The sequence below is a fragment of the Zootoca vivipara genome, chromosome 10 (assembly GCF_965207765.1).
Source record: "Zootoca vivipara chromosome 10, rZooViv2.hap1.1, whole genome shotgun sequence".
Taxonomy (NCBI): Eukaryota; Metazoa; Chordata; class Lepidosauria; order Squamata; family Lacertidae; genus Zootoca; species Zootoca vivipara.
This window is the reverse complement of record NC_142593.1, coordinates 41,375,642-41,430,617: the sequence shown is the minus strand read 5'-3', so window position 1 is coordinate 41,430,617 and position 54,976 is coordinate 41,375,642. Positions and strand designations below refer to the sequence as shown.

The 54,976-nt window shown below is 41.9% G+C and overlaps 1 protein-coding gene across 1 annotated transcript; it reads left to right on the top strand.

The window, feature by feature from the left end:
* The first annotated feature begins 2,798 nt into the window (after positions 1–2,798).
* NDUFS4 (NADH:ubiquinone oxidoreductase subunit S4) lies at positions 2,799–49,026 on the top strand. Its single transcript, XM_035100496.3, has 5 exons — positions 2,799–2,925; positions 14,884–14,962; positions 41,271–41,443; positions 44,551–44,624; positions 48,812–49,026. The coding sequence occupies exons 1-5, from the start codon at positions 2,804–2,806 to the stop codon at positions 48,913–48,915; spliced, it is 552 nt and encodes a 183-aa protein (XP_034956387.1). The 5' UTR covers positions 2,799–2,803; the 3' UTR covers positions 48,916–49,026.
* Positions 49,027–54,976: the final 5,950 nt, after the last annotated feature.

Here is a 54,976-nt window from a genome sequence, read left to right as displayed (position 1 = left end):
AAGGGAAAACTTGGCAGCTATGCCCCAGGCAGGAAGAAGGGAGTCATTCTATCACCAATATAGTTTTATTCTTAAAGACACCACTAACCCAATGTTAGCATACAAGCAATCAGTCATATTTAAGTTCTTATTTAATGAGAACTAAGACTAGATTCACTCACTAAGGAGTTAGTTCCATTGATCACACTTAGGTATTTAGGATTATGCTGTGTGGTTGCAATCTGACGGATACATACATGGGAGAAAAAAATACAGAACTCACAGGGAGTCTTGCTTTTGAGTGAACATGCAGAGAACTGAATAAGAGCAAATGTTATTAAAAGGTTTACTAAGTGCAGTAGGTGTAAAAACTGCAGGTGACTGCAAATGTCTGGTGTATTCCATTTGTAATAATAATTATCTAATAAGGACTCTGGGAAGGATAGTGAACAACTTCCTCAAAAAAATTGGAATAGTGGCAATGCTGTAGTTTGAGAAACAGTTTTTGAACCCACTGCTGTGACCTGGTGAAGCGGAAGTGCCTTTCTGTCCCTTGAAAAGCTAATAGAGCTGAAGGAGGAAGTTAAACAAGGGACACTCTTTCACACTTCATCTTTCAGCTCTATGGACTTTTCGAGGCTAAGATTAATTCTACTTGAATTGAAGACTGGAGGCACACCATACATTTAAAGCACATTACTTCCCCCAAAGAATCCTGGGAACTCTAGTTTGTTAAGGGTACTGGGAATCAAACCTCTGTGAGTGATAAACAACAGTTCTCGGGATTCTTTGGGGGAAACAGTGAGCTTTAAATCTATTGTGCGTATGTATGCACTTTCTGTCTCTCCAGAGGAAGGGTGGTGCCCGCAGCACTTGCTCAAAAATTTATTTGCGCCCAAGGACCTAAAAAGATTGGCGACTCCTGTAGAAATCAACCTGAAACGCCACTTAAAGGGAGAGTGCAAGTGGTTGAGCCTTCAGATGGCTGTTCCTGCCTCTGTCCCATCACCCTCTCTTAATTCTCTGAGCAACCCAGGAGGGAGAACTGGACCCAGCTGTTCTGCTTAGAGAAACCATTCGAGAAAGAGAAGGCAGCAGCTGCTCCTCACAGGAGCTTCCATTTCCTTTTCTCTCTTCCTCGCCCATTTTTTTGGGATTATGTGCAAAAAGAACTGGAGACGACCAGCAAACCCAGTCCACCCAATTGCACCATGCAGAGAATGAAAAAAAAACAAGACTGCAGAGAGAGAGAGAGAGAGAGAGAGAGAGAGAGAGAGAGAGAGAGAGAGAGAAGAAAGGTGAGCAATTGTGTAGAGGCTGTTCTGGTTCACCTTCACCTCCTCTCCTCTCCGACTCAGTAACGGATGGTTGCACAAACCCGCCCAGGATCACTTATATGTCCTTCATCTCTCAAAGGCCCTCTCTGTTCAGAAGGATCTATACTCACTGACCCATCCTTGCTCTTGGGGCAATGCAGCATGGAGGATTGGGGCCCAGCAGGACTGTCTAGGCGAGTTCTTCAACCTCTGTTCCCTATTTGTTGCGGGACCACAAGTCCCACCATCCCTGACCACTGTGAAACTGACTAGGGGTTGCTGTACACTTAGAGGAAGAGATGTCTGCAGCTGCCACCTTGACCTCTACATGGTGCCCAGAAACAGGTGGATGAGCAGACAGACAGATGCTATAGCCAGTCTCTGATCAGTCAGCAACCCAAGTTCTCTAGACCATACCTGCCTATCTGCCACTTGTGGTGGCTGCGTGGTGAGGAAGATCAGGCCAAAGAAGGGGCCTGGGGTGGGGAGAGGAAGGAGGCCCCCTGCCTCTATTGGTTACATCCCAACTTTCCTCAGAATTGCTCAAGGCAGCATAAAAGGGCTCTCTCCCTCCAGCCACTTTGTCCTCGCAAGAACCCTGCGAGGTAGGTTAGGCTGAGAGAGGCTGGCCCAATGACACACAGCAAACCTCCGTGGCTGGGGAGGGAACTGAACCCGAGTCCCACCCCCACCCTACCCCCTTCCTAGCCCAATGCCAATCTTCAAATCACACAGACATATTGCCAAGCCATTCCAGGAGCCGCTGGTGGCTATTACGGCAGCCACGAGATATTTACAGGTGAAACTCGGAATATTACAATATTGTCGAAAAGTTCATTTCTTTCAGTACTGCAACTTAAAAGGTGAAACCAATATATGAGATAGATGTATGACATGCAGAGCAAGATTTTGTCAAGCCTTTATTTGATGTAATTATTTGTCGTTAGGTGGGTCAATTATAAATGGAATGTAATTAATGAAATGTAATAGTGATGTTTATTTTTATATTATTGTAACTACAGTATTTGTTTTATTACTGTGGAATTTCCAAAAGAAAGCATTTGTAAAAATTAAAAGAAAAAAATATAATACAGTAAGTTGCATTACTGAAATAAATGCACTTTTCGACGATATTCTAATTTTCTGAGTTTCACCTGTACATGGGAGCAACTCCCATTGAAGTCAACGGGAATGGCTCCCAAATAGACAGGTGCGGGATGGCGCAGGTATGATTTGCACCATACCATACCTCACCTCACCTCACCTCACCCCACCCCACCCACTCCTTTCACTTTGTTCTCCTGCTTAAAATTGGCCCCTCCCTCCCCCCCCCGCCTCTCTTTGTTCTCCCCTCGCATGGCAATTTGCTACTACAGCGGCGGCGGCAGCACCAGCCTCCGCCATTCAGCCCCTTCTCCCAACCCCCACCCCGCTTCGCGTTTCCGTCCGGGACGGAGGCGTTTTGTCCCTAGCGGCGCCCCGTCTCCGCAGCAGCTGTTCGCACCAACATGGCGGCGGTGCTGCTTCTGCAGGAGCTCTCAATGTCAGCGGCTGCGGCGGGGAGGCACTTGGCGCGCGGGGCAGGGAGAGAAGCGGCAGCCGTTGCCTCCACCGGCGGCTTCGGGCCCAGGTATACATCTATCTATCTGCCTATCTCTATATAGCTATACTGGAAGCGGGCGCGTCAACGGGTAGATAGGGGAAGCGGGAGGGCCGTGGCCCCTCATCCTCCACTGTCCACCAGCCCAGGAATGGGATTGGGGGTGGGACGAGATAGGGTGTGTGTATATGTGTCTAGTTGTGCAGGTGTCGCAGAGAAAAGGCGTGGGTTGAGGCCACGAGCCAGGGTGTGTGCGTATATATACATATACACGTGTTTATATGCGACAGTCTTAACTGGGACGCCCCTAACCCAGCTTTGCCTCCCCCCCCCCCCCGTGGATGCCCCTGGGAGTCTACTCGTGAGGGCGAGCAGCTCTTCGCCTACCCCCAACTCTTTAAGGGTTTTTATTCTTTTATCAGGCCTCCACTATGCGCAGTTCGCTGTGCATCCAGCTGTAAACGGGGGGGGGGGAGAATTCGCTCTCCTTTCAGATAGAAAACAACACCAAAGATTGTCCAAGAGGCACCTAAACAAACAGGGTTAGTGTGTTGTATGTTTTCGTTTGGAGACCTGAGCCGCGTGAAGCGTAGTGTTTGGTTGTCAGGTGCATTCACTTGGCGCAAGGTGATAATTGCAAGCAGCCGGGCATGGGGAAGAAGGCCATGAAATGTAAAAGGAAGCAGCAGGTAGGCCTGTGCCTTTTTCCGTGCGGAAAGGCAGTACTGTATATACAAGATAAGAACCTGCCATTTGCAACAGCGGTCACTGTGATGATAGTCCTTCCGGTTTCTGTTAATGTTGATTTGACTCCTGTATGGAAAATAAGCCCATCGTTTCAGAAGCCTGATTTTTTCATTCTTGTGGTGCTGGTTATTTCTTTATTAATGTTAATCTTCTGACTGAAGCTTACTTAAGATGTGCTTTTCTCAGAACTTTTCACAGTTGCAAATCATGTTTCCCTCTTCCTTTAAAAATATTGTAAACTGTACAGTACTGTTGTTTTGCTTGTGGGTGAATAGGAATTCCACTGCAGTAACTTCTGTTGTAAGTAAACTCTTCTATCTGTATGGCTTGAGAGAACATGAACATGAAGAAATTAAAAAATGTTGGAATAAATATATTCAAAGCTATCTTTGTAAGGCACCTGATCTCTTTTCAGACACACACGCACACACATATTATTTGCAGCATGGACAATGTCCTGTACTGTAGCTGCTTCTGAATGACAAATTTCATCTGTCAACAAACTCTTCGGGGACTGGGAAGCAGTGAATATTATTATAGCGTGTGAATATGTGTACATGTACACCATATTTTGACTTTTCCTTTGCATCTTAACCAGTTTCCCTAACAAATTCATTGCTGATTTAGTGGAGAAAATAAGAGGAAGAGTATATTCACTTCATACTGTTTAGGTTTGGTAGTTGCCTATGATAACTTTCTACATTTGTAGTTAATTAGAGCTAAAGAAAGTTCACTTAGTTCAGACAAATTGAACTCTACCATATGCTATCAGCAACCAGTTTGAGGGTGAAGCGGAAGGGAGTATCTACAGAGGTTTTATTGGAGCTTGTATGGAAGAAAAGTTTTACCTTTTGAGTAGTCTTTCTCTGTGTATTTTTCTCCCTCTCTTCTATGGGCTAAATTTGACCCATCTGATTGGTTATTGTGGTTTTTTAAAAGTATACTCTTACCTGTGGGAGGAATAAAATACTGTACTATTGTCCTGTGAGGGAAAATTGTCCTGATCTTTTGCAGAATCAAGCACACTCTAGTGCACTGATTTTAAGGCATGCCTTACCTTACTATAGGATTGGACTATTAAGATTTTTCTAATCATCCCTAACCTGTCTCATCCATTATAGCTTTATTATCAGTTATTGCATATTGTTGGTTGGTTGTAAATATTTGCATAGAAACACTGCTGAATAAATAGAAGATTCAGATTGAGATTCATATGCTGTTGTTTCTTAAACCAGAAAGAAGAAATGGATCTGCATTGGAGCAAAATATGAAAGAATTTTCTTTTTGGAAAAAAACCCCAAACCCCTATACATGGATTCAGTGAGACTTACCTCAAAATAAGTTTCCCAATAAACGTGTGTAATGTTGGAATGCAAGTAGTTTACATGAGTCTTCTTAGATAAAGGCCTACTTGTTTCTTGGCCTACCTCTATCCCTTTTTTAATTAACTTCACAGTTGTATGCAAATGTTTGTGTCATTGGGAATCAGGATCTGAGCAGTTAAAACATTTTTATAGTCTGATGTTAGCATAGATTAAAATGGCTACACTTCTGGACAAATGCTTTGTGGGTTGTCTTCTGTATACTAAAGCTCATTGGTAATGCATTTTTAAAAATAATTTTATATTGAATATTGGAACTTCAGTTCTTGGGTGGTCTTAAGCAATGCTTTTTTTCTGGGGGGATGCAGGGGTATGCATACCCCTAAACATTTTGTGAATCTTTGTACTTTGGTCCATTTACTGTATTTATTTTTCCTGATTTGAACTATAAAATGGTGATTTTCTTGAGTCCAAATGACAGTACCCCTAAACATTTTAAAGGAAAAAAAGCACTGGTCTTAAGTTATCCTAAAATGAGGACTTCTAGTAACAGCTTCTTTACATTGCATTCTTCTTCTTTTCAACCCATTGAGACAAACATTGATGTATTTAAGCGATCTCCTTGAACCCAAATATCCAATTAGTGCTACCTCAAGGCAGTAGATCGCCCCAAGTGGTACACAGCATCATCTGGAAAGTGTGTCCCAGTATTCCTTGCAATGTTATAAAAGGCACTTGGTTGTGTGTGCCTGCACAATGAGTTATATTGTAAAGTTTCCTAAGATGTCCATCTCTGATTTCATGATGCTTCACTGTGCCCCTAAAAATATTGCCTCAAGCAATTGCTGGGGTTGCTTATGCAGTCTAGGATTTTAACTCGCTGAAAGAATGAACCCACTTTCACATTTCTTTGAATAGTGGAAAAATCAGACACTAACAATGTCTTAAGCCACCCTTAATTAGAGCCTACTATCAAATTTTGTAGGACAATAAATCAAAAGCAGTGCTGGTTGTTAAAATTAAGATTATACCACAGTTCTAATTACAGCATGGTATACAACAAATTGAAATGCAAATATGGTTTTTGTTGTGTTCAAATAATTGGTATCAATATATGTTCAATATTCATCTTGCATTCTAGAGAGGCATGACTTTCAATTGTTTCTCTCACTTTTGACACCTATATTTTTCTGGCAGATAAACAGTCTTCTTTGAAAGATCTATTACTTAACCAGCCATTGTGTTTTTCAGGAATCTCAAGAATGTTATTCATTACAAAGCATGTATTTGATTGTCAGTGTGAGAAACTTCCATTCTATTGGTAAGGTCATTCCATATATCCAAAGAGAGCTGGCAATTTCAAGCAGTATTTGAACTTTGTTCTTCAATCAATATGATTGGTGGCAATACAGATTAACATCACATTTTTTCTAGACTAAATAAAATTCTTTTAGTTTTAAATAAAGCAGAAAAATAAGTTCAATTTTTTACATGATTCATAACACTGCTTATTACTGTACTTTTTTAAAAAAAAATACAAGCCCTTAGTCAATTTCTGAATGAAAAAGTTGCCTCTTATTTGTTTGTGTATGTTTCAGTTCTATGATTGACAGAGATTAAATTTTCACCAACCCACTTGTAGGCATCTTTTGAAATAGTTGTACCATAATGAAACTAAGCAGTATGTAAAAGTCTTGACTAGAACTCTACAAGGTTTAAAAAAATTCATTAAAAAGCAGCCACAGAGTGCAGATTCTAGGTATTCATTAGGGAAAACTTACAAGTGTTGTTTACCTCTTATTTCTCTATTCAAAAATATTTATTTTGTCTTTTAGTACTCCTGCTAATAATGCTGGATGTCAATTGCATTTTTTGTATGGCATCACAGGACAAACTCTTTGAAGTCCCTGCTTTTGAGAGAATAATGCTCCATTCTGAAAATAAGATTATTTTGTGCACGTATATTATGCAATATTTTGAGTAGATATATATCCTTCAAAAGAACAGTGTCCTGTCCAGAGAGCAGATGAGTTGCAACAGCCCTTTGCACAGCTGATACTGCAAAACCTCAAATAAATATAGATAACTTGTTTTCTGTAGAGAACCATTTATTCAGACTCAATACATCATGACCAAATGCAGCCCCCGGTTGTGTGTACACTTGTCAACTCACTGATTATTGGTTTCATCTAGAAATGCAGTATCTGGTGCCGCAAGATATTCATAATTCATAATCTACTGTTTGTAGATTTGTAATTAGTGTGTGGATATATTTTAAATGGATGTTTAAGGGTGTAGCATGTTTGAAGTGCAGTGCTTTAAAATGCAAATTTAAGAGCAGGGAGCAAATTCACATCTGCATGTGGTAAAGCGGAATAAGCTGTGAGACGGTTTTACATAGGATAGTTACGGATGCAGTCCTGTGCATACTGTTTGGGAGTATTTCAGTTGAAGTGATTGGGAAAGAATTGCACTGTAAAAATAAAAGTACGTTGGGGAGATATATAATGGGCCAAGTGTGTCTGGTTTGTCTTCTATTGTGACAAACGTGGACTAGCCTGTGTGTGAATGATTTGTGTGAAGAGTTGCCATTGAATGTGTTAATTCTTCTTGACATTTATACCCACTTCTTCTGAAGTGACCAGAAGGAAAATGGATGGGGGACCTGCCTTACTTGCTGAAATTCCCTCTAAAGCTCCCTTTATGAAGTTGTTGTGAAATTATGCACAACGATTAAAGATGCCTCTTTTGCGTCTGCTCACACTTGCTTCTTCCTATTTATTATGCTGTTATACTTCACACAGATATACATAATTGGTTTGTTAAAGATATTTGAATAATAAGTGTGTAAGATAATAGTGTTAATGGTTTTGGTCTAAATTGTTAACTATTGCTAAGGCAGTTGATGCCACCAAGCTAGTGACCATTGAAAGATGAAAGTGATAAAATCCCCTATGGGTGATATATGGTTGTGGCTTTTTGCTTGTTCCACTCATGAAAACAGGAATTTTCTTTTCTCTCCTCCCATTGCATGCCCTCCCGATCTGCTCCTGAGAATGGGGAGACATCCTGGGGGGTAGAAGGTGGTGGCAGGGGGCATGGAAAGAGAATTCCTATTGCATTCACGAATGTGATATTTTGCCCTTATAGTTGTACTGTGCCCTACATTATTGTAAGTTTTCCTACTAAAGGCGCAAACTCCTTTGTTCAGAAGTGAGCAAACTTGTTGACGGTTAATAAGTGAACAAGGTCAGTGTTGATCGTTTTTCACAATATGACTGTTATTAATTACTAGGAGGAGATAACTCTACTTGCAGATATAAACAGCACCCCTCAAACTAGCTATTTGAAACTGTTCCTTTGACTTTGGGGGACAACTGGCAGCACAAAAATGACTTTTGGGGTGTCTTTTGTAGCATGCTTACTTCAAGCATTAGTAGAAATCTGTTACATTTTCAACAAAAGAGAGGACCTTTTTCACAGTGGCACAATGTCTTTGGAATGCCCTCCCCAAAGAAACATGCCTGCTGCCATTGTTACAAGTACTACATGAATGCTGTCCTACTTGTGCATGTGCAGACATTTGAGATACAGTATTTTTTTGCATTTTATCTCCATTCAGTTCTTTTAGTTGTTGTTTTTTAAAAGTGTCAATTGTTTTGTTGATTGTAAATTGTATTTGTGCCATGAATTAGTTTTATTCATACTTTTTGGTTTCATCCTGAGATGTCTTGTTGAAAGAAGGTTTAAGAAATAATTTAAGTAAAACAAATCAAAACTGGAGGAAGAGCAGCTGCAGCTTGGTGGCAAAGTACATGCTTTGTATGCAAAAAGTCCTAGCCTCAGTCATTGACCACTCTGGTAGGACTGTGAAGCATTGACATCTGAAACTGGGAAGCTACTAGTCAGTGTAGACACAACTAAGCTAGATGGACTAATGATTTGACTCTGTATAATTAGAATCATAGTTGGAGGAGATCACAAGGATCATCTAGTTCTAGTTACACCCCCTGCAATGTTGGAATATGCAGCTGTTCCTTACGCGGATCAAACCTGCAACCTTGGCATTCATCAGCACCACACTAATTATTTATTATTTGGTTATTTGTTTGATGTATATACTGTCCCTCATCCAAAGATCCCAGAGTGGTGTACAACATTTAGAACACATTAAGTAGCTTCCTATATCATGATGTTCCGTACAGTGGTACCTCTACTTACGAATTTAATGCGTTCCGAACGCACATTCATAAGTTGAAAAAAATTGTAAGTCTAATCCCATAGGAATGCATTGGGAGAAAAAAATCGTAAATTGAAGCAACCCTATCTAAAAATTCGTAAGTAGAAAAAATCCTATCTAAACCGCATCCAAGATGGCGGACGGAGCTCCATTCATAAATAGAAACATTCGTAAGTAGAGTCATTCGTAAGTAGAGGTACCACTATAACTAAATTCAGTGTTGCTGTTTTTGGCAGCTTATTTTTACTTTCTGTATGTTAATAAACTTTCTATAAGGCTTACCTTCCATAACTATGCCACTAACACATTTTAAAGTTTGAAGATGTTGTGCCTGTCTTGTTATCTTGAAGGTGCCCCCCACCCCCCACCCCCCGTAACTAATTTATAAAATTCAGAAGGAGTTTGGAAAAGTAAAATATCATAGCCTTTCCTGAACACAGAGGTGGGTTGTGGAACGTTAGCTGTTTCATTCCTCGCAGTTCTGGAATTAAACCCTTTGACTTTTGTACTACTTTGTGATAATAAAAGCACACTTGTTATTTACTGCGGCTTTTGGTACAATCTGAATATATTTGTGTGGGGAGACATTTGACATTTCAGAAAACACTGGCAGGGCAGAACTTAGGTCACCTGTGGTTTTTGCAAATTTGTAATCCTTCCTCCCCCAGTCGTCTCCCTGTTCCCACCAGCCGCCCACAAATACAGAATTCCAGTACAGTACTAGTCAGGAGCTAAGGAGATGCTGCATGGGCATAATTACTGTTCTGTTAGATTTTGTATTCCTTCTTAAGCTGAGGAGTTGTTGTTTTGCTGCAGCAGTTATTGGAACCAGCATAATTGTCTACCTTGTCTGGCCTAGGCAGCAGTTCCTTGGCTTGTTATCAGTGGGTGACTCTTTCTGCAATTTTGTTATCAAATTACTCATTTTCTTAAGCAATTGCATGTATAAATAGCAATCTGATTGACCTATTTTGGCATCCGATGCTACAGAAGCATGCAGAAATGCACTTTTTTCACTTGGAGTTTGATAGCACCATTGGTTGTGATCAACATTGGGGGGCTTCAGTTGCATTTATCTATTTGTAACGCTCATATGAAATGCCTAGTAGTTGTTCATTTCCTAAATCGTGTTTTTATTACCTAAAGGGTCATGAGTTCAATTTCAAAAGACTGGTGAACTTTCTGTAGTAATTGGCTTTGATACATGATACCAAGTAGCTGCCTGACCTTTGGCTAGTAATGTTAAAATTAGTTTTATTTTGGTTTTTATTCATGCACCAAATGAGTGGCATCTGTGTTTCCAAGCCAATGTTGTTGCAGGAGACTGATATAGTGAAATCACCTGTCCATGTCTGGACATAAGGTCAGGTACCTTTTTTCTCCAAGTTAAGTTCCTCTATGTGTACTATCTATCATTTTGAACATTTTCATTTCAGGTCTATGTTTCAAATCCTGTTTATCTACAATATCTTTAGTTTAGGGTACAAGCAAAACTATTTTTAGATATTTATAAATATAACATAGTAAAGGTCACTTGCCCTGTTTCCTGTGGTGAATAAAATTGTCTCTAGACAGGAAAAGTTATGCAACATAGAAAAGAGCTCAATTTTCCTATCTCTTTCCCTGTCAATATGTCACAAAGAAATATTTCATTGGACTTCCCAGGCATGTAGTGGCTTGCCTGCACATATTTAACTGTGGAAAATTAATCCAGTTAATTCTAGGAAAATTAGCAGGATTTAAAAACTGCCAGATAAGTAGTAAATGTGTACTGTATATTGTTATTGGGGTGGTGGTTTTTGTTGTTGTTCTTTTTATGAGATGTATTATGTGTTTAATGGTGGAAACGGCCCCTTGGTGTTAGGATCAAACAAACAAACAAAAGCTATAGAGAAACTGACTGGTGTTCTTTGATTGAAATAAATTCCATACATTGTACGATGCACCCCTGCCCTCTCTGAATGTAACTTCTTTGGATGTAAATCGCACTGGATATTTCCAGGTCTTGAAGGTTTTGATTCAGCTGATAGCTATATTTATTTATGGAGAAACACACAGCATAATGTATTTAGCATCGATCTTGATTTCCTGGGTCTTGACAGCAGTCAGTCAACTCCTGTGGTCCTGATCAGCTGCACCTAGAGGTGAACACCATCAATCACCTACAAAAACACTACGGTCCAGGGACCACCAACCATCATCACTTCTGTCTTGTTTTTATTCAGAGTGTAAATCCATAAACTATGACTTTCCCTCACTTGTTTAAAGTGGAAACTGCATCTCCTCAATTTGAAGAGCAGTAGTTCTGAGGGTACCCCACACAGCGTTTGAAGGCTGAGCACCAGTCGCATTTTGCAATTGGCAGTCGGACTTTTGCAACTGGATGGAGATGTCCAGGGGCCACCCTTGGCACCTAGCACCCCCATCTGCCTGGCTGCAGTCATCTGGTCTGCTGGGCACAGCAGCAGCAAAAGACACGCCTTTTTGCTAACACGCTGCTGGATGAATCAGATGTTTTGCAGGGTAGATCAGTAGCAAAAGACATGTCTGACCCCCCCCCCCCGATTCGCCTGGCAGCATTTATTTATTTATTTAGCTAGCTAGCTAGTTGTGGGGTTGCCTGGTCTGGTAGCAGAGCAGCAATAAAGGTGCCTAGACATTGTGTCCTAAGTCCCAGGAGCCACATGGCTCCTGGCATTCCTATCCCATTTTCTAACGCTGATAACATCTGTACAAGGCTGTTAATATTATTGGCAAAGAATGGAACTTGAAGGCATGCTGAAGATTGACTGTGCTTGCCTTTTGAGAATATTTGATCAAAAATGTAATAGAGCCACATCTAGCTTGCACAGATGGGCTGCATTCTCCCTGAAGCAGCAGGTGCATAGCATGCGGGTAGTTCTGATCCTCACTTGTCACTCTCATTAGATTTACAGATGGCCACAGTGGCAGGAAGTGCCTTTTGGTAGCTTCGGCTAGTTTGTCAGTTATCTGGCCTATTCTGGAGACGACGGTCCTGGTGTCAGTAACTCTTCCTGCGGTAGAGTATGACTAACTTGTGCCCCCCCCCCCCCCGGAGGTTGAACTTGCAACTCCCGTCAGGCCCAGCAACATTTGGAGGGCCACAGATTAGCGGTCACCTCTGCCATGGTTACTTTCAGATAGTGCTGTATTGCTGCAATGTAGGGATGCTTTTAAAAAACAGTTCTATAAGATTCAGTGAGTGCAAAAACGGTTCTGCCTACGGTAATTATTGTCTGTGTTTCAGCAGTTGGAGCACGTATCTAAACTGATTTTGTTTCCAAGCTTGATTTAAAGAGCTGGTTTGGGCCTTTAAAGCCCTAAACAGCTTAAGAGCAGGCTATTTCAGAAAATGTCTGCCCTCACACCTATCTGCCTGATCCTTAAGGTTGACAGTGTGGCCCTGCTTTCTGCCTTGTTCTTGTGTGAGATATGATAGCACCATGTAATAAGATGCCATTGCCCCATTTTTCTTGTGATTTTTAGGTATGTCCAAACTTTTTAGAAGAGAATGTACCACTTGCCTGAAATTCTGGCTTTATCTTGTTTGCTTCACATTGGGAGCCATTCAGATACACAGCATTTTCTTTAGCTTTCTGTAGTTCACAAGGCAGCATGTGAGACATTCTTAGCTATTTTCTTCTAATAAATGGAACTTTGTGAGTAGCCTTAAAGTTCATTTTCAGTCGGAAACAACTGGGATAGTCTCTGCTTCGGTAGCTTGTTTCGCTTTGTTAAAATATCGCACATCTGGGTAAGCCTGATTTCTAGTCATTATTAAGAATGATATGTTATAACCAAGATAAAATACTAGTTAAGTTTGCATGCTTGAAAATGCTCTCAATTAATCACTAAAGTTTAAAGTATGAGCTACTAGAAAGCTAATATTGAGGAAGTAAACTATTTTTTGCTTTCTGTTTGAAGGTTAGCGTCTTGTGGGAGTGGGATATATTGTCTTTCAGACTTGTTCAAGTTACAGTCAGACCAAATAGCTGACTTTCAAAAATTGTGATGCTTGTGTAGTGGTGGAATCTATGCCAGCAAGGCAGCTATGGCACCTCATAAACTCGAAATATAATTTGCATTTGGAAGTCTGCTTGCTTTGTGAATTATGTAACTGCTTCAGAGACAGTTCAAAACTTAAAAGAAGTCTGGTTTTTAAATTCTGTCTGTAGTAAACTTGCTGATCTGATGTTTCCCAAAGAGGAGTGGGATGGAAGTGAAATAGATGGACATTTATAATGCCCTATCTTGGTTTTCAAGGTAAACAATAAAGCATAATGAACTGTACAGGTATCTTGATTACAAAGCGGCATATAAATGACTACAGTAAATTAATAAAAACAATAGACTAATAAAAATGATGAAGTCTCAAGCTTCATCTTTTTTTTTAAAAAAAAGTGTGTGCTTGGAATCTTTCATCAACTTCATGCTTTTTTACTTTGCTTCCAGTTATTTAATGAATATTGATAACTACAGTTGAAGACAATGGGTTGGATCCAAAGAACCTTGAGAAGGAAAAGAGCTGCCACCGCTTTCCTCACATGCTTGAGCAAGAATTCGCATAGCGATATGAGAGGTTAATTCTGTAGCAGATCTGTTTCCTTCTGCCTACACAAGAGGCTACCATTACAACCTCTTTGAATGTAGTTGGATTTTCACTGGAGTAAATATGTGGATTATATGGAGAAAAATTGTAGATCTTTAAAAACACTTGCAGGATTGAAATAAATCCTACGAATTGACCAAACAGTCAAAAAGGAACTGCAAAAATGTAGTAAACAAGAAACCCGCATGAAGGGAGGGGGGGAAGTCGTAGCTCGGCAGAGCAAAATGTTAGATGAAAATTTATAATGTTGTGTATAAAAGAATGTTTTTTTTATTATTTTAATTGGATAAATTGGAAATTGAATAAAAATTTATTAAAAAAAAAATGAATGTAGTTGGATTTTCTTGCACAGTGTTCCCAGTGCAAAGTGTCAGTCCTTTTGTCCAGTGCAGGGACAACTTTTGGATCCAGCCCAGTGTTTGGCCTAATGTACCAACTGAACCATAGAAATGGCTTGAATCATTTTGCTGGGACAGATCTTTAGAAGTCAGTTACAGTGGCTATTTGTAGATAAATGTGTACATCAGAGAAATGCTGAACATTTCTAGGCATTAATTCAGAGTCTGTGTCTTAACTAGTCTCAGGAGTGTTCTTTCATTCATGATCCTGCCTTGAAACTTCCACTACAGTTTGAATTGTTTGGAAAGGGACTAATGAGTTTAAGTCCTCTGATGCTTCATTGAGGTTCAGAGTTCCAGAGGAGTCGCAGTAGCTTTGCATTATTTTTTTCTGTTTGTTCGTGACAAACCAGCTACTGTACTTGCATAGAGTAGTACAGTCCTTGCCACTGGCAGTCTCTGTGTGACAGAGAGCCTGTAGGCTGACATAAAGTGCAGCCTGTTGTGAACTGCTAAGTGAGAGTCTGCCAAAAACTCAGTAGACAGAACTAATTGGGGGGTGGCGGGAGGTGGGTGGATTTTTGAGCCCTCATTTCTCTCCAATTTTTTTACAAGATGGATATTGTTAAAGTAACTTGTTTATGTAAGATTTGTCTGCCTCTATTTTCTCATTGCATGAATCATTTTTTAACTTAAAGTCTTGCACTGCAGGTCACTGAACACTTCCACATGGCGGCTGGCACAGGACCAAGCTCAAGACACGCAACTCATCACAGTTGATGAAAAATTGGTAAGGACTTTCTGCTGCATATGCTGCCTTGAGGGGTTGTTTCTGTGCAACAGGTATTCAGTCCTCCATAGTGTACTGGAAAAAGAGTGTAACCGCCGAGTAAAAGGCCTTTCTTGACTAAATAGGTACCTTGGTAAGTCATAAAAGTCATAGAATAGAATAGAATAGAATAGAATAGAATAGAAGAGTTGGAAGGGACCCTAAGGGTCATCTAGTCCAACCTCCTGCAATGCAGGAATATGTCTTCAGGAAAATGTGTACTGAGATATGCAAGAGTTTAAAATACGAAATTATGCATCTTGACTACATTCATGTTGACTAAATTGTGGTTAGGAATCAGTAAAAAACATTTTTAATGTGACATATTGGAATCTGCCCACTTCCCTGTTATACATGAATGATTTACAAACACTTCTTAAAATTAACTTGTTGGGTTGTCTCATTTTATCGCAATACAGTTTAAAGAAGCCATGTAAATTAATTGTAAGCTGTGTTCATACACCCTGTTGTAAATATGCATGAAGGATTGCAATTAAAAACAACTGTGTGGCATTCTTTTGCTAATCATTACCAGATCATAATTTTGGCAGCCTTTAAGTTCTAACATATTGCAGCGTGTGGTCCATTACTAGTACAGTGATGCAACCTGATATTTATGCTTACATTATACGGTGGCCTAACTTTTGTTGTAAAGCATCCAAGACTCCTGGTGGGAATGTCATAGTTAAAAGAATAATCTTCATTGACAATTGTATCATGTTTGATTTTTGGAGATGGAAAATGGTAATAGAACCCCCAAGAATCCATAAGTTGTAGTGTGCTTACCTTTGAACATTGCGAGAACGTACCTCCTAGAAAGAAAATGGCAGTGGCTGAACAAGTCCTTGGGGAAACTTGCAGTGCTGCCTTAATTAAACAGGGTAGTTATTGAAGGATGTAGCAAGTGCAGAGCTGCATTCTGGGGGGGATTCCCAGCTCACCTATGCATCCAGGAGCATTTCAGTGTATCAGGGTGGGGATCAATTGTGCTCCTCCTTTTCAATAATGCCATTACAATTAATATTAAATGAAATGAAACTTTCCGATTGACTTCTTCACTGACATTAGGAATATGAAGAACAATTCTTGGTGCAGGTTTTGTTGAAATGCTTGGTCATTGTGTGGGAGCACACTTAAAGTCAACTGCACATATAGCAAAATACCTGTGTGAGTTAAGTTCATCTTGTAGGTAAAATGCACTCTGTGTTAACCCTAGATTCAGATTCTGCATATTTTTACAGGTATTTTTTGTTAAATGAATAACCCCCCCCCAAAAAAAGAATACTTGTTATCAATCAATCATTGTAAAGCTGATGGTGGGAAATTCTCCAAGCTTCTTAGGATTACATATGTCTGTTCTAATTTACCCCTTGTCCTCCCTAGCCTATTTGAACTAGTCACTTACAAGGATCATCTGAAGTACTACTAGACTAGTCTTCACTGAATTTAGAAACGTGGACCCTGAATGAATGAATGAATTAACTAACTATAAGGTCATTACAAAACGTTCAGTTTGTGCTTCTGTGGCAGACTGAACTTTTGATGTTTGATGATGAAAAATAAATTAATGCAATCCAGCATGAATCCAGCAATGAGCCACAAATTTGCATCGTGTCCATTTAATGTGATAAAATTTAATAACCCAAACTCTGATTACTCATATATACTTTGAGACTGACTGTGTAACTTCCTTAACTTCAATCAGAATTATTGAAATTTGAATGGACAACCCTGCAAATTTCTTCCTCTCTTGCCACTAGTCTTCTAGCTCAATGGAGCACCTTTAATATTCTTTCACACAACCCCAACCTCTCAGCGGTGCAAGATTCTAGGAGTTTCAGGCACTCACCCAGGGTCCCTGTTTCCTTTTGGAAATGAGGCATGGTAGAGACTCTGGTCTCACAGGGGCCCTGGGTGAGTGTCTGGAACTCCTAGAATCTTGCACCGCTAAGAGGTTGGGGTTGTGTGAAAGAATATTAAAGTTATGAAATGATACATGGTTTATTTACGAATATATATACAAGCTGAGCCCCTGTGTTGGAGGGGCTCCCAGCATTGCACTCCAAGAGGGTCTGGTCTCCCCCATAGCTGCAGCCTTAGATTCAAACAGAAATAAAAGATACTCTGAAATGTGGGTCTGACCCTCTCTCCAGCTTGCTGCATTTTACCATCTGCAACATCACTGCAAAAACTCCATTCTAAAATCTCCACTCCACTCTTCAGAAACTCTTCTTTTCGTCTTCTACCTGACTCAGAGCTGGAGGAGGGGCCTCTCACATCTGTCCTCTTTTAATGGTCCAGCTCCCAAGGCGATTACTTCATCAGGAAGCCAGCCTGGCTTGTAGTTTAACATTTGCTGGGTCCAGGGGTTAAGCACCCACAAACTCTGGCACCCACCAACTTATAACTATATATCCATCCATCCATCCATCCATCCATCCATCCATACATACATACATACATACATACATACATAGAGACAGACACACAGTTCATAATACTGGTTAATCATGAGCTTTTCTGGCAAAGGGGCTGCCCTTATTTCCTCACCTTTTATTGCTGAAATGGGATACTATAGAATAATTTGACTGCATCATGTTTCAGTGGAGTTGACTTTTAAATGTGTTTCTTAAATTTGAATGCCCTTACGGTGACATTGATAAATTCTGCAAAAGAAATAGGCAAAATATTGTAGTGATTCCTAGACTGGGAGACAGAATGTGGACAATTGCAGAAGATAATTTATGTGGGTGATACGTACTCAGCTTAAATGAGACGCGAAGAAGTCCTCGATATAGCAGAAAAAATACTTTTGAAAAGATTCCTCACTTAGCCTTGCCACAGATGTTTATCCTACATCTAAACAGTCAGATCTAAAGCATGGGTCCTTCCGTAGCATCCTGAGTTTGTGGCCTAACAGGTGAACCATCCATGGGTTGAATTCCAAAGGTCTGGAGTTTATCCTGAGGAGCTGATATCCATGGCTTGCCAGCTGATCTTGGCTGACATTATAAAATGCAGGGTGAGAGGTGGCCCCTCTAGGCTTTGTCTATGTTGGGAAATTGCCCTGTTGCTGACGTGAGATGTCAGCAGTGGTCTCCCTTAGTGGAACTTAAAATGATTTAACTTCTACCATATGAAACAAAATTGGTTCCAGTACTATTATAGAAATCCTGTTTCTCCTTTTATAAAGTTGTGTGTGTCACATATAGTTCTCTTAAACTTCAGTAATCTCTGTGGTGTTTCTGCATGAACCCTCATGCCTGTTAGTCCACTCACACTCTGATTTGTTGAGTTGTAAGTATTGCTCTTCCAGATCACTTTGCAGCTCAAAAAACAGAAAATATAAAAGTAGCTGTCCTAATTTGTCTATATGCTGTAGCAAGAAATGCTTAATCCAGTACATAAGTACCACAATACTATTGTTAATTATTAATAATAAAAGTATTAGTGGCAAGTTGTTGCTGGCAGGGTTGGCATAATAATAATAATAATAATAATAATAATAATAATACTGCAATTCTGTGGGATTTCTGGTCAAAATGAGTCAACTTCCTAAAGATTTCCAGGTTGGTATAAGATGCCATTTGTCCCCATTCCAGTTGGGCTTTGTATATTGGAAAGAATAGGAGAAACCTATCCTAAAATAGCAGGCTTCATTCAGGACAAAGGAGTAGCAGGAACCTTCCCACTCTCCCTCCTTTCCCATAGAGTTGAAGGGACCAATGTTAATCGTAATGAACTGTGGGGAGATGTAAGTGGGGTAGAATTTAAAGGATGTTTAGAGATATCACTTTTAATGTCCTCACTGTGGTTTGGAGCCATACTTCTCACGTTGAGAGTCTGGCTGCTCCTAAGAGAGGTACACTGGGGGTAATGTAAAGTAGACTCATCCCTATCCCAAAAGACATGGACTGGAGTAGAAAGTATTGTTTCATTCTCTCCAAGTCAGGGGTCATGTGCCCACCCACTTCAAGTGGTAGTAGTGAGGGACCAGCAATGCAACCCTTTATTTTCCATGGTCTGTTTTGTTTCTGCAGGGAACCTGAAAGCATCTCTCTGATCCCTGTCTGCTCCTTTGATCTGCTTGACCTCAGACTGGAGATAACTGAATGCTGCCAGCTGAGCTGTTTGTCTTTACTTTGTGCTGGTTACGCTTGGAGGCCTAAATAATTCTTTTGAGTTAGGGGTGGCTCTCTGTGACACAGTTTTAAGACCTCTTGTAGATAATGCTATGGATACTTCAGTATCTGTTCTGAAGCTTAGTGATACTGAAAATTGTGGTCATTGTTGTAAGGTTGACTTGTGGATTTCTTGACCAGTTCTTGAACTGATAACACAATAGTCCCAGTGCAATCTTATGTGTGTCTACTCAGAAGAAAGTCTCATTTAGTTCCATAGAACATGCTCCAAGCAAGTGTGTATTTGTGCACGTAAGTGAATTAGAAGAGTAAGTACGGTATTCACTGTGGATACCTGTAGCCAGACTTTTACCACATGCCCATCAATCTAGGGGCATGCTGCAACCCCCAGACTGCTAGCCAGGATATCAGTATTGTTTTTCAAGAACTCTGTATGATTATGACTTGGTAGGACATCACCCGATAACAGAAGAACTCAGTAAAATTAGAAAATACAGGTTGGTGTTTTGAGGGAGCTGGAGATCTGCTTAGCTGAAGATTTGAAGCATTCAAAAGGAACACAGTTTGAAGTATACATTTCATTTCGAAATTCCCTTTAACATTGACTTCCTAGCTGTCACTTCAGAATTGCTGCTAATATAAGGCATTTTACAATATATTGCATTCAGTTAAAACATTTGTTACTGCCAAATGTCCAATACCTCAAGCAGTATGTTTAACAGTCTGGTGTACTAATGGCCTAAAATTGATTCTTACATTTAACTCGGTACTTCTGTCTTTCAAGAGTGTATTTCATTCCTATTATAGGATTTACTGTGGATTGAGGACAAATGAAAACTGGCATAGAGAAAGATGGTCCATCTTGGATTGGGCAAGTAGGCTAATGGCCTGATCTGGTATGTTTGTTAGTAATGAGCAGATTAATGAATTGCAGTTAGGAATAAAATATAACAAGAGCTACCTGAAAATGGAGACTACAAGAGCAAAGGGGAACATTCCCACAGAGTTCCTAAAAAATGTTTTTAAGACTGGTAAGAAAGATGAATGTTTAGTTGACAGACAAAATAGCACAGTATGGTTCTTAAGCTGAAACAGGACTTTTAGTGCTAGACAGATTTACATATTCCCTGGTATGTTAGGAATGCCTTAAGATTTATCTTATTTTAGTAAATGCATGTCTTACCTTTCCACCTGGGGACACCCTTGGCAACTAACAATATAAAATACAAAAAAATACACTCAAGTAAAACTTTTAAAAAATATTTACAAATGGATAGTTGAATAGCAGATAAGTACCAAAACACACCAGCCAGTTAAGTTTTTTTTAAAAAAAAATTCTGCCAAAAGAGGCAGAAGAGGGCAAAACATGGATCTCCCTTGGTAGAGGGTTCCACAACTTGGTGCAGCTCCAGAGCAGTCTCTTTCAGACTTACCCCACAAATGTGCCTCCAATAAAGAAACCTCCTCTACTGATCTTTCAAGTGTTCTGACCACAAATGATTTAAGCCTTTGAAAGTAATAGTTAGCACTTTGAATTGAGTCTGGAAATGAATCAGTAACCATCTGGAACCACAAAGGATGTTAGGTTTCCCTGTAAATGACACTGATAGCTTAGATTAAGTTTCGTCATAGGGAATGTGTTGTGATTATGTAAATCTCCCTGGGGATCTTATTGAGTGATAGTATAGAAATATCCATAATGATTTTTTGATATATATTTTTTCAAATAAGCTCCCAAAATGTTAGTAACCCTCCTGTGTATATGTCCCTGAGAAAGAGAGATTGGGTCTGCCAAACTATTCACCAGGAAGAATAGTTAACCTGGGCAAGTAGCCTTGTGAGAAACTACAGGGCTGAGTTGTTGGGACAAGAAGTATTGGCTTACTCTTTAAAAAATACTATTCAATGACATCTTTTCGTTCATGCAAGGACTTCCACTTCAGTGGAACTTCTCCTTCCACAGCATCCCTCACCCCCGATCTGTTTGGGGTTTTAGATTGTGCGGGTGGAGAAGGAGGGGGAGCTTGCAGGCAGAAGTCCTTGGGCGAACAGAATGACTTCGTTGGACATGACTCTTTGCTAGGAATGTCTTGGATAAATCAAAGGTCTTGGTTTTATAATGAGCTGCCATTATGAGCTTGGAATAAATTAAAAAGAACTGAGCTGAAAGGCATCCCTTGTAATCTTTTATAGACATAACATGTCCTTTAACATACTTTGGATGCAATGTGGTTTAACTCTTGCTTGTCCTCCGTCGTGAGATGTATGAAAAGGACTGGGTTCATGGTTCATATTCAGCAGATGAAGTAGGCTGGAGGAAAAAATCCATGTTTAAAAGGCAGGGCGCTAAACATATTTCAGGCTGTTGTATTTGCATTTTTGTTATTGGAGATACCTTCCCTAATCTAAACATAACCTTGTCTTTGCTGGCTCATGAAAACCTAAATCCTAAACAAGTATCAGTAGGCTTCTGGCACAATCAAGCGATTTTGCCGCAATTACTGAAATAGCCTCTCAAATGAATTGCTCAGTGCTTCCTAACCATGCTGAAAACTCCATTTGTGGGAACAATGTGCCAGCATTTGTACAAGCATCCTAGAGGCAGCCAATTCCTCTGTACAGAGATTATCCAGTGTGGCTTCCCCACAGGACAGGCTCAGGCCTTATCTGCAGCTTATTCTGTGCTCCAAGACTTGTGGTTTGCCCCATTTAGCTGCTGAAGACTAGTTTCACTCTCTCGTCTCCATCCAAATACATTCTTACAGCTAGTTCCAGTTCAAAGCATAGTTGAAGGACAGCTGTATCTTGGACGCAGGCATTGGAAGGATTATAACTGCCATGTGACCAAAGCTTTCTGTTTAAACTGAAGGTTAATGTCATTGACAGGAGGAAACTTTTCTTCTTTGACCTTAATATAGGAACTGGTTTGTTTTTAATACTCACAAAAATTTGTTGACGAGAAATCTGGAAAAATTGCAGTGTTGCTTAAGATAGCTGTCAAATATCATGAATTCTTGGCACCATTCTTACTGATAGGATAGCATTCTTTCTTTCCTGACCAGTTGACAGAATCATTATATGAAGACTCGCATTTACTCTGGCAAATTTTATTTCAAGTGTCTTATGACCACATGAGGCCCGGTTATCTGAGCAGCACTCCGACTCTGAAGCTCAGTGCTTTTGAGTATTCCCCACTAGAATTTAATTATTCCTCGGCATCTACCAATCAGTCCTAACTTTTTGCTGGAATGGACTCTCTTAATAGGTTGCAGTATCACATTGTCAACATACAACCATAGATGCTGCCTTATACATTGAGTCAGTCCACTGATCTATCTAGCTCAGTATTGTCTCTATCAGTTGTTGTTGTTGTTGTTGTTGTTGTTGTTGTTTAGTCGTTTAGTCGTGTCCGACTCTTCATGGCCCCATGGACCAGAGCACGCCAGGCACTCCTGTCTTCCACTGCCTCCCGCAGTTTGGTCAGACTTATGTTCGTAGCTTCGAGACACTGTCCAACCATCTCGTCCTCTGTCATCCCCTTCTCCTTGTGCCCTCCATCTTTCCCAACATCAGGGTCTTTTCCAGGGAGTCTTCTCTTCTCCTGAGATGGCCAAAGTATTGGAGCCTCAGCTTCACGATCTGTCCTTCCAGTGAGCACTCAGGGCTGATTTCCTTCAGAATGGATAGGTTTGATCTTCTTGCAGTCCATGGGACTCTCAAGAGTCTCCTCCAGCACCATAATTCAAAAGCATCAATTCTTTGGCGATCAGCCTTCTTTATGGTCCAGCTCTCACTTCCATACATCAATACTGGGAAAACCATAGCTTTAACTATATAAACCTTTGTCGGCAAGGTGATATCTCTTCTCTATCAGTGGGACCCACCTTTAATCCAAGCGTCCATTTCGGGAACGCTTTTCTAGTTTTAAAATCATGTATTTGTGTTGCAATTGTACTGCTGTTGCAACCCACTTTAGATAAGGCTTCAGCCTGATAGTGGGCCCTTATCCACCAGTTCTGGACCAATGATCTACATTGACTGACAGCAACTTTCCATAGTTTCAGATAGGATCTTTCCCAGCAAATACAAGGTATTTAATCTGGGATTTTCTACATGTACAACATGTGTTGTGCAACCGAGATATAATTCCTAGGTAGCTATGGTTAGCAGAGCCCACCCCCCACAAATCCTCATCCATTCTTCATGTGTGTGTTTTTTTAACCTACCCCAATGAAATTGCAGTTTTTATTATATGGAGGCTTTCTTTCTTTATTTGCTGGTTGCTTGATATGCTGCGTCCTATTAGTACTGTACACTGTTCCTTGGACTAAAGGACATAACCATTCTTTTTGTTTACGACAACATTAATGCTTTCTATTTCAAACATTTGATTTCTCCTCCCACCCATCTTTTCCAAGGGTAATTAAGGAACCTCAGAAGCAAATCCAAGACATGCCTAAATAACTTGGCATGGGGCTCCAATGCCATACTTCTTAGTACATTGCGGTCCTTACTACTTGAAATTCTTATAAGAGCTATAAAACTATGCTTAATTAATTATATAGTTCTTGATTTTAAACATGTTCATGCACATTAATTTGGAGAAGAAAAGTAACTTACATGAAACTGTTTTACTTGTAATATGTGTAAAAATTAAAGTGCATTTTTACATTTTTAAAGTCTCTAGAAAGTTTCATTTACAGTCATACATCGGTTTGCGATCGCAATCCGTTCCATGGAGCCGGTCGCTCCCCGAATCGGTCGCTCCCCAATGCATGCTTCTGCATGTGCACGAAACGCCGATAGAGCGCTTCTGTGCATCTGAGCACCGCGGAACCCGGATTTAAACACTTCCGGGTCCGCAGTGGTTGGAAACCGAAGCGGTCACAAACGGAGGCGGTTGCAAACCGAGGTTTGACTGTATGTGAAAGGTGGAATTCTACAGGAAAGGGCAGTCTTTCTTGTCATACTTATTTCAGCTGTCTAAAGCTTAAGCTATAAGTACAGAGTGCACAGAATATGTTAAAATCCCAATCTAGTCCTTTTTTGTGTCTTGTGTTACACCTTGCCTCAAATTCTGGTTGCTCTTTCTCTGCTTATCATTACTGGTTTAATTTGATGAATTTCAAGTAGCCCTGATGTTTAGGCACATGAGATTTGTAGCTGTAATTGCATTGCTGGAAAAGTTAGTATATCTGGAGTCTGCAGTTTTTTTGGGTGGGGGGATGTTGGCTTTAAACTACATCTCCCTGGAGGTTGGTGAGGCTTTCTCTTTTGAAGTTCTTTGAACACAATTTGTTGATTGAATTAGATTTTTAAGAGGGGGAGAGAGAGAGTTGCATCCTTGAAAAGTGAAGGAAGAGAAAGTTGTTAAGACAAAAGTAGCTGCACAACTATTTATCTGAATGTTCATTTCTAGTGAAAGGTGATACCACTGGTCAGCATTTGGTACTGGCACTGTAAACTGGTGACAAGCTTCAGTTTTAGATATAGAGAAACTTTTAGCAGTACCCTGTTTCTCATATTTTAAGACATACCCATAAAATAAGCCATAGCAGGATTTTTAAGCATTCAAGGAATATAAGCCATATCCCGAAAATAAGACATAGTGATAGGCGCAGCAGCAATGGCGGCCGCGGCAGGAGGAGGAGGAAAAAAATAAGACATCCCTTGAAAATAAGCCATAGTGTGTTTTTTTGAGGAAAAAATAAATATAAGACATGTCTTATAATATGAGAAACACGGTATTTACTAGGCAAAATAACTCTGGTTTTAAAAGCAGAGAGAACTAGAGCATCATCTGTTTGAATTGTACCCTATTGCCACAGAACCCATGTTAGCTGTGGAGTCTTGTTTTGTGTATATGGTGGCATTGTTATGAAAAGAAATTCCAGATTAATTAGATGGGAGACAAGCTTCAGACATAAAGACAATGGAAATGTACAATTAATTTATGGTCTGTTTTGACTGTTCACATTTAACGTTTAGTGCAATTTATTTAACTTTATTTCAGTCCTTCTTTTCCAGAATGCTTAACTTTCAGTTTCTTTTGCATTCTTCCATCACTAATTGTGCTCATGATTATCACTTTGAAGTCTGCCATGTTGAAAGTGATAATCAAAGCCACAATTAGTGGTGGCAGATTCAACTCCGCAAGTAGTGTATGTGAAGCAAGGGAGTAGAAAATAGAAGCCATTTGTAAATGGGCAGACCTCTGCGAACACTGAGGTGCCTTGTCTTCTATTCCAGAGAGCTTACTAATTGATTATCGGCTGTCATGTAGCAACCTTGGTGGTGAAGGTACATTTTAAAATAACATTTGATTGATTGAAAGTGCAGTAATATGCCACATGATTTTTCTGTTCTAGAATCCTTGCAAATGTGCCTGGGGCTACTACAGGCAAGCCATTACCCTTAAACTTTTTGAGACGATGTGCATTTCTGTAATAGAACCATATAGCTTGCAGTCCCCCCCACCCCAAATGAATGCTCCAACGCAGCCCTTTAAAAATAAATGAATAGGATTTTGAGAACAGAGGTTACGGTGGCACAGTACATGCATATTTATATTTAGATAAGCATATTCAATTTTTAAAAGATTGATAATTCATTGCAATTCATTGCCTGCCAATTAATTCCCTCTTTAATTGGAATAGTGTATCTCAATTCAGCCCCCAGTGCTTGCTGCCACTTGCTTTTCTAAGTAATTACTGTTTGATTAAGCATGTGGTAGTGTTAGCAAGCTCAGCTGGCTGGCTAGTGATACAGAGCTTTCTGTAAAATGTCTGCAGGCAACAAGTTCTCCGCCAGTCGACAGACTGTAGCAGTGGCAGATCTAGCAACGAAATCAATATATTTATCCTTGTTTGTAAAAGGGTTTTATAGTCTTCCAAAAGAGACTTTACATGAGAGATACTCATTTCCCATGATGGCATTGGATCATCATTTGCTAGCTTTTCAAGTATTTTTGTGGGTCAGCAGCAGCTCGTTTTGAATTACTAACCTGACAAAATACATTTTTGTGATGGTAGCTACATTTAGCTTTCAGATTAAGGGACTGGTGGGTCTGGCTTTCATTTCTTCAGTTTCTTTTCACTTTGGTACATGGTTGTGCTATCTCTGCTAGGTTGCAGGAGCGTCTGAGATTGGGGGTTATACAATTTTTCTAACATCTCAAGTGTCTGTTTTGTCTGCTCAGAGGGCATTCTTGTGCAGAAATTTCAACGCTTTAGTCTGGAGCACTGGGTCAAAGGATATGTCTCTTTGGGAAGGCAGATGGGGGAGACCTTTTTATTCATGAAGTAGCATTTCACTTTACATCAAAGAATAGTAGGTTTTCAGACCTCATTATGATGGCAGTTCAGTGCAGCCCTTTAAGAAGACATGCAACATATTCAATCTGTTCTAGATGCTTTGGGAGACACTTGTCATAATAACTTTGCAAGGTTTCAAATTTGCTATCCATAACCACTCCAATCGAGAATTAGTTTAATGCTCGCAGAAGATTTCTCTGCATTCATTCCCTGTGGTATCAGGAACTACACATGTAAATTCCAGAACTTAATTTCTGAAATCAGAACCATATGAAGAGTGCAAAATACTGTAGGTTTCTTGGGGTGGTTGGGCAGGAGAAGGCATACTACAAGAATCCAGCCCCTTCCCTTGTTTTGAGGAGGCGACAATGAGAAGAGCTTCTCGTACCTTCCATACAAATGGCCGAGATTGTCATTGTCTATAGTAAATGTCCCCTTAGCACTCTTTTTAAAGAAAAGCCTTTTGTTTTACAACAATTAATTCCAGAAATAACACAGAATTCTAATTATTGGGGCCTCTTAATAAGAGTAATTCCATAACAACGCCCTGTGGTGGCAGAATTCCCTATCCTTGGTGAACGCCCCTCCAATATTGTATTGAGGTTTTCTATAAAAGATTCTTCAGTTTCCCTGCAGAGGTTTTTTTTTTATTAATTAGCTTCCTACAGTTAGAGTTTCCTCTGAACTAATCTAGTGTCCCATTGTAACCAGCTGCAAACTAAATGTGCTCATTGAGGCTTCCCTCTAATATGATATATTTCAATTTTTTTGAAATTATGAATTTCACATATTTGGATTCAAATAAACTGGATCCTGCCTGGTTTATTTGAATCCACCTTAAAATATGGGTTCAAACATACAACCAGAAAGATAACAAAGTGCTGCAGCTTCTTACGGAGGGCCGGGGGCAGTGGCTTCCTGTGATATTTCAGGTCAGCCTTTCCCAACCTCAGATACCGTTGGACTACAATTCCCAACATTCCTAACCATTGGGCTGTACTGGCTGAGGCTGATGGGAGTTGTAGTCCAACATCATCTAAGGACCCAAGATTGGGAAAGGCTGCTTTAGGTCATATGTGATCATCTTCAGCTGGTCTATAGTATTACCTCTTTAATGTGCCCCCACAGGTCTGTAATATGTCAGGGGTGTTGCATAGGAAGCAAATAAATACATCCCTCTTGCCTTTCAGTGGGGCTGATTAGCCTACAAAGCAGTTGATACGGCCAGGCTGAGTTCAGCATTAGGAGGAGTGTCATGAGGGGCAGTGCAACCAGACACATTCCTTCCCCCCCACTGCTAGAGATCTGTGTGGCAGGAAGAAGGATGTTGAGGTCCGCCAGTGCAAGGGGAAAATCTGTGTGGGTTTTGTTCAATACATTTTTTAAAAAATTCAGATTTGCTTCCCTAAGAGAGTTGAAATCTTGCCACAATTTGGAAGGACCTCCTTAATTTGGATTGGCTTTTGTTGAATTTGGAAAGTTATTTATTGTTTATTTTCGTTACTATATTAAACAAGAGAGAGAGAGAAAACCTCAAAGTTGTTTGCATAAACAAAACAAAAGATGGCTTCTACAACAAAGAGGTTCCCGTTTCTGGTTTGTAATCCACCCTAAGAAACGGGGCAAGGGAAAATTTAAAATAAATGTTAACAAATGCATTGGATATTTACAGTTGCTTAGAGGAGAAATGGGAGGGAGGGGGAAGCACCAGAGTACTTCTGGTATATAATAAATGTGTGTTAGGGAAACAGGCTTCTAGAAGTAGTGTTTAATGGGGACTTGAAAGTTCTAGGCATTAATTAACAAAATACAGTGAAAGTTTAAACTGTTAATAGCCGTGACATCCCTAAAGCATAGCAGTGCAGAATGCTAAGACTAACAGTTCTCTCTTGTGTACTATTTTAACAGGGTAACTGTCAGTTCTTCCTAGCTCCCCTTTGGAAATAATCTTCCTTACTTGATGCTTGTTTTTCCGCCTTTCATTAACAATGCCTATCACAGCATGAAAGTGCAACATCTCTCATTACTCAAGATGGGGAAGAAGAAGAATGTATTGACTGGCAGGAGCTGGGGGCACAGCATCTAATACTTCTACTTCCTAAAATAAGATTTCATATTAACGCTTGCAAGTTAACATAAGAGGACCTTCTAAGCCACTGCAGAGGCTGCTCTAGAGTAGCCTTCAGTAACCTCCATGTGTTTTAGGCTAGCTGGAGTTGATAGGAGTTGTAGTCCAAAATGTCTGAAAGGCCCCAGGTTGGTGCAGGCTGTTCTAGACGCAAAATCTTTGCCCACACTGTTTACTCTGTAGCAAATGCGTACCTTGTGTTAATTTATTGATAATGCTTGAAACTGGCATGTTGGACCCCTTTCCTGTTACCTAAACTGCCCTAACCTATTGCGTGTGAACATTTAAAGCTCTATGTGTGCCTTTGTGGCCTGTCTTCCCATTAGTGGGACACATTAGTGGGAGAGCCTGCCTTTAATTCTGTGGTTAAGTCTGTGTCCAGGGCAGCTGTCTACCAGCTCCATCTGGTGCATCGACAGAGACCTTACCTGCTTGCATACTGTTTCAACAGAGTGGTACATGCTCTGGATATCTCCCACTTGGATTACTGCAATGCACTCTACGTGGGGCTACCTTTGAAGGTGATTTGGAAACTACAGTTAATCCAGGATGCGGCTTCCAGAGTGGAGACTGGAAGCAGCCACCAGAACCATATAACACCGGTCCTAAAATATCTACATTGGCTCACAGTATATTTCCAAGCACAGTTCAAAGTGTTGGTGTTGACCTTTAAAGCCCTAAATGGCCTCGGCCCTGTATACCTGAAGGAGCATCTCCACCAACTATACTACTTTCCAAAGACATTTGAATTTTTAAATGTTTGATGTTTCATTATGTTTTTATATTCTATTAGAAGCTCCCCAGAGAGGCCAGGGAAACCCAGTCAGATGAGCAAGTGGGGTATAAGTAATATAGTAGTAGTAGTAGTAGTAGTAGTAGTAGTTGTTGTTGTTGTTGTTTTAAAAAACACACACATTTCAATAGCTTTTATTGAGTTGGGGAGACACTGTTTTTGAGACCAAAACTTTCACAGAAAGATGTCTATGTCTAAGAAATAAGTTCAGTAAAATCCATAACTCTTCCCACCCACCCCTTTATACAACCCTTTCTCTCTTCAGGCATGCTTTACCTCTGCAATGATCACAGATTCGTCGATCACTTTAGCCATGTTTAGGTATAATCCTGCATGATCAGGATACTAAATTGTGGGGAGAGCCTCCATGAGCACAGCAGACTCTGCACCCCCAGCACATGGAGGGCAACGGGAATTTGACAAAGTGGCTGAAGCTAGCTAGCATGTCCATTCATTTCACCATTCTAATTATATGAAGAGAACAACACCTCAATAGAGCTTTCTCTCCCATGGAGTTGCTCCATGCATCTTAGGATGACACTCCAATACACTGTTCTCATGATCGTACCAAAGCTAGAACTTGCTCTTGACATCACTATGGAAGAACAGTATAAGAAAATATATAAGTTATGCATAGCTGCCAAGTTTTCCCTTTTCTCGCGAGGAAGCCTATTCAGCATAAGGGGAAATCCCTTAAAAAAGGGATAACTTGGCAGCTATGAAGTTATGAGAATGATAGAGAATATTATTGCAGGGGGTTGGACTAGATGACCCCCAGACCCCTTCCTAGTCTACCATTCTGTGATTCATTGTCGTCTTTGTGGAGGCCATTGCTAGCTGTGTTTTTGGTCAACAGTGTAAATGGTTTGCTATACAGTGGAGTCAAAGAAATCCTGTGCAACCCTTAGCTGCTCTATAGTCATGGTTTCTTCTTTTTGACCATTATTTCCTGATTTTTAAAACAGAAAATAATACTCATTGTGGCACAGAATGGCAGCAGCAAGGTAGCAGTGGCAACTGCCAGAATCTGCAACTGAGCATATTTGGTGGGAAATTGCTCATGGTTGGCCTTTCTCAGGTTTGTGTAGCATGGTGCTTCTTTTGGGGAAGATGAAAATTCAGAAATCTATCTTTTTGCCTGCATGTCTAATCTGACAGTTCCTTTTGTGTTGAACTTCGCTGCTGGTTTTCTTGTGTTTTGTCTGAAAAACTGCCAAGCACAGCAATGCATATACTTACAGCCCCCCCCCCCTCTCTGTGTGTGTGTGTGTGTGTGTGGAGTGGATGAAAAAAATGGGTGTCTGCCTGCAGAACAAACAATTTTATTCCTTTCTTTGTGTGGTAGGAATATAACTCCCAATTTCCAAACACCTCATTCTCTTGATGAAATTGTATGGAAGGGTTTAACGTGCACAGGTAGTTAGAAATATTTGTTGGCAGGATCTTAGTGTACCCGTGGATAAATACAGCAGTGGTGATTTTTTTTTTAAGAAATCTCTTAAGCACCAAATATTTCAGGGGTTACCAGACTTTTTCTCTGTTTTTGTTGTAGTTGCAGGGGAGGGAGAAGACAGGAGGGACACAAAAGCAAATATTACTGTTTCACTAATTAGTTATATGAAATGAGCAAAAGAGAAGTAAGGTAGTCTTGGTTTGATAGTCCCTCTCCCTAAAAAAATTTTTAACGCTACTAATGCCTGTGTTGGTGTCATGCTCTGGGTGGTGCTGGGTTGTTAAGTTTATAGATTATTCTTACGGCTGATAGTATGGCTAAAACCAAAGAGCCTACAGACACATCTCTTCAATCTCTGATCAAGTGACATCTCTTGGATATCTGAAATTGAGCATTAAAGGGCAAAAAGCTGTTTTTCCTGGGAGAAAGCAGTGGGGCCAGAGGAAGTGAGGATAAGCCCTAGTGTGTTATGCTTTTATGATGCATTATTGAAATGCCACAAGTCTTCGCAAAAAGGGGGAAGAAAGTAATTTGCAAATCGTCCCTGAAACTGGAGGGCTGAAACATACACCCCCTCTGTCAGAAATTCTCTCTTTGCTTTCTTTGGTTCCTGCTGTTGTTTTTTCTTTAGGGAAAATTCAGTGTCAACTCTTGTTGGGTTGTCATCAAGATGGGATTTCATGTCTCTAATATTTTGCCCCACTGGTTAGTTAACACAGGATGGGCAAAGAAGAAGTAAGTTGATAGCAAATCTTCGGCCATATTTTGCATCCTCATTTGTGCTCGTTTGTGGTTTAATGCATATATGGGTGAGGCTTGGATTGGATTGTCATGAAAACTATGAGTAGGAACTGTGGTAGAGCTTGCTTGTGTTAACTGCTCTTTAACATTCACCCCTTCCTTGATGCTGTTCCTTCAGTACTTTTGTGTGGCAGGGAAGCCATTGCATTGCAAATGGTTCAGGTAGGATGCTATTTCTGGGCAGCTCAGTGCCCAGTGATTTCCTTCCCTCCTGGTCGTCTCCAGGTGCCTGTGGGGAAATACAAGCATGAGCTGGGTTATACATAGATACAGTAACCAGGCCAGCAGCAATGTTAGTGATTGACAGAATTTTTTCCACCACAGTATTTATGGAAACCACTGCTAACAATATCTTTGTACAGCATGCTGACATTTCTCCCAAAGATTCCCTATTGGGAGATAGACAGAAGGGATCAAATGGAGAAAAACCACAGCTGCCTTCCATGTGGGAATCAACCCAGAATTATTGTATGAATGTCGATATGTAGCAAAAAGACAAGCGTTTGGGTATAGTAAGTGATGCGCTAATGCGCTTCCCCAGATTAGTTACATACCTGATCATGTTAAGTGTTTATTCTGCAGACTTCCCTTCCTCAAACCTCAACCTTAGAAGACAATTGGGAAAAGCATTGAGAAATGAAACAGTTTCACCCTCAAAAAGTCACACCAACAGTTTTCAGGAGCAATACATGGAGGCAAACACTGCAGTTGTCCCAGTCGTATGTTTTTCAACTCCATCCTCTTGAACTTTGTTTTTAAACTTCCAGTGCTTGTCCTGGCACAGTCTGTTTTAACCAACTCCGTTGAAACATCTTAGTGGTCTATTTAAAATATGAGACATGCTAGCAAATTTGTCTAAACTTACCTAAAGTAGCGATATCATCTCTTCAGTCCCTATCTTTATATATAAAAAAGTATAAACTGTGGAGGTTAAGTAGGTTGGGCAACCGGAAGTAATTACTAAGTCCAGTGTGGTTTAATAAAGGCAGAGGCTAATTATTCAGTTTTTTATTTAAGTGAAATGGTGCCAAAAAGGAGGCTCCTGCAGAGCAGCTGCACTCCTTCAGTGTTACCCTAATTTACCACAGACACAACTGTCACAAACAGAACTTTTAAACTTGATATAATGGAAGTTGGGGGGCTTTTGTCTGGAGTGCATGCAAGAAGAACCCTTTTATACAAATCAACCGGCAGATGATGGACAATGATGAAAATTTGATTCTTTGAAGTCATAATGGTCATTGAAATGTGTGAAATTCTGGCATTGAAAAGAGGGCAACTAGCAAGGCTCTGAATCTTGGGTGGCTGCTGGAAGCTTGCTGGGAGGTTTTCTGCATTTTGACATCAACTTCCCATTGCTTGTTCCCAGCTTCCTTTTATTTAGAGAGGAGGAAAATGTTAAACAGTAGATATTTGCTCTCATGGGTGCTGTACAGTCTCTAGTGGTCATATTTGTGTGCTCTGCCGTTATGCAGATGTGAAATAGTTATATGTTCCTGATTTCATGAAACAAAAACTGCTAATGTCCAAAGGTTGTGGGGTAGGAGGGTGGGTTTGTTATTGTTTCTTCCCTGTGGCCACATCATAGTCTAAAAGCTTGCCTTACTAATTTTCCCCATAACAAGGTGGCTGAAGTAATACAATTACTCTCAGAAATGAGGCAGAACACGAATGATGAAACTTCTTCCATGATTTTGGAGGGAGTGATCTAATTTAAAAGCCCACTTCTTCTGCTTTGGGGGAAGGAGTGAAACTGGTTTCCTGTTGTTGTTGTTGTTTTACAGTTGTGTTATGAGCTATTTCGTTATTAAAATTCCTCTCTTTGTTCCTTGTTCTTAAAAGCACCTCTCTTATATCACTCCACCCGAAAACCTGCTTCAAAATGGAAAGAATCATCTGCCATGCCAAACAGGATTCTAGTTCATTATATATACAAAGCACCAGTTTTTTGTTTTCTATATTTTGAAGATACACGCACACCAACATAATATCAAAGAAATCCCACAGGTGCTCTGCTGTCAGCATTTGAAAATGAATGGACACAGAAAGCTTGGAATTGTTAAGCACAATACTGCTAAATATACAAAAAGGTATTTTTTAAAAAAATAAATTAAAAAACCAACTCTTTCCCAACATCTTTGTTTCAGAAAGTTGGTTCACAGGTAGTTTTCACTGAGAACTTGAACTCGCAACAAAGCGCTGGAGACACAGTAGAGAGTTGGACTTAGTTCTTTTCAAGTATTATATTGTTTTTAATGGCGTCTTGAAGCGGGAGCTTTAGCCCATTGAAATGTCGCTAAAAGGACAGGTTCTTCTGTCAGTAGCTGAAGCTGTGTGGATGAAATGATCACAATAGAGTGTTGTAATGCATTTTCAAAGTGTGAGAAATCAGTTTGTCTAGACTGAGAGTGCGCCTACAGGGAATAGGAATTTTAGAGCTTCTGTGCTCTTTAGGTGTCAAGTATGTGAGAGATGCCAAGCCTTTATTCCATATCTTTGGCAACAGCTCAGCAATGCTACAGTACCTTACATGTCTAGTGCAAGCAAAAACAGCAATTCTGTGTCAGGACAACTCAGGGCTTCACAATCCAGAAACTCATTGTCCTAAACAACTGTCTGTTCAATTGCCAGCTTTAAACTGGGGGAGGGAGGAGTGTGTATGTGGGGAGGGGGGGAGGGGAAGATATCAATAAACAATTGCTGTATTCCCAGAAGGCATGGAAACTTTGGCTGTAATGAATCAAAAGTACAACGAGCTAGCAGCATCATGCAGCTATTTTAAATTATTAAAGCAGGCCCTGTTTTTCTTCTTGCTCTGAAAAAGAGGCTTTCAGAAGGATAAATCCCTTGCCACCACTAAAGGTTTTTTCTCTCTCTTTAGTTGCAGCCAGTCAAATACTGTACATGGTATCTACGGCTTGACATTTTTCTTCATTAGAAGTAATTTCTAAGCATAACAAATCTTCCAAGGGCAGCATAGTCCTATTGTAAGGCTATACACTAGTTTTAAAATAACTACAGTAAAGGCCCTGCAGTGGATTGACTTGATGGGGGTGAGGCAAAGAGAGACTTGATGCTGTGCACCTAGGACATAACGTAGCTTTCTTTAGTGTTTAACTTCCAATAGTGAAGAAGCCCTCATCTCTGATGTGCTGCTTTTCAGTAGAAATATCCCCTTCTTGTGACCTACTTTCCCCACCCATTTCTGGGGAGAGGAGAGACTGGATTCTATCCTCCTCCACTGAGTCACGAAGGAGATTCCTCTCCAGAGTTCCCTTGGCTTCTTTTGCACATCCGGCTACTTCAGACAGCAGTTGGCCTCTATCTAGAGTACATCTTCCATGTACTCAGCACCAACAAGAGATGCTATTTGGGGTGGCAGGGGACGATTTGCTGTTGCTCAGAAGTGGGGAAGGGAAAAAAAATTATGATTACTATGTCTTATGAGAATATAAAGGACAGAAATGTGATTGCATTCAGTGGTGACCTAATTCTAATAGAAAACACTCCTGCTTGTGCAAGAATATCAGTTCCGCTCTACCCACTGCAGTTTTCTGCTCCCCACAGCCCTGCTGTTAAGGGCTGGGTGACTCGCTGGAGTAGTATGTGGTATTTTTGTACAGAGGGCTGAAGAAGATAAGAATGGAGACTTGCCTTGGACAAGCACTTTCTGCTAGCATGAAGCCACAGATTATGATCCAAAATGCCATGTGTATCAGGTCTGTACTTTCATTTTTGCCTTGAGGAAAGCACCTGGAAAGAACACCTAGTATAGTGATAGTCTAAAGACCAGTGCATGTTTAGCAACCATGGTAAACAGGAGGCCTCCATGGCATGCTTTTCCCATAGAGATGGTGAGTCACTTATAATCGTACCTTCTCACTTGCAGCTGACAATGTAAAACAGAGATTTACCTGTTCAAGTATCTTAAAAAATATGACACACACTGTGGGAGGATTCCCCTACCTGCAAGTGTTTGCAAAAGAAGAAGAAGCCATTATTTGTGTACTACAGAAGCTAACACAGAAAATTCCTTTAAAACCTGCTAATTTTTGCAAATTTGAGAGTTGTAAGCTTATAATGGAGGGACACGGGTGGCACTGTGGTCTAGGGCTTGCTGATCAGAAGGTTGGCGGTTCGAATCCCCACAACGGGGTGAGCTCCCGTTGCTCGGTCCCAGCTCCTGCCAACCTAGCAGTTCGAAAGCATGTCAAAGTGCAAGTAGATAAATAGGTACCACTCTGGTGGGAAGGTAAATGGCATTTCCGTGCGCTGCTCTGGTTCGCCAGAAGCAGCTTAGTCATGCTGGCCACATGACCCGGAAGCTGTCTGCGGACAAATGCCGGCTCCCTCAGCCAATAAAGCGAGATGAGCGCAGAGTCATCCGTGACTGGACCTAATGGTCAGGGGTCCCTTTAAGCTTATAATACTATCGTGCTTCTTAGTGTCTCTACATGCAAATGAGGTGGGTGCAGAAACAAGCCTAGGGAAACTGTTGAGATATATCAAACTAAATCATTTAGTTCTGTGGAAGTGGGGAGAAAAGCGTACAGCGTTGTGGGAGGGGGGAAGAGCGGGGGAGCCAAAAAATCGGGAGAAACTTAGCTTCGTGGGCACTTGGAGGATTCTGGGGATGAGCAGACAGCAGTTGGAGCCTCTGTGCAGGTGCAAAGAAGGGAGAGGTAACACTGGAGTCAGAACAAAAGTGAGCAATTTGCTTGGCCTCAAAATACATTTGGAGGTGGGACTGGCTGAATAGAATGCAAGCAGTGAAGCAAGTTTATTCTGCTTAGCACTGGTACACTTTGGGGAGAGGGCAGTAGAAAAGAGAGTATGAGTGGAATGTTAGCTGTGAAGCGAGCATTCCACCCAGACAACTCCAGGAGCTATGTTCCATGTGAGCAAGGCTCTCATCCCTAATATTGCTTAATTTTTCTTCTTAAAAAAAAGATACAAGGACATCAGGACTATGCATTTTCACACTTCTGGAACAGTCGTGGTCCTGAGGTCCTTGCACGTGTTTTGGGTGGTATGGAAAAAAGGAGGCAAATACGATAATGTGTGCAGGGGGGGGGGGCAGTAAGTGGGCTGGGAATCATCTGTGACTTTGAACAAATATTAGCATATAGGGAAGGTGGCAGCTGATTGGCAGGTAGAACATATTCTGCAAAGCTATAGCTGACCACTAAAAAAGCAATAGATTTTGCAAAAAAAGGGTTGGGGAGTTTTTGACACAGGCTTTTTTGTGATAGCCAACTAAGTCATATACAAAAGTTTGCTTGTTTCAATGGATTGAACATGACTTAGTTGGCTACCACCTCTTATACATAGTATGGAAAACCACAGAGAAATAAAAGCAGTGCTTCATGGAGAAGTGCAAGAGAGAATAAATAAATGCAAACAAATAGGCAGCATTACTTTTTGGGATGCTGCATTTTTACATTGGAAATATATTAAGGGGGGTGCTGGCGGGGTGCTTTATGCTGCCTCTACCAGTGCACTCAATAGCCATGTCTCCCGCCCCCCTTGCTGCCGCTGCCGTCTGTATGTTCAGTAGTCATGGGGCTCTTCATGCACCCTGGTCCTCCATACACAAGAGGCATCCTGGTCCATTCTAGAGATGGTACAGCCCCTTTTCATATGCGCCAAACATGGCTGCCTCACATAGCCCCTATCCTTGATTCTTTAAAAACTTCAGTATTACTAGGGGTAGGAAAATAGATGTGCAAAATATGGCTGCAGAGGATTGTCTCCCCCACCCCCTCTGCAGTTATGAGTAACATTGAACTGGTTAAGCAGTGCTCCCTTACTTGATGAGCACATAGAACATTGGCCCTCTAGATGCTGCTGAACTGCAACTTCCATCATCCTTGGCCACGCTTGCTCCAGCAACATCTGGAGGGCCAAAGGTTCCCCACACCTGATGCAGAGGACACAAAAGCAAGCTTGCAGGTTGTATGTAGTAGGGTACCCCTGAAGGCAGCAAACTCCCAACATGCGCTTGCGAGGGCAATGGCCATGTTGTCTTCCCCAACAGCTAAGCTCCCAACATAGATGGTCAGTAGGAGAAATGGAAACTATGCTGAGGGTGTGAGGAAGGGAAGAGATTGTTTCCTTGGTGTTGGCCCAGTGTGATGTAGTCAGCAACCAATCTTGATGGCTTTGTGCCGCTTGAAAAGGGAGAGAAAAGCTGAGAGACCAGAACCCAGGATCTCTGCCACTTAAGACCATGCATATACCCTGCGCACTGAGCAGTCGCACTTGGTGGAGGAGATTGGGATATTCTTTCTGGCTCTCGCTTTTCCATCCCAAATACTTGTTGCCTCCAGGCCACCAAAATAGTGTGCTTTTGCACATGCCTTCCTTGTCTTCTTATTTTCCCCCAAAGAGCTGGGCAGCTCATGCTGAAGCCTCCTGTAAGCTTTGTTGTAAAGAGCATTTTTTCTTATTTCATAAAATGTATGTGCCGCTTGGTTGTTAAAAATAAATAACCCTCTTGTGTACAAACACACCACCCCCATCTCTGTCTGTCTAACAGAAAAAGAGACTTGAATCGTATCATTTGAAAATATGGGACACACCCTCAAACCAGTAAAAATGAGTTTTGCATTTTTATTCTTCCTTAATATCTTCTACTTCGTTTTTCATGTTTGTTTGTTTGTTTGTTTTTTAAATGCCTTACCTTTTGGGAGTTAATGAGAACTGGATTCCTTTTAGTCGGTGACCTATAAAGGATTCCCCCCCCCCCCGCCGCCGCCTTCTTTTTTTAATATGTCCTAATCCCAAGGATATGTTAATATGAAAGCGGATGTATTATTGCTAGTTGATTTCTATAAACAGACATGTTGGAACAATCAAGCCTCGCCTTATTTTTTCTGCAGGTAAAACACGTTGTGTGAAGCCTGACAATTGGTTGCCCAACCAAACAACTTTTCAGATATTTCTTTTTTTAGCCATCAAATGCCAATCTGTCAGGAGAGAATGTAGTTTTGTGTGTTGCAACATTTTGACTAATAATTGGTGTGTCTTCATATTATGACTAGACTGGTATTCAACATAAACACTACTTGCACTCAAAGAAAACATTTATGATTAAATTGTTAAAATATTTTGACAGTTTGCTTTAGGTAGTCTGAGCTCAGCTTTTGTGCGTTGTTGTAATTTCCTGTGGGGTTCCCCCCCCCTGCTTCTAAATGCAAGACAAACATTTCACACTTGGCAGTTGTGACTGATCTCTCTGAGTTTATTTTATAAAGTGAAGCAAAAAAGGGGAGGAAGGGGATAGAAGACGGGCCTCCTGTTTTCTTTCTTTCTAAGGATGGTCTGGTGAGAATATGAAGAGCTTTTAAACTCTGTGACAGAAGAGGCTCTGAAGTTGGTAGCTGGAGGCTTATTTTAAAAATCCCAATGTGCTATTTAGACTTGTTTGCCTCCTCAAATTTAAGTCATGTCATCACTGGTTTGGATTAGTTCTGTCTGCCTGCAGTTGGACCTGTACCAGATCAGCCTTTTGTTCCTGGAGAAAGGCAGCGGAAGACAGTCCAAGCCTCTCCCATTGGCATTGTGCATGCAAGAATCTAAGTAGGCGGCAGTTTTGAGTTACTTCTGCTAGCTTAATGTGGTGGCTTCTGCAGGAAGTATTTGATGATCCACACTTTTTTTGTCAACAGCTGTTAAAGGACTAGGATTGCTGTGCAAATTATAGAGAACTGCTGAGAGGCTTTCCGTAAAGTTTACTTTCATAGCCTGACCCAGTCACAAGAGCTTGAGATGGATATAATACTACTGCACCAAATGTAAAGAGACAGTTCTCTGTCCGGCAGGATCTCGCACATAATTGAATAAAGGGCGGGGAGCAGGTAACACAAAGGGCTTGAGATGGATACCTTTCTGTTGGTTAGATTTGGCCCGCTCCGTGCATCATACAGCCAAACCCTCTCTTTCCACACCATCATTCTAACAATCCAGCCTTCTTGCTGCCTTTCCACTCTCAAACCTTAACATAATGCATGCAATGACACTATTGCCTACAGCAAGTTACTAGTAAAGGTAAAGGGACCCCTGACCATTAGGTCCAGTCGTGACCGACTCTGGGGTTGCGATGCTCATCTCGCGTTATTGGCCAAGGGAGCCGGCGTACAGCTTCCAGGTCATGTGGCCAGCATGACAAAGCCGCTTCTGGCGAACCAGAGCAGCACGCGGAAACGCTGTTTACCTTCCCACTGTAGCGGTACCTATTTATCTACTTGCACTTTGATGTGCTTTTGAACTGCTAGGTTGGCAGGAGCAGGGATTGAGCAACAGGAGCTCACCCCGTCGCGGGGATTCGAACCGCCATCCTACTGATCAGCAAGCCCTAGGCTCTGGTTTAACCACAGCGCCACAGTAAGTTACTAGCAGTGTTCAAAATTTGCCAGGCACATTTTACACCTGGCTAGTAGCCACTTGTGACCCATGCATGCATGGGGATCCTTGGATCTTGACTGCTTTCACATACTGGCAACACATTCTGTAGAATTTTATCTGTGATAGTTTATCTGTGCATTCAGAACATATTTCAGGACTAAGCATTTATTTTTTAAAAAACAAATTTTTACTAATAAAAAGTGACGTGGGAGGCACCCTCTTTTCTGCAATGCTGCTTCATAGTAACAACAAGACAGATTATATTTTAAACTGGGTTAATTTCTTCCAGCAATGCTCAGGATCCAGGAGGGTTATATAAACACTGCAGGCTGTTTGAATGTTTCTGCTGCCCCAAAAGACACTCCTGAATGTTGGGGACCCTTTGAAATAGCCTCTGATGCTGCACAGGAAACTGCATTTGGAGGAGAGAGAACCCTAGTATAGATCTGGAAATCTTTGTGTGTACTTGCAAGTCTTTAGATTTCAACCAGATTGTGTTACAATTCATAACTGCTTTATCAAAGTATTCAGAAGCCTCAGAATGGCATCCAAAACTGTCAATGTTTTCAAGTAATTTTACCCAAATACTTGCCTCAACCTAGTTTGGAATGTCTGACTTGTCAGGTTGAAACCATATCCTTCCACACCTGCCCACACACACACCACTTGCTACCACGTAGCAATGACCGAGGTTGGTACAGCTAGTCCAAAACAAGATGCTCGGCACTGACAACCACAGGAAAATAGGTTTACAGCAGCCCCATTCAAATCCATCTCTGCAACCCCCAATGTCTAAACCTCTCATTCACTTCTATTGGGATTCAAACAAGACTCTACAGAGCAAAAAGAGTCTCAAAAGAGCGTGTTTTACCTGCAGGTTGGTTTAATTCAGAGAGAGGAATTCCACGTAGTACTAAGGAGATTGCTCAGTCAGTGCAAGCATTTCTCATGGCTTGATGGAACAGTCTCCCCTCTCCTCCTCCTCCCTGCCACGTCGTGTGGGGAAGCAGAGGGAGGAAAGGCCAGTCACACTACCAAAAGTCCTTGCACAGATCTGGACTAGTGGGAGCAGTTGGTTAAATCCAACCCAGAAGTGATAAAGCTCTTTCTTCTGGGCTGTTCATATCATTTCCCTGGATGGAAATGATATCTTTTAAGAAGAGAAAACTAACCTGTTTATTCTTACCCGGGTCATATTTGTTTATTCTTCTTTATTATTATTCTTTTTTGCAGGACATTTCACCTTTAACAGGTGTACCAGAGGAGCATATCAAAACCAGAAAAGTTCACATTTTTGTTCCAGCCCGTAATGCCATGCAAGCTGGTGTTAACAATACAAAAAAATGGAAGATAGAATTTGACACAAGGGAGCGCTGGGAAAACCCACTGATGGGCTGGGCATCTTCGTAAGTATAAAATAGCTGGCAGGTTCCATAGTTGGTAGGCTGTTGAGTGCTATGGAACTTTATTCTCTGGCCTTTTGAATCTAGCAAACCTTTCCACAGTCTCTCGTCTGTCTGTCTTCACCATCTCCGAAGACTCCACCGGCTGATATTGCAGTGGGGCTTGGTAGACAGACTGTTGCAGATCTTCTGGCTGCCACTGGTGTCACTGCTTAAATGGAATTTCAAGAGACAAAGATTCTAATTCCAAGGTCCATGCTCAGTTTCTGCTAACGCAGAACTGCCTGTGCCTCAAGAGGGCTTTCTTTTGCCTCCTCTCAAAGCAAGCAAGTTAGAAACTTTCAAGTACAGAGGCATGACACTAGCTCTCAGCCTTAATTCCCCCATCTGTAATATGAGCACAATGCTCATGATCCACTGTATTGAGTGACTGAAAGATTACCAAGATAATGTATTGAAATTATTTAAATAAGACACACTAAGCATTATATTTGCAATGCTCGCTGGGAGACCAGATTTCAAATCCCCACTGAGCCATGAACCGATCAGGTGACTTTGAGCCAGTCGCAATCTCTTGGCTTAACCTACCTCGCAGGGTTGTTGGGAGAATAAAATGGGATAAGAGAAGGCTGAACCACAAAAGGGCCAATAATTATTAGCCTTCCACTTTCTGAACTAAGTATTATTTTGGTAGCAGATTAATTCTGAAATTAGATTTTGGAGGATCTTTCACTGCACATTTGAGGAGAAGAGATCTTAGCAATTGAATGAACTTAGATTTCAGTGACAGTTACAATAAGTGTGTGCTGCAGTGACTGTGATAATGGAGCTCACTCTGCTGTCCTTAATATGTTCAGTAACATATTTAAATTGCCGTTGCCCAAGGCAGACTACAAGGGGCTGGAAAATACCTTCGATTTCCTTCTCCACCTAATTTGATACTGAGTGACCTCCAAAATGAGTTGGTGTATGTTTGTATGACAGTAGCATGTGGCAGCATCTCTACAGAATTATGTTGACTTCTGTGTTTAAAAGGCATGGTAAAAAAACAATCATGTTCACAGTCGGTCTTTGCATATGAAGTTAGTTCAGTATCTCTAAAGAAGCTAACTGACAATTCTGCAAGCACCTGCATATTGCATGCCCAAAGAGCATTTTAATAATGATGCAACTATGTCAGCTGTCCTCAGTGAAAGGTTCTGTTTCCCCATTTTGTGACCTTGGGATAAGTTTTTATATAAATTTTAGAAGCTCTATAATGTACGTATGTATTCTCATAAATTCTGAGAATTCACCATGCTTCTCTTGGTGGCACAGAAAGTTCTATTTTAGTTATTCTGGTGGGGGTATTCATGAAAGAGACATTCTGAAAAAAAATGTACTCATATGTTTAGCATTTTGGGTTGCTGTGGGCTGGATGTTTGGCTAATTCAGAAAGTGGAAGGCTAAGAATTATTGGCCCTTTTGTGGTTCAGCCTTCTCCTCTCTAGAAATACGAAATGAGAGCAGAAAAAGTAGATTATCTTTCATTGTTTCTCCTTTTAATTTTCTGACACCTCAAAATGCATTCCCATCTGCAAGCTATTGGGGATCGTGGAGAACAGGAAGCTGGAGGCAGAAAACTTTTATTGTGCCTCAAGTACAAATATTTGGTCAGAGATAGCCTGATTAAATGCTTCTATTATAAAGAATTATATTGCCTTACTGCATTTTGTGTTTTCAAGAGACTGGGAGACTTCTATTCAACCCTTTGGTTCTTGTGCTGTCCCACAATGTTCCTTTTTATCCCCTCCCCAGGTTTTTAATGTATGAAGCTGCTGGGTGACGTCAAATAGTTTACATATATGTGTTTTTATCTCATCCTTCATCAAATAAATGATCACACGGCAGGTTGCATAAAATAAAAACAGTAACATTGAAACAATTAAAACAATATATCATATTTACTCAAGTCTAATGTGCCATCGAATCTAACACACACCTCAGTTTTCAGAACCTTGAAACAAAAAAAAAGGTATTTGCTGATGAATGTAAATGTGCTTTCGAATCTAACGTGCACCTTAATTTCCGCAACATAATTTGGCCCAAAAAGGTGAGCATTAGATTCGAGTAAATACGGTAAATTGAGTAGACAACCCACCTCCTCCTTCTCAGTATGATGTGCCAACGGTCATACCCCATTAAAAGTCTGACAGAAGAGATGAGATTTTAGCTGACACTGAAAACTAGCCAGAGTTGGCACCCAGTGTTATATCAAGGTGGAAAGTAGTTGATTGCTGGGGTGCCATCACTGGGTGCCACTCACAGGTCACTGAGGTGCTGAGCCTCACTTGGGGACGGAAGGAGGAGGCGGAACTCCCCAGTGGATCTCAGTACACAGAGGACGCTCGGTTCTGTTTCTCTTTGTCATCTGAATTGGGTGAGGCTGGTAATGACCTGGATGAGGAGTAATAATCTGAACCTGAATCCTGACAAGGTGAAGAAGTTGTAGGTAGATAGTTTTGCTGTCCTGGGAGATGGTGTTTAATCTTTTCTGAATCATTGTACTGACCCTGAGAAAGCAGTTAAGACCCGGTCATTAGAGGTCCAAATGACTTCTGTGGCATACAGTGTTTTTCAGCAGTCCAGCCACTTCCGAATGGAGGGAGGCTGGCCCCAGTGATTCATGCTCTGATAACTGTTGCCTGGAATATGCACAGTGCTAGTCCTTAATCTTTGAAGCCCTAAATGGCTCAGGGACTATACCTAAAGGAGCTCCTACTCCCATGTCAACATGCCTTTTTTTAAAGATCATCTGCCAAGACTCTTTCCCTCCCCGTAACTCTTCCATCACTAGTACAAAGACAGCCTGCAAGGAAGAGGGCTTTCTCAGCAATGAGACCCAGGTTATAGAATTTCTTCTCCACTGTCGGCACTAATACTGCTCTTGAATATAACAGTGCCAGGCAGAGCCATTTTTACCCCCCAATGATAAATGTGAAAATTGTAGTCTATATTAAAGTTCGCGCGTGAGAGAAATGGTGTATATACCACACTAAAATCTAGTGTGTTGGAGAGTGGTATTTAAAATGTTTTAAGCAAAGAAATAACTAAACAATGATATTTTGCAGGGCGGATCCTCTGTCCAATGTGTTGATGACCTTTTCTACGAAAGAAGCTGCTATAGCCTTCGCTGAAAAAAATGGTAAGTGCAGGCCACACTCCATGCAGTGCTTTGGTGGCACACTGCCTGCTTCTGCCACTTAATGGGAAAGAGGAATCCATTGTCTTTATTAGAAAGTGCCTTCCTCTCACCTTCTTCTCCTACCCACCAAGTGTTCTACCCAGTTAGCAGGTTTCTCCATAATGCACCCAGCCTTCAATGTTCATGCCTGACTCAGGGATTGCCTTGTTTCTTGACTTTTGCTGTCCCGAGCCATAGCTTCCCTAGTGATTGAGATTTACTATGACTGAGCAAGAGGCAGCATTGCATTATTGTGCAATTTTGCTGACATAACCAGATGTTTTCAGAGTTGTCCATTCTAGTCCCCCATTCTACTGGAAGCATGCGAGATAATATATTCCTTTTGTTTTGCTGCCTGACCTTCAGAGGTGAAGGAACACAGTTGATTTTACAGACACCATGAGGATAAATTATTTGCTACTGTGAGAAATCTGAATTTGGAAAAATAGATTACAATATACATTTAAATACAAACTAATCTTTTTTAAAGGACTGGCTTAAGCCCTGTGACTTAAAGCACAATAGTTTGATGTGGCTCACAAGTCAGTGCGGGGCACACATCCTTGCTGTTTTGCCAACTGGGAAGGTGGCTTCCGATACCGAGCACGTTTGCTCAGTAGGAAAGTTCACTGCAGTCCAGTGGAGATTCCATCAAGGAAATAGGTTTAGCACCAAGGACCCAGCTCTTAACAGGGGCACCTCTGTTAGCACTTACACCCTCTAAGCATTTTGCGATAAATATTATTTGGTGCTCTCAGCGAGATGCTCAGGTGCTGTACTCCAGCTGCCTCAAGCACATTCTTGGATTCATCTGGCTCTATTTATGTAAGGCTGAAAGTGTTGAATTAGCCGTCTTCCTAACGGAACTAAAACACACTTCAGATGTGTCAGTTTTCCCTAGCATCTTAATAGTCTGAGGGCTTTCTGAGGAGGAGGAGGACTTCTTGTAAGCATTTGCAGCTCCTTAAGTGTTGGCACAAAAAATTAAACCCTTTTATCTATCCCATTTCCTGCAAATTCAAGAAACGTAGTACTTAGTACTAACGTGAAGAACCAAGAGTGTTGGCCTACAGCCCAGTGTAATGCGGGCGAAGGACAAGGTTTCCCCTCTGCCGGTGCCAGGGCACCTTTATCTTGGTCTACAAGTTTCACTAATTCCACAACTAGGCCTCCTGAGCACAGAGATTGGAGCTGCTTGGCAAGGATGCCAAATTATGTGCTAGTTTATAACACTCGGGGAAACAAGGGGCCATTAAACTCATTTTCACTCTCAAATTCTAGAGTCAAAAGTTGAGCTTGTCTCTAGAGGGATGAAGGCTAGTGTGCTAAACCCAAGCCTGTCTAATATCTTCCTCCTTAGCATATTTTTTTTTTTGCTTCAGGATAAACTTTCCTTAAACGAATCCCAGAAAAGAATTATGCTGAAGGTATTTTTAACTTACACCGGCAGTTCAGCACCTTTTCTATTTGTAGGGTTTTATTTGTATGTGCGTGTGTACAGAGCATTTCTGCTCATCCCTGCTTAGTCACAGGAGGGCAAGTAGAAGCTCATGCCTGCCTATCTGGGAGAAGGAGGGCTCCCCTCTGAGATCATGGCATGACAGGACATTAACCAGGCTAAGGGATAAGAGCGAGCTGGTCTGTGCCACTTCATTGATTTTTCCCTCTGCTTAGTTGCTCCTATAATATTGGGTGATCTCTGGAAACATAGCTATTACCCCAGCCCAGTACAAAAGAGATTCTGGGTGCATAAAGGACATTTGAAATGGCATATGCTGCCATTCCTTTTCATCCTTATTTGGAGCGAACTAGATGTGTGAAGTTGAACTGAGAGGAAGAAATCCAATCAGCTGACTTTTTCTGTGGTATGTGTGGTATATACGGTAGCTTAGTCATTTGGGTATGTTGTTTATGCACCTCATTGTCATTTTATGGCACACCTACCTGGCCTGCAGGGGGTTGATGGATGGAAAGCAGAGATTGTCCATTAATGTACAGGTGGATCTGGTTTGGTGGAGAATGAGATGGGATGGAAATAAGCAGCTTTCTTTTGGAAGGCTCAGTTACAGAACATGACGTTAAAAGGATCCGGAGAATACTTCTGGACTTTCCCCTCGCTTATTATGTTACTCTTTCAGTGCTTATTATAAATTCATCTAAAGGTTTCTATTGGGTGAGCAGAAACAATAAAAGTACAATCTAATCCTGCACCTGCCCCCTCTGCTTGGTTTCTTAATATGCTCCCTTTCCCCCCTGCCTTTCCTGAAAATGGAGTATTGTGCTTGTAGGTGGGCTTCATGTACCTTAGGGAACATAGGAAGCTACACTGTGCTCTCCAGGGTTTCAGACAGGATAGCCTTCCTGCCATACCTGGAGACACCTGGGACCTCTTTGCACGTGAAGCATGCGCTTCACCACTGAGCTATGGCTCCACATAGGGCATATTTAGGGGACTGTCGGACTCGCCTGCTACCATATTTTTCGCCCCATAAGACGCTTTCCTAGCAAGCCTTCAATGACTCAGAAGGAAGGAAGGGGTGAGAGAGGGAAAGGAGGCAGGGAAGAGAGAGAAGGAAGGATGGAAGCTGGGAAGAGGGGCGGAAGGGGCTCCCGTCCATCCCTCCTCCCGGCTCGCTTGTTGTTGCGAGCGGCGGCGATAGCAGTGGCCCGCAAGGGCTCTTTTTGGGCCGCTCTTGCTAGCCGCCATTGGCAGAGGCGCTGTGCCTCTGCCAATGGCAGCTAGCAACCCTGCTGTTGTGAGGGGGGCGGCAGCATCGGCCCGGAAGGGCTCCTTTTGGGCCGCTGCTCCCGCCAAACCACCTCGCAGGGGCAGGCTTGCTAGCCGCCGGTGGCAGAGGCACAGCTCCGGTGGTGGCAGCGGCTGCAGAGGGAGCACCAGCCCGATTTTGGGCTGATGCTGTCTCCCCCGCCGCTGTGAGCCATGACTCCGGCGGCAGAGGCATCCCTCCGCTCTAGGGATCCCAGTGCCTTCGCTCCATAAGACGCACAGACATTTCCCCTTCCTTTTTAGGAGGGAAAAAGTGCGTCTTATGGAGCGAAAAATTCTAAAGCAAACAAATTAGCTCAGCCTTACAAACTTGGTCACGGCAAATTTTCTGTATCTTTTGTAGAATATAACTAGACTTTAGGTGTTTGCTCTTGGTATCCCGTAGACTTGTCTTCTTGAACAGAAAACCAACCTTCATGGCTTATTGCAAACTGCACCTGAAATATTCAGAAACATAAGTCTAAAACACACACTTGGGCAGAAAAAAAATGCATATGCATAATTCCTTCAGCCCGGGTTTATATGCATAAGATGTACATAAGAATGAAGGAAACTTCCCTCCCTTCTACTCCCTGGCAGCCTTTAGAACCTGCTCACTGACAGAGGATGGCCATGTTACACTTTTGCTGAGTATTTGAATAGTCTGTTATCAAGATTGCCTGCCCTTCATTTAACCCTCTCTATCAGCGACAGACTCCCCATCTCTTTTCTGTGGTCAGCAGTTCCACCCCTGTATTATCATCATATGCAACTCCATGTGCTGAATCTGATGGGTGCAACTGGAATAAGGTTTACAGGGAGGGAAAACCCCTTCAAGAGATTAGAGTCCTTTGATTTCATCTGAAATCTTTTTAAGCAGTGGGAGAATTGGCAGTGTCCCTGGTCTGCAGAGCAGCTGATTCTGAATAGAAGGCCGCTTAATAAATTCTCCCAAGCTCACCTCCTTGTCCTTCTGGCTTCCTTGTGGCATTGTGGTACCCTGCTACCATGCATATTTTCAAAACTTGGCCCGACATCAGAAAGAGAGGTGTAGATGCATGAGATTACAGGACTTCATGTGTCAACTGTTGGTGCTGGTCTATCAGCAGGAGCGGCGAAAGTTGGAACACACAGTTCCTGAGATCTGACAAACCTGAGAACAGGTGGAGGTCACATTTAAGGCATATCTGTCTTAAAGGATTATTGTTCACTGCCTTTTACAAAAGAATAAGCTAGTAATTACATATAGTATATCAAATATGTTGGTTATTTCTTTTTTTGTTAGCTCTTAAAAGCTTGATGTTGCAATTGTTTGTGTTGCACTTGCTCTGTTTTTGGGTGCATGTGTGTTGTTTAGAATTCTCTACATGTTTTTTCCTAGGCTGGAGCTATGATGTTCAAGAGCAGAGGATTCCAAAACCTAAATCCAAGTCTTATGGTGCAAACTTTTCTTGGAACAAAAGAACAAGGGTGTCCACAAAATAGGTTGGCATTGGCTGTCTCTGCGTCTGACTGTGAATAAAGTCAGCTGTGCTGTATTTATAGTCCATGTATAATACATCTCTTAATCTCCTAATAAATTTGACCTTTAAACTACTCATGCATCTTGTGGTGTCTATTTAAAATGTTTTTGATGTCTCCAATTGAACCTGTTACAAACTTCCCTATATTTAGAGAGGAGATTTGGGGTGTTCATACCTCTAGGAAATTGCTGTACGTGGAATTCATTAAAAGGAATGTTTGAAATGAGCTGCAACATTAAAGATCAAGCCTTGCCTTTTGGAGTAATTTTATAGTTCAATAAATGTCCATCCTTTCACACAGAAAGGCTGTTAGATGTTCCTCTGGTTTTTTCGCTTATTTATATAGAAGAGGTTAATCTGTTTAAGTGCTAGCAGCACGCGATCTCTGCTTACTGTTTTAAGCAGTTTTGTAAACGGCATTTTCTCTGAGCATCTTCCAGTTCACTTCACTACAGCCGACTTCCTAGAAAGATTCCTTATCTGAAGACTAGCTCTGGAACACTGAAGTGTCGCATTCCTATAAACCTCAGTTGCAGTCCAATTGAGAAAATATTGTAAGATCTTGTTTTTAGCCCTTGAAGGTACACTCACAGTAATGCTTAAGTACCATAACATAAAACTCTGCCATTGCCTGCCCTTGATGCACAACAGTAGGGCAGGCAGCTGCCAGGGACCCGACTATGCTGTTGCCATTGTGAGAAGATTTTTGGGGGGGGGGGAAGAGGGTCATTGTCTTGGACAGAACACATTGTGTTCTAAGCATTACATAGGAGGCAGTAGACCTCAGGGCAAAAACCTGGGGAAATTGCCATAGTCCCTCAGCCAAAACCATTTGCTGACTTTCTAGAAGCTAAGTTCATGACAGCAACACCCAATCCTAGCACTTTCCTGGGAGGTAGCGTGAGCAACCAGCTCTGATGCTGTCCATCAGGAATACATGCCTGACCATTGACTGTGGTGGCTTGGACTGATGGGAGTTGGAATCCAACAACATCTGGATGATCAAAGACTATCCACCCCTCCGGGATTTTTACCTCCCAAGAGCAGAGGCAAATGCAGTTCTAGTTCCTCTGTGCTTCCGGACCCAGCAGCTTTGAGGAGGCAGTTCTTATTGACTCCTCCTGGTGCTCAAACATGGGAACTGCATGATGAATACCGTGTTTCTCATATTTTAAGGCATCCCTACAAAATAAGGCATGGCAGGATTTTCCTGAGGTGGAAAAATATAAGGCATACCTCGAAAATAAGCCGTACCGGGTGGTGGAAGAAGGTCTGTGGCAAAGAATGGTTGCTGCTGCCGCGTTAACCCCCGAGACCTGGCTGCAGCCTCAGCGCGCAGCGCGTGCAGCCCCAGAACCCGGCTGTAGCCTTTGCGCGCGGACACCCGGGACCCGGCTGGAGCCTCAGCGTGCAGCGCGCGCAGCCCCAGGACCCGGCTGCAGCCTTTGCCTGCCGCGCGCGCAGCCCCAGGACCCGGCTGCAGCTTCTGCCTTCCGCGCGCGCAGCCCCAGGACCCGGCTGCAGCTTCTGCCTTCCGCGCGTGCAGCCCCAGGACCCGGCTGCAGCTTCTGCCTTCCGCGCGCGCAGCCCCAGGACCCAGCTGCAGCCTTTGCCTGCCGCGCGCGCAGCCCCAGGACCCGGCTGCAGCCTTTGCCTGCCGCGCGCGCAGCCCCAGGACCCGGCTGCAGCCTCTGCCTGCCGCACGCGCAGCCCCAGGACCCGGCTGCAGCTTCTGCCTTCCGCGCGCGCAGCCCCAGGACCCGGCTGCAGCCTTTGCCTGCCGCGCGTGCAGCCCCAGGACCCGGCTGTAGCCTTTGCGCGCGGACACCCGGGACCCGGCTGGAGCCTCAGCGTGCAGCGCGCGCAGCCCCAGGACCCGGCTGCAGCCTTTGCCTGCCGCGCGCGCAGCCCCAGGACCCGGCTGCAGCTTCTGCCTTCCGCGCGCGCAGCCCCAGGACCCGGCTGCAGCTTCTGCCTTCCGCGCGTGCAGCCCCAGGACCCGGCTGCAGCTTCTGCCTTCCGCGCGCGCAGCCCCAGGACCCGGCTGCAGCCTTTGCCTGCCGCGCGCGCAGCCCCAGGACCCGGCTGCAGCCTCTGCCTGCCGCACGCGCAGCCCCAGGACCCGGCTGCAGCTTCTGCCTTCCGCGCGCGCAGCCCCAGGACCCGGCTGCAGCCTTTGCCTGCCGCGCACGCAGCCCCAGGACCCGGCTGCAGCCTCTGCCTGCCGCACGCGAAGACCCGGTGGGAGCAGGTCTGTGGTCTGTACAGATACCGGTACCGGTACTTAATTAAAAAATAAGACATCCCTTGAAAATAAGCCATGCTGTGTTTTTTTCAGGAAAAAATTAATATAAGACATGACTTATAATATGAGAAACACGGTATGTCAGCATGTTAAATAAGCAGGAGGAGATCAATGCGCACCAAAATAAATAAAAGCCCCAAATCACATCACAAATCACAAGAAAATAAGATTTTCTTATTAAGGCATATTGAAAATTGGCTGAGGTTTGACCAGGCTGCCCACTGCCTGACATTGATGGAGTTGTGATCCTAACTTGGGGAAGACCTAGATACCGACTTGCTGGCGCACCTCAACCCTGGTGCTCAATGCAGGTAACAAGTTGTTACTGATGAAATTTTTATGACAATGATTAAAATCCTAAACAAAAGGATTGGGGGGGGTTAGCTTTTGGTGGGTGGGGTGGCTAGAAGCCAGAAGGTCAAGTTGGGAGCCTGAACTTCTCATATTTGAAACCACCAGTGAAATGTTGAGCTGCTCGCCACTAGCATTTAAAAAAACCCAGTACATGCATGTCTTGAGCTTGAAATGTGCCAAAGCTGTAGGGAGTGATTCCAGCTTCAAGGCAGTGTTACCACACTGCATAGTTTTAATGGGACAATCTTAAACAAATGCATCCAGTAAGTGATATTGTGAAATAGAAAGCTAATCCCTCCTTTATCTGCAAAGTATTGGTGCGGGGATGTGGAAGTCTATATTTAGACTAAGCTTCTCCCTTTTTTAATTTCACGATTAGGGGACTTGCTTGTCTTGAACTCATCACTGGAGAGGTTATCTGGCAGTGTGTTAAAATGTGATGTTTGGTTACTGAACTTCAGCAACTGCCAAAAAAGAAAAAGGCTTTATTACACAACTAACCCTCTTGTTCTGACCTCTAGGAGAAAGGAGGCAGTTTCCCAAACCAACAAGAATAGTACAGTATTCTTCTGGAACAGGAAATGCCATTAAAATTGCTTTGTAGTAAAGCTGGAATTATCAAAATTGCTTTCCCCCCACTGAATCCAATTATGCCACATTTACACTGTGCTGCCTCTTGTTCTGCCCTGTCTTGTTCACTGAACTGGGGCGGTCCAGATGCTTATGGGATTGCATTCAGCCCTCTAGTACAGTGTTTGGAGTATGTTTCCGAACACAATTCAAAGTGTTAGTGCTGACCTTTAAAGCCCTAAACGGCCTCGGTCCAGTATACCTGAAGGAGCGTCTCCACCCCCATCGTTCTGCCCGGACACTGAGGTCCAGTACCAAGGGCCTTCTGGCGGTTCCCTCGTTGCGAGAAGCCAGGTTTCAGGGAACCAGGCAGAGGGCCTTCTCGGCAGTGGCGCCCACCCTGTGGAATGCCCTCCCATCAGATGTCAAAGAGAAAAACAGCTACCAGATTTTTAGAAGACATCTGAAGGCAGTCCTGTTTAGGGAAGCTTTTAATGTTTAATAGATTATTGTATTTTAATACTTCTGTTGGAAGCCGCCCAGAGTGGCTGGGGAAACCCAGCCAGATGGGTAGGGTATAAATAAATATATTATTATTATTATTATTATTATTATTATTATTATTATTATTATTATTATTATTATATTACTATGTCATTACTAAATTTGGGACTAAGCCTGAGAGAGACTTGAATGTCTACATTTAATCCAGAGTGGTCCTCTTATTTATATCAATGTAAGTTGACAAACCTGGTTAACAAATAGGCAAAAGATGGGTAACCTGGTCCTACTATAAAGCAGTATTTGGGTATAGTTTATGTGTTGAATAAGTCACAGGGGTTCACTGGCTGACAACAGGTAAAACTTGTAACACTAAAGGAAAGTGTTCTGTTGGGGGAGGTAATGAATAAAGCATACATTCAGGCAGATTAAATTAAACCTTGTGCAACTGACTACACTGGAGATGAAAATGCTGGCAGCCAGGTGGCAAGCTGGTGGTCGCATTATTCACAGAGAAGCAGCTTTTTCACTGTCCTGCCTGCTAAAGGAAGGGGGAAGATAAACTGCCTGGCTGACACCGGGAACTATAGAAGAGCTTATGTCAGTGCACTGGAAGAGCAGGCAATGTGCCCTCCAGATGTTGGACTACATTTCCCATCAGTCCCAGCCAGCATGGCCAAGAAGCAGGGGTGGTGGGAGTTTTAGCCAATCAATACCTAGATGACACCATCTGGGCGATCCCTGGTGTGCTGTCATAATCTCCATTACCAGCAGGTCAACAGTAACAGAAGCTAATGGAATGACACATTCGCACCCCGACCTCATCAACACTTACTTGCTCTCATATCGGCTGTGCAGGGAAGAAGGCACCCATCAGAGGGCAGAGAAAGGTGGGATGTCATAATAATGTCTCCGTACACCGTGGACAAATAGCTTTCCCATTCAGGTCCAATCACACCGTCTAGGAAAAGAAAGCAACATTTTCTCATCACTTTCAAAAGTCTCAGTGGTCAGCATGTAAGCATGTATATGTCAGAGGCTTTGTAGGAATGCAGTAGTTCTTAATAGTAGCTCTGAAACTAAGTAGATGCTGAGCAACACTCTTAAATATGGAGAGCAGATAATGCAAATGTTACAAGAACTGAAAAAATTAAAATAGGCCCAACCTGCAGGGATTTTATTAAATCATTTAATGATTTGGTGATGGCTGATAATTGAAAGGTATCCTAGAATAGCACTTATATTTAAAGAAGAAGTAAAAGGAACATGGGTTAACCATAGAGTGGTTAGTAAAACTTCATTAGTAAGGGAGTCAACAGCTTAGATAAATAAATAAAAACCAATAATAGATGCTTTCATATGAAAGAAAGTAGCAGACTTAAAGCATAACAGGTTTAGCATTATACCAATTTAATTTGCATATGCAATACCCTGTGTCACATATTACCCAAGAACTCATGTTTCCTGTTTTGAAATAATCCATTTAACATGCAGAGGCCCTAAAAAAAAAATCGGGCTAGATACAGGATAAATATTGCCCCCATTAGCTCAGTGGTAAATGACTGCCAAACAGAGTCTTAAGTATTTTCACACAATTAAATGTGGTGTAAACTGTATGTTCTTAAACTAACCACTAGAACTTGTAGATACATTATAGGAAGAAAGGAACAAAGGCTATTACATTAGAGGCTAATGTAGAAATTCCCATGTTTTCACATGCGCCTGCCCCCCCCCCCAAAAAAAAACCACCAGGAGGAAGTGGTTTTTGCAGCAACTATGAACTATTTTTAAAATGGGTTATTTCAGTTTTCCATGATTTCGTAAAGAAGATTGTGGCATTCTTTGCATACCCCCTTAATGAAGCACTTGTTCCTCGCAATGACTTGGTGGTTTCCTGCTATAAACATTTCTAAGTATGCAAGGTTGAATACAGCTCATTGAAATTAAGTGAGTAACACGACAAGTGACTCATTGCTTCTCCATTCAACTTTGCAATATTAACAAAAAGCAAGGAATATGTACTTTAATGTAATTGTTTGCAGTCAACAGCCACCAGTTTTTAAGAAGAGGTGCACACAAAGCTCTTACAGTCAGTTTTTGACTGCTTTGTTATGGTATTTCAGATGAATAGCAGTTTGTTACTAAGGCCACCCTCACCAAAAAGCCCATCCTTCCACTCCCAATGGACAGCCGCCGACACTAGTAAACACTTATAAACATGTTCAGCCCAACACCATTTAGAGATGTTTGTAATTAGGTGGTAGATAAATTGTTGAAATGAATAAAACATGCT

Coding starts and splice junctions, on each gene's coding strand:
- NDUFS4 (XM_035100496.3), top strand. CDS start 2,804: ATGGCGGCGGTGCTGCTTCTGCAGGAGCTCTCAATGTCAGCGGCTGCG. Junction 2,926..14,883: donor ACCGGCGGCTTCGGGCCCAG/GTATACATCTAT, acceptor CTTGCACTGCAG/GTCACTGAACACTTCCACAT. Junction 41,444..44,550: donor CTGATGGGCTGGGCATCTTC/GTAAGTATAAAA, acceptor GATATTTTGCAG/GGCGGATCCTCTGTCCAATG.